The following is a 70,904-nucleotide window of genomic DNA, read 5'->3' as shown; positions in this document are numbered from 1 at the left end:
TGTAGATTTACGGAGTCTGTGTAAAGCAGATGAAGATGCTTTAAATGGTCACGGTGGGAATCCATGCTGGTTTTCTACCCGGAGCTCCACTAACAAGACTTTCTCACACCCAAAACAATGAGCCGCATAAACCTGTATTTTTTTCCTCCAGAGAAGGACCAGCAGCTTGGTGACCCAGAACGGAGCTCCATTCTGGACCAGAAGGAACCTGGACCCTACAGATCCTCTGGGACCGAAGCTGGTACTTCCATGGTGACCAGGGTGAATCAGGATCAGGAAGGAAACTCAGCTCGGACTGCAGACCAGAAGCCAAAGAAGAATTCGCTCACAAATAGAAGTGACAGTAACATGTAGATGATCCGCCGTTATCCTGACGCAGGTCCTTTTAATGTGACTTGTGCAGGATGGTCTTTAAATCCTGATTAAAGAAACATCACAGAGTCCTTGTAGGTGCAACGTCATGCGCCAGCAAAGCATGTGGGGAATGTTTCACAGCTTTCTTCCTGAGAAACGTGGGTCCATGTTCGCACCTGATCACATGAAAACTGCTGGATGGGAGCAGGAGGTCAGCTGGTGAAATGCTACTGTTCCTGCTAGAGAGGTTCGGAGGACCAGACTAGTTGCAGCGTATCTACATTTCAGCTGGAAATCATCTCAATGCCTGTTTTTGTGGTAGTTTTGGTTTGATAATGTTTCAGATGTTTTCAGTGTGTAACAGATTTGTTCATCTCTGGAAGTCTTCCTGAGTCAGTGCGCTGGTTTCAGTAGAGAATCATGTCTGCTCTTACCGCAGGAACGTTTCCGTTTAAAACCAGTTTTTACTTTCCAGCCTTTTGTTGCTCCCGTTCCAGCTCGTTTTCCATCACGTGGTGAAACGTCTCCTTTTCCTCAGCTGACTTTATTTTTCTGTTAATAAAATTTAGTTTTTTGAGATTTGCTTTATTTTTATTTACATCTTGTGAATTAAGAAATTTTGGGGGGAATTGGGGAAATTTTGATTCCCTTTTGTTTATATTATGTGACATTATATATATATATATATATATATATATATATATATATAGTGCATTTTTAAAATGTCTCAATGTTTTCGCCTTTGGCTGCTCTAACAGCAGCTAGAAAGACTTAAATTTCTATCAGCATTTCATTTAGTTTCTCTGACTAAAAAATAACCTAAAGTTTTTTTCTTTTGTTAATGTCAGCAGCTGATTAAATAATCCTCCACGCTGTCGGTTTCTGTTCAGAATTTGTTGTCTGGATCAATACGTGATTTGTTCCGCAGGAAGTTGTTGGTTAGAAACCAGAAACTCAGCAGGAATGTGAAGTTTTCGTTCATTTCTGTTTCCTTTAGCAACAGAAATGTAAAATGTTTGGCAAAGCGGAACTAATGGCGAGCAGACGTCTCCGGCCGGAACGTGACTGCGTGACATCCGGCGGAAGTAGCCTGTTTAGCAGCGTTAGCTTCGGCTGTGTCGGCGCATCTCAGCTGAATATTTGATAACAAGAAAAATGTTTTCAGATCTGCGCCTGAGAAAGTTTAGAAGTGATGGTCATGTTTCAAAACTGGGATTTACTGGGATAAAAAACAGGAAACGTATCCAAGTCCAGCGCGAGCAGGAGCGCGAGCATCACGGCAGACCTCCGGACCTCAGCTGGAAACACACCGCAGGTATGAAACACCTGTGATGGTGACGGTCACGAGACAGAAACAACAGGTAAAATGAAGTTTATATAATACCAGAAAATAACAGGAGTCCCAGAAAACGAGTTTTCCTGTTAAGTCTAAAGAAACAAGTTCATCACGATCAGCCGGGAAACTGGAAGGAATAAAAGTCAAGACTGTTTTTATTCTCACCACCAAACAGATTTTATCCAGAGTAATAAGCAGCCCTCTGCTGTCATTGCTGAATCAGACTATATTTGACTTCATCTGGAGAAGAGACGCAGGGTTACTGAGGGAAGCCATGAAGGCAGAGCCGATCAGATGGTATCGATTTTTCTATTAGCAGACGCTTTTCTCCAGTCTGGGAGGAAACCTGGCAGAGCAGCGTTAACAGAGCAGCGTTGGGTCATTTCACACCTGGATCTATCCAGCAGGTAGACACCCTGACGCCACAAACTCGGCTTTCTCTCAGCTGCAGCCTCAGGTCACGTGAGTTTTCTTTGCTGCCTTGTTTATATGGACACCGCAGGTTGGATGTAAACGAAGCGGGACGCTCCAAAGAGCCACATTCACAGGTGCAGAGCACATTCTGAGCTTCTGCCACAGCATGTTCGCTTGGCGTGTAGCTTCTGTCGCTGCCTGCTGATCATCAGGCAGGTAGACGTCTGGGAAGGTGGACCGCCTGTCTCTCTGCTTCACCTGTCTTCAGTCAGCTCCACAGGCCACATTCTGAGGAGCTGCTGGAGACCAGCACTGCATGGCCACCAATGACCCAGTCACCTGCGTACACAAGGTGACTGATTAGTGAGTCACCGACCCTACAACCTGTATCACCTGCATTTAAACTGAGGAGCTTAAAGATATAAAAAAATCTTTAGATTTTATGTTGGAGGACTTGCAAACATGTCAAAACAGCCGACAACAATCCTGGATTTGGTGAAACAGCTGCTGCAGGAGAAAAGAAGATTGCAGCTCTGGAAGATCGAATAGCTGATTTGGAACAATATTCAAGGATGGAAGACATCATTACCGGCCTGGATATTAAGCCCCGGACGTACGCCGAGTCTCCCCGCTGGTACTACCAACTCCACCGGACATGGAATCGACTGAACTGCAAGTAATTTCATTCTTGGGAAGTAAAGGGATCCCTGTGGACAGCAAAGACATGCAGACATGGCACCTCTCCCTCAGAAAATAGTAAACCAAAAGTTATAATTATGAGACTTGTGAGCAGAAAACAAATGCTCTGGTGATGAAACAGGGAAAGAAAAAAGGGACCAACATCTACATGAATGACCATCTAACCAAAAAATGCTGACATAGCAAAACAAGCAAAACAGGAAACGTTCCACGTTTAAGTGGTTTTATTAAGCTGAGCGGCACCAGAAGAAGCCAGAGTGTTAAAGACCTGAGCCAACTGGACAAATACCAGCGAGAATAGAAACAGTAAATTCATTTAAAAATAAAAAAACAAAACAAACAAATAATATCAGTGACCAATAATATGACCATTTGCCAGGATTTGTCATACTTAAAGTAAAATCCAGCCTAAAGTAATTATAGAAGAATAATTACAAATGATTCAGTTTGTCCTTTCAAGCAAAGTTTATTAAACCCAAACTGGGAAACAAATGAAAATAACGTGAACTCGGCTTAAAATAAATTTCTGTCTGTGTTTAAAACTCATTTTGATTTGCATTGTCCTGTCGAAGTAAAACAATCCTGGTCCATGGCTGGCTAAAGGCCCAGTTAATGCCTGAAAAGAGAAAAACGTACTTATGAAAAATTTATTAGAAACAAATCGGTTGAATCTGAAAGTAAATATAAAAAATATAAAAATAAAAGAACTACGCAAAAAAGACATTTATAGAACCTCGCTGGAAAACAGCCAGAATAACACGAAGGGTTTTGGACGGTGCTGAACAAAATAATTAGAAATAAATCAGATTATTTCATCCATAACAACAACAAAATAGTCAGTAAGCAAGATGTGGTCAATGAGTTCAATAATCAGTTTGTAAATGTTGGACCGAACTTGCTGCTAGTTTTTCCACCCAAGAACAAACCGCTGTCCCCCGAAACATCCCGTTACACTCGTTCTTCCCAAGAACAAACCGCTGTCCCCCGAAACATCCCGTTACACTCGTTCTTCCCAAGAACAAACCGCTGTCTCCCGAAACATCCCGTTACACTCGTTCTTCCCAAGAACAAACCGCTGTCCCCCGAAACATCCCGTTACACTCGTTCTTCCCAAGAACAAACCGCTGTCCCCCGAAACATCCCGTTACACTCGTTCTTCCCAAGAACAAACCGCTGTCCCCCGAAACATCCCGTTACACTCGTTCTTCCCAAGAACAAACCGCTGTCCCCCGAAACATCCCGTTACACTCGTTCTTCCCAAGAACAAACCGCTGTCCCCCGAAACATCCCGTTACACTCGTTCTTCCCAAGAACAAACCGCTGTCCCCCGAAACATCCCGTTACACTCGTTCTTCCCAAGAACAAACCGCTGTCCCCCGAAACATCCCGTTACACTCGTTCTTCCCAAGAACAAACCGCTGTCCCCCGAAACATCCCGTTACACTCGTTCTTCCCAAGAACAAACCGCTGTCTCCCGAAACATCCCGTTACACTCGTTCTTCCCAAGAACAAACCGCTGTCTCCCGAAACATCCCGTTACACTCGTTCTTCCCAAGAACAAACCGCTGTCCCCCGAAACATCCCGTTACACTCGTTCTTCCCAAGAACAAACCGCTGTCCCCCGAAACATCCCGTTACACTCGTTCTTCCCAAGAACAAACCGCTGTCCCCCGAAACATCCCGTTACACTCGTTCTTCCCAAGAACAAACCGCTGTCTCCCGAAACATCCCGTTACACTCGTTCTTCCCAAGAACAAACCGCTGTCCCCCGAAACATCCCGTTACACTCGTTCTTCCCAAGAACAAACCGCTGTCCCCCGAAACATCCCGTTACACTCGTTCTTCCCAAGAACAAACCGCTGTCCCCCAAAACATCCCGTTACACTCGTTCTTCCCAAGAACAAACCGCTGTCCCCCGAAACATCCCGTTACACTCGTTCTTCCCAAGAACAACTCGCTGTCCCCCGAAACATCCCGTTACACTCGTTCTTCCCAAGAACAAACCGCTGTCCCCCGAAACATCCCGTTACACTCGTTCTTCCCAAGAACAAACCGCTGTCCCCCGAAACATCCCGTTACACTCGTTCTTCCCAAGAACAAACCGCTGTCTCCCGAAACATCCCGTTACACTCGTTCTTCCCACGAACAAACCGCTGTCCCCCGAAACATCCCGTTACACTCGTTCTTCCCAAGAACAAACCGCTGTCCCCCGAAACATCCCGTTACACTCGTTCTTCCCAAGAACAAACCGCTGTCCCCCGAAACATCCCGTTACACTCGTTCTTCCCAAGAACAAACCGCTGTTCCCCGAAACATCCCGTTACACTCGTTCTTCCCAAGAACAAACCGCTGTCCCCCGAAACATCCCGTTACACTCGTTCTTCCCAAGAACAAACCGCTGTCTCCCGAAACTTCCCGTTACACTCGTTCTTCCCAAGAACAAACCGCTGTCTCCCGAAACATCCCGTTACACTCGTTCTTCCCAAGAACAAACCGCTGTCCCCCGAAACATCCCGTTACACTCGTTCTTCCCAAGAACAAACCGCTGTCCCCCGAAACATCCCGTTACACTCGTTCTTCCCAAGAACAAACCGCTGTCTCCCGAAACATCCCGTTACACTCGTTCTTCCCAAGAACAAACCGCTGTCCCCCGAAACATCCCGTTACACTCGTTCTTCCCAAGAACAAACCGCTGTCCCCCGAAACATCCCGTTACACTCGTTCTTCCCAAGAACAAACCGCTGTCCCCCGAAACATCCCGTTACACTCGTTCTTCCCAAGAACAAACCGCTGTCTCCCGAAACATCCCGTTACACTCGTTCTTCCCAAGAACAAACCGCTGTCCCCCGAAACATCCCGTTACACTCGTTCTTCCCAAGAACAAACCGCTGTCCCCCGAAACATCCCGTTACACTCGTTCTTCCCAAGAACAAACCGCTGTCCCCCCAAACTTCCCGTTACACTCGTTCTTCCCAAGAACAAACCGCTGTCTCCCCAAACTTCCCGTTACACTCGTTCTTCCCAAGAACAAACCGCTGTCTCCCGAAACATCCCGTTACACTCGTTCTTCCCAAGAACAAACCGCTGTCCCCCGAAACATCCCGTTACACTCGTTCTTCCCAAGAACAAACCGCTGTCCCCCGAAACATCCCGTTACACTCGTTCTTCCCAAGAACAAACCGCTGTCTCCCGAAACATCCCGTTACACTCGTTCTTCCCAAGAACAAACCGCTGTCCCCCGAAACATCCCGTTACACTCGTTCTTCCCAAGAACAAACCGCTGTCCCCCGAAACATCCCGTTACACTCGTTCTTCCCAAGAACAAACCGCTGTCCCCCGAAACATCCCGTTACACTCGTTCTTCCCAAGAACAAACCGCTGTCCCCCGAAACATCCCGTTACACTCGTTCTTCCCAAGAACAAACCGCTGTCTCCCGAAACATCCCGTTACACTCGTTCTTCCCAAGAACAAACCGCTGTCTCCCGAAACATCCCGTTACACTCGTTCTTCCCAAGAACAAACCGCTGTCCCCCGAAACATCCCGTTACACTCGTTCTTCCTCAGCCCGGAAGAGGAAAACGAGATAAGACCATTTCAAAGCAAAGAATCTGTAACAGTCTAGATATGAATTTAATTAAAAGCATAATACATGAAATTATACAACATCTCCCCTTTTCACCAGCAGAGTTTCCAGCCAGAAACAAACAAACATCGGTGTGTGTCGCCTCAGTACGGACGCTTAAACAGTTATTTTAATATTATTATATATTCCTGTACAGTGCTTAACATCTAACAATGAGCTCATACAGGTGAGTACAAATCAGCATTAAAACGCAGCTGCGGCGTCCCGCAGGGTCCGTGTTGGGACCAGTTCTGTTTCTACTATAAATGATTTATATTTCAAATAAACTTCAGATGGTACTTTTTACAGACGGTGGTTCTGGGAAGGATGTACAGCTGTTACTGGCCGAGATGACGATGGAAATGAACCAATTTAAAAAATGTTTGATAAGAAGTTAAATAAATAAAAATTGTCATTAAAAAAAACAAAATTAATGGTATTTGGTAACCGAAGCGGTGACGTACAGATTAAAATGGAAATCCAAAATCAAACTATTGAATGTGTATATAAACACAGTTTTCTTGGAGTTATTCACAAACTAAACTGGAATCCTCAAATTACCAGTTATAAAAGTAAAATTTCCATAATGGGCAGATCCAGGTAAATATTGAATTACGAAACTCTACATATTGTCTACTCTTCTTCTGCCACATATCTGCAGCTGTATTGAAGTTTGGGGCCAATACTTATAAGACAAAACTAAATAAACTTGAAATTCTCCAACAAAAGGCTCTTTGAATAAACACAATGCTGTAGGGACCCACGAAGCCACTGCTGCTTATATCCCGAGTACTAAAGATCGAAGCTTTAGCGAAATACAAATAATATATAAAGCCAAGTACAATCTCTTACCTCTAAATATACAAAAAAGGTTTAGTAATAAAGATTTGAAGTATAACTTGAGAGGAGACATGAATTTAAAAAACAGTGCGTGTGAACCAGCTTAAAGTTGATCTTTGGAACGAGCTGGATGAACAGGTACAGGCTTGTACCACACTGTTAAAAAGTCATATAAGTACAAAATATTACAGCAAGATGCACCTAAAGATGATTAATTATAAAGTATTTTCCTCACAAACGATTTTAACTGTTTGTAGTCGAAAGATTTTGCATGAGTGCCGACGCCTGTAAATAGAGCCGATGTAGGAGGGGGTGAGATTAAATAAGTCTCCTTTTCGAGCTACACTAATACTTCTGTATGTACATCTGACTGAGTATTTCCTTTGTTTTGTTTTCTCTACCCATTGCGGGTATTATAGATATATAATATTGTACCATATAATTATTATTTTTTTTCTTTTTCTTTTCTCTTTTTATGTACAATATATTTATTTTCAATGTACAATATATTGTTTTACAATTCCTGCGGCTCGAAATAAAGAAAGAAATCAAATCATTTAGAGTCAAAGACAAGCCATCCATATATATATAAGAAAGAAAAGGAGATTCCACCCGGGCGAACACCAGTGGACACATGGAAAGGAATCGGGAGTCACACTCCCCCGTCTCACTCTACTGAGAGTAGACCAAGATTCTAATTAAAAGCCCAGGGACTCTACTTTTAGTCAGTTTTAAAAATCATTTTTCATGGTTAACATGATCAAAGAAGCATGTGAACATTGTGGAGTTTTTCCCATTAATTATCTAAAATTTCCTTTAAAGCAAACTAAATAAATCGGTGCCCTGCTTTCACCTAAAACCCGACAGGACTTTCCTCTCCGGTCAGTTCGGTAGATCTCCATCCCGACTCTGGACGTACCACCGGCCAGGGCTGCAGTTCAGAGCTCAGCTTCCCAGCTTTACCTTTGATGACACAGCCAGGCAACGCTCCACGAAGGAAAACCAGCTCCTCGCCACCAGAGGGCGCCGAACACGTTCATGTTCAGCTGTGACGTCGTCCAGACCACAGGCCTTCTCTCCTAACGTCACTACAGCGTCACAGATCAGCAGAAGTGACGTCATTAACCAGCATTATCCACCAGAGAGGACTTTTTACAGTTTCCCAGCTCGTAGTTTTGTTTCAGCCATAACTGGAATTCCATCAGAACCTCTCGCTCCATCTAAACTAGATTATAACGAATTAAGTTTTATTTCCCAGAAGTCAGTCTTTTTTTTCTTTTACAGCTTCCTCGACAGTGAATCTGACCACAAAGTATTTTTGCTTCTTTCAATATAGCAACACACACAAACACACACACACACACACACACACACACACACGTGTGTACCTTCTAACAGTATTCTGTGTTTGTTTCTATGATCACGTTACTAATATTTTTCTTTCACCACCTTCTCCCTTTTCCTCCAGACCTCCAGCAGCAAGATGTCTATAAGGAGGGGGAAGACCAGGAGGAACCAGAACCCCTGAACCAGGAGGAACCAGAACCCCTTGACCAGGAAGAACCAGAACCCCTGAACCAGGAGGAACCAGAACCCCTTGACCAGGAAGAACCAGAACCCCTGAACCAGGAGGAACCAGAACCCCTTGACCAGGAAGAACCAGAACCCCTGAACCAGGAGGAACCAGAACCCCTGGACCAGGAAAAACCAGAACCCCTGCAGATGAAAGAGGAGCAGATGGACCTCTTCATCTGTCCAGAATCAGGAGGTCCCCTCGAACTGAAACAGGAGGATGAGACTTCTGTGGCAACTTTTAATCAAAAGGAAAGTGGTCCCAGTGAACCAGAACCAGAACGAGACCCGGTTCTCTCTCCAGATTCAGCTGCAGTTGAAAGCCAGGATCAGGAAGGAGGGAAGCTTGTGGACTCAGGACCAGCCAACGGCGCTGTGGAGGGCGGCCGCATGTCAGAGAGTCGGCGCAGCGCTGGCAGCGGGGAAAAGTCTAGAAGGTGTGATGTTTGTGAAAAGACCTTCAGGTATGAGTCGCAGCTGAAGAGCCACTACCGAATCCACACAGGTGAGAAGCCGTACGCCTGCATGGCGTGCGGGAGAAGCTTTACCCACAGCAGCTACCTGTCTGTGCACACGAGGACGCACACGGACGAGAGGCGCTTTTCCTGCCAAACCTGCGGGAAAAGCTTTAGACGCAACTATTCTCTGCTCTGCCACACGAGGACGCACACGGGCGAGAAGCCGTACTCCTGCACGACATGTGGGAGGGGCTTCTGCTACAGCAGCCACCTGACCGTCCACATGAGAACCCACAGCGGGGAGAGGCCGTATCCGTGTGAAATATGCGGCCAGGGCTTCATCGACTGCGGCCATTTGATCGCCCACATGAGAACTCACACCGACGAAAGGCAGTATTTCTGTGAAACATGTGGTAAGAGCTTCAGACGACATTATTCTCTGGTGTGCCACACGAGGACCCACACCGGTGAGACGCCGTATTCATGTGAAACGTGTGGGAGGAGCTTCAGGTACAGTAGTCAGCTGGTCGTCCACCGGAGGACGCACACAGGTGAGAAGCAGCGTCTGTGCAGCATGTGTGGAAAAACCTTCCAGGACCAGGCGGCATTGGGCCGCGACGGGAACCTGCGTGAGCTTTGTGGGACGTGTTTCAGTGAAAGTGGATGTCTGAAACTGCACCCAGGCTTCCAGCAGTATTCCTGTGAGGTGTGTGGGAAAGAGTGCCTCCAGAGGGGGGATTTGGTCCGGCACATGAGGACTCACACCGGTGAGACGCCGTTTTCATGTCCAGCATGCGGGAAGTGTTTCGGCCAGCGCGGACATTTACTGGTCCACACGAGGACGCATTCCGGTCCAACCTCCGCGGGGAAGAAGTGATCCACGCAAGAACACCTCAGCTCAGACTTTCTGGTGGAAATCCGCTCAAATCTGTGACATCATCAAGCTGCAGCGTGATGTGGTCCAGCATCCAGCCTGGACATCCAGCCTGACATCAGACCTGATGCTGGACCCAATCGGTACCGACTCTCATTTGTGCTGCTGCTGGTTTCAGTGTTGATGCTTTAATCGGGTGATGCTGATTGGACGAGAAAAGGCCGGTGAAGTCTTTCACCTGCAGACCTGATCCGATGGGTTTCTCCCGCCATGTCCAGCCTCTGTTGGCGGGGAAAGGTAAACAGGAAACAGCTGGTCCGTTGGTGTGCTCCAGATGATGAAGATGACACTTCATGTTGTTTCTAGATGGTTTTCAGGGTCTGAGATACAGTCCAGCAGTTTATGTTTGAAGCTCCGGAACGTTTGGTTGAGGAGAACTTTCAATAAAAAGCTTTCAGATGCTGATCAATGATTGTTACGGAGCCTAAAATGATCCGTCGGTTGGTCCAAAAGAGGCAAATTTACTCACCAAGCTAATGAGGTTGTCATCTTCCAGCCCTTTTCCTCTCCCGGCGTTCCCAGTTTCCTCTCGGCCACAGAAACACTGTCAGTACTTCAGATTAAATACTTTTCAGAAGCTGTTTAGAGTATTCGGGTAACCACGTCAGATGTCTTGGATCAGCTATAAAAAGCATCCGAGTATAAGGTGAGTGGAGAAGTTCGTCCCGGTTGAAGAGAATGTAGCTCCGGAGAGATCCGGCTATTCCTGGCAGATCCTTCTTTTCCAGGCTTGTTTAACCCTGGATGTTCCAGAAAATTCTGCTTGAATAGACAAGCTCATCTTTTATTTCATTTGGACAAACAAATGTTTTATTAGACAAATATTTAGATAAATAAACAGATTTAAAACCATATTTTTGTACATGAGGACGTGACTTTTTCTCCAGTAATGAGCAGTATGTCATTTATTATTTATTCTAGTTAAATTTCACATAAACTGGCCTAAAAAGTAAAAAAGGGATTCAGAAAAGTCTTTATCAGCGTTTCTATTCTGTATTTAACAATTCATTTTGTCTTAAAACCAAACTCATGAAGAACTGCTGATTCATGCACACATACGTGGCTCAGGGGGCAGAGCGGTCATCTTGTAGCTTGAGGGTTGCCGGTTCGATCCTCGGCCGAGTCGAGTTCATGTCTTTGGTGGGTCGTGTTAGCGCCTAGCTTGACAGCTTCCACCGTCAGTGTGTGAATGTGTGTGTGATGTAAAGCGCTCTGGGTGTCATTCCAGGTATAGTACACATAATAAGAAATCCTCTTCTACCGATTCATACGTTGTGTTTATTTATCGTTATTGTTCAAGCTTGGTTAGAAAAATATTCAGAGCAGTTTGTTTCCTTTGATAAAAAAACGAAAAAGAGAATGACACGTCCTTTACGGAGGGATCCAAGATGGCTGAACCAGGACGTCTGGAGGGAAAATAAAAGCTCGACTGTCTGCAGAGAAGCTGGAATCCAGTTTGCTGAAATGCTGCCAGAAAGAAGACGACTTGGCGAGCTGGGAAACGAGCCTTCTTCCAGGAGCACAGGGCTTCGTTGGCGAGAGTTACAGCGAAAACGCCTTTCACGGCGGGGAACGGCGTTTTGATGGCGGGGAAACGGCGTTTTGATGGCGGGAAAACGGCGTTTTGATGGCGGGGAAGCGGCGTTTTGATGGCGGGAAGCGCCGTTTTGATGGCGGGGAAACGGCGTTTTGATGGTGGGGAAACGGCGTTTTGATGGCGGGAAAACGGTGTTTTCACGGCGGGAAACGGTGTTTTGATGGCGGGGAAGCGGCGTTTTGATGGTGGGGAAACGGCGTTTTCACGGCGGGAAACAGTGTTTTGATGGTGGGGAAACGGCGTTTTGATGGCGGGGAAGCGGCGTTTTCACTGCAGGGAACGGCGTTTTGATGGCGGGAAACGGTGTTTTCACAGCGGGAAACGGCGTTTTGATGGCGGGGAAACGGCGTTTTCACTGCAGGGAACGGCGTTTTGATGGCGGGAAACGGTGTTTTCACAGCGGGAAACGGCGTTTTGATGGCGGGGAAACGGCGTTTTGATGGCGGGGAAGCGGCGTTTTGATGGCGGGAAACGGCGTTTTGATGGCGGGAAAACGGTGTTTTCACGGCGGGAAACGGTGTTTTGATGGCGGGGAAGCGGCGTTTTGATGGTGGGGAAACGGCGTTTTCACGGCGGGAAACGGTGTTTTGATGGCAGGGAAACGGCGTTTTCACTGCAGGGAACGGCGTTTTGATGGCGGGAAACGGTGTTTTCACAGCGGGAAACGGCGTTTTGATGGCGGGGAAACGGCGTTTTGATGGCGGGAAAACGGCGTTTTCACAGCGGGAAACGGCGTTTTGATGGCGGGGAAACGGCGTTTTGATGGCGGGAAAACGGTGTTTTCACAGCGGGAAACGGCGTTTTGATGGCGGGGAAACGGCGTTTTGATGGCGGGAAGCGGCGTTTTGATGGCGGGGAAGCGGCGTTTTGATGGCGGGAAACGGCGTTTTGATGGCGGGGAAACGGCGTTTTGATGGTGGGGAAACGGCGTTTTGATGGCGGGGAAGCGGCGTTTTCACTGCAGGGAACGGCGTTTTGATGGCGGGAAACGGTGTTTTCACAGCGGGAAACGGCGTTTTGATGGCGGGGAAACGGCGTTTTCACTGCAGGGAACGGCGTTTTGATGGCGGGAAACGGTGTTTTCACAGCGGGAAACGGTGTTTTCACAGCGGGAAACGGCGTTTTGATGGCGGGGAAACGGCGTTTTGATGGCGGGAAAACGGTGTTTTCACAGCGGGAAACGGCGTTTTGATGGCGGGGAAACGACGTTTTGATGGCGGGAAGCGGCGTTTTGATGGCGGGGAAGCGGCGTTTTGATGGCGGGAAACGGTGTTTTCACAGCGGGAAACGGCGTTTTGATGGCGGGGAAACGGCGTTTTGATGGCGGGAAAACGGCGTTTTCACAGCGGGAAACGGCGTTTTGATGGCGGGGAAACGGCGTTTTGATGGCGGGAAAACGGTGTTTTCACAGCGGGAAACGGCGTTTTGATGGCGGGGAAACGGCGTTTTGATGGCGGGAAGCGGCGTTTTGATGGCGGGGAAGCGGCGTTTTGATGGCGGGAAACGGCGTTTTGATGGCGGTGAAACGGCGTTTTGATGGTGGGGAAACGGCGTTTTGATGGCGGGAAACGGTGTTTTCACAGCGGGAAACAGCGTTTTGATGGCGGGGAAACGGCGTTTTCACTGCAGGGAACGGCGTTTTGATGGCGGGAAACGGTGTTTTCACAGCGGGAAACGGCGTTTTGATGGCGGGGAAACGGCGTTTTGATGGCGGGAAAACGGTGTTTTCACAGCGGGAAACGGCGTTTTGATGGCGGGGAAACGGCGTTTTGATGGCGGGAAGCGGCGTTTTGATGGCGGGAAACGGTGTTTTCACAGCGGGAAACGGCGTTTTGATGGCGGGGAAACGGCGTTTTGATGGCGGGAAAACGGCGTTTTCACAGCGGGAAACGGCGTTTTGATGGCGGGGAAACGGCGTTTTGATGGCGGGAAAACGGTGTTTTCACAGCGGGAAACGGCGTTTTGATGGCGGGGAAACGGCGTTTTGATGGCGGGAAGCGGCGTTTTGATGGCGGGGAAGCGGCGTTTTGATGGCGGGAAACGGCGTTTTGATGGCGGTGAAACGGCGTTTTGATGGTGGGGAAACGGCGTTTTGATGGCGGGGAAGCGGCGTTTTCACTGCAGGGAACGGCGTTTTGATGGCGGGAAACGGTGTTTTCACAGCGGGAAACGGCGTTTTGATGGCGGGGAAACGGCGTTTTCACTGCAGGGAACGGCGTTTTGATGGCGGGAAACGGTGTTTTCACAGCGGGAAACGGCGTTTTGATGGCGGGGAAACGGCGTTTTGATGGCGGGAAAACGGTGTTTTCACAGCGGGAAACGGCGTTTTGATGGCGGGGAAACGGCGTTTTGATGGCGGGAAGCGGCGTTTTGATGGCGGGGAAGCGGCGTTTTGATGGCGGGAAACGGTGTTTTCACAGCGGGAAACGGCGTTTTGATGGCGGGGAAACGGCGTTTTGATGGCGGGAAAACGGCGTTTTCACAGCGGGAAACGGCGTTTTGATGGCGGGGAAACGGCGTTTTGATGGCGGGAAAACGGTATTTTCACAGCGGGAAACGGCGTTTTGATGGCGGGGAAACGGCGTTTTGATGGCGGGAAGCGGCGTTTTGATGGCGGGGAAACGGCGTTTTGATGGCGGGAAACGGCGTTTTGATGGCGGTGAAACGGCGTTTTGATGGTGGGGAAACGGCGTTTTGATGGCGGGGAAGCGGCGTTTTCACTGCAGGGAACGGCGTTTTGATGGCGGGAAACGGCGTTTTGATGGCGGTGAAACGGCGTTTTGATGGCGGGGAAACGGCGTTTTGATGGCGGTGAAACGGCGTTTTGATGGCGGGGAAATGGCGTTTTGATGGCGGGAAACGGCGTTTTGATGGCGGGAAAACGGTGTTTTCACGGCGGGAAACGGCGTTTTGATGGCGGGGAAACGGCGTTTTGATGGCGGGAAAACGGTGTTTTCACAGCGGGAAACGGCGTTTTGATGGCGGGGAAACGGCGTTTTGATGGCGGGAAGCGGCGTTTTGATGGCGGGAAACGGTGTTTTGATGGCAGGGAAACGGCGTTTTCACTGCAGGGAACGGCGTTTTGATGGCGGGAAACGGTGTTTTGATGGCGGGAAACGGCGTTTTGATGGCGGGGAAGCGGCGTTTTGATGGCGGGAAACGGCGTTTTGATGGCGGGAAACGGCGTTTTGATGGCGGGAAAACGGTGTTTTCACGGCGGGAAACGGTGTTTTGATGGCGGGGAAGCGGCGTTTTGATGGTGGGGAAACGGCGTTTTCACGGCGGGAAACGGTGTTTTGATGGCAGGGAAACGGCGTTTTCACTGCAGGGAACGGCGTTTTGATGGCGGGGAAACGGCGTTTTCACTGCAGGGAACGGCGTTTTGATGGCGGGAAACGGTGTTTTCACAGCGGGAAACGGCGTTTTGATGGCGGGGAAACGGCGTTTTGATGGCGGGAAAACGGTGTTTTCACAGCGGGAAACGGCGTTTTGATGGCGGGGAAACGGCGTTTTGATGGCGGGAAGCGGCGTTTTGATGGCGGGAAAACGGTGTTTTCACGGCGGGAAACGGTGTTTTGATGGCGGGGAAACGGCGTTTTGATGGCGGGAAAACGGTGTTTTCACGGCGGGAAACGGTGTTTTGATGGCGGGGAAGCGGCGTTTTGATGGTGGGGAAACGGCGTTTTCACGGCGGGAAACAGTGTTTTGATGGTGGGGAAACGGCGTTTTGATGGCGGGGAAGCGGCGTTTTCACTGCAGGGAACGGCGTTTTGATGGCGGGAAACGGTGTTTTCACAGCGGGAAACGGCGTTTTGATGGCGGGGAAACGGCGTTTTCACTGCAGGGAACGGCGTTTTGATGGCGGGAAACGGTGTTTTCACAGCGGGAAACGGCGTTTTGATGGCGGGGAAACGGTGTTTTGATGGCGGGAAACGGCGTTTTGATGGCGGGGAAGCGGCGTTTTGATGGCGGGAAACGGCGTTTTGATGGCGGGAAACGGCGTTTTGATGGCGGGAAAACGGTGTTTTCACGGCGGGAAACGGTGTTTTGATGGCGGGGAAGCGGCGTTTTGATGGTGGGGAAACGGCGTTTTCACGGCGGGAAACGGTGTTTTGATGGCAGGGAAACGGCGTTTTCACTGCAGGGAACGGCGTTTTGATGGCGGAAAACGGTGTTTTCACAGCGGGAAACGGCGTTTTGATGGCGGGGAAACGGCGTTTTGATGGCGGGAAAACGGCGTTTTCACAGCGGGAAACGGCGTTTTGATGGCGGGGAAACGGCGTTTTGATGGCGGGAAAACGGTGTTTTCACAGCGGGAAACGGCGTTTTGATGGCGGGGAAACGGCGTTTTGATGGCGGGAAGCGGCGTTTTGATGGCGGGGAAGCGGCGTTTTGATGGCGGGGAACGGCGTTTTGATGGCGGTGAAACGGCGTTTTGATGGTGGGGAAACGGCGTTTTGATGGCGGGGAAGCGGCGTTTTCACTGCAGGGAACGGCGTTTTGATGGCGGGGAAGCGGCGTTTTGATGGTGGGGAAACGGCGTTTTCACGGCGGGAAACAGTGTTTTGATGGTGGGGAAACGGCGTTTTGATGGCGGGGAAGCGGCGTTTTCACTGCAGGGAACGGCGTTTTGATGGCGGGAAACGGTGTTTTCACAGCGGGAAACGGCGTTTTGATGGCGGGGAAACGGCGTTTTCACTGCAGGGAACGGCGTTTTGATGGCGGGAAACGGTGTTTTCACAGCGGGAAACGGCGTTTTGATGGCGGGGAAACGGTGTTTTGATGGCGGGAAACGGCGTTTTGATGGCGGGAAACGGCGTTTTGATGGCGGGGAAACGGCGTTTTGATGGCGGGAAAACGGTGTTTTCACGGCGGGAAACGGTGTTTTGATGGCGGGGAAGCGGCGTTTTGATGGTGGGGAAACGGCGTTTTCACGGCGGGAAACGGTGTTTTGATGGCCGGGAAACGGCGTTTTCACTGCAGGGAACGGCGTTTTGATGGCGGGAAACGGTGTTTTCACAGCGGGAAACGGCGTTTTGATGGCGGGGAAACGGCGTTTTGATGGCGGGAAAACGGCGTTTTCACAGCGGGAAACGGCGTTTTGATGGCGGGGAAACGGCGTTTTGATGGCGGGAAAACGGTGTTTTCACAGCGGGAAACGGCGTTTTGATGGCGGGGAAACGGCGTTTTGATGGCGGGAAGCGGCGTTTTGATGGCGGGGAAGCGGCGTTTTGATGGCGGTGAAACGGCGTTTTGATGGTGGGGAAACGGCGTTTTGATGGCGGGGAAGCGGCGTTTTCACTGCAGGGAACGGCGTTTTGATGGCGGGAAACGGTGTTTTCACAGCGGGAAACGGCGTTTTGATGGCGGGGAAACGGCGTTTTCACTGCAGGGAACGGCGTTTTGATGGCGGGAAACGGTGTTTTCACAGCGGGAAACGGCGTTTTGATGGCGGGGAAACGGCGTTTTGATGGCGGGAAAACGGTGTTTTCACAGCGGGAAACGGCGTTTTGATGGCGGGGAAACGGCGTTTTGATGGCGGGAAGCGGCGTTTTGATGGCGGGGAAGCGGCGTTTTGATGGCGGGAAACGGTGTTTTCACAGCGGGAAACGGCGTTTTGATGGCGGGGAAACGGCGTTTTGATGGCGGGAAAACGGCGTTTTCACAGCGGGAAACGGCGTTTTGATGGCGGGGAAACGGCGTTTTGATGGCGGGGAAACGGCGTTTTGATGGCGGTGAAACGGCGTTTTGATGGCGGGGAAACGGCGTTTTGATGGCGGGAAACGGCGTTTTGATGGCGGGAAAACGGTGTTTTCACGGCGGGAAACGGCGTTTTGATGGCGGGGAAACGGCGTTTTGATGGCGGGAAAACGGTGTTTTCACAGCGGGAAACGGCGTTTTGATGGCGGGGAAACGGCGTTTTGATGGCGGGAAGCGGCGTTTTGATGGCGGGAAACGGTGTTTTGATGGCAGGGAAACGGCGTTTTCACTGCAGGGAACGGCGTTTTGATGGCGGGAAACGGTGTTTTGATGGCGGGAAACGGCGTTTTGATTGCGGGAAAACGGTGTTTTCACGGCGGGAAACGGTGTTTTGATGGCGGGGAAGCGGCGTTTTGATGGTGGGGAAACGGCGTTTTCACGGCGGGAAACGGTGTTTTGATGGCAGGGAAACGGCGTTTTCACTGCAGGGAACGGCGTTTTGATGGCGGGAAACGGTGTTTTCACAGCGGGAAACGGCGTTTTGATGGCGGGGAAACGGCGTTTTGATGGCGGGAAAACGGCGTTTTCACAGCGGGAAACGGCGTTTTGATGGCGGGGAAACGGCGTTTTGATGGCGGGAAAACGGTGTTTTCACAGCGGGAAACGGCGTTTTGATGGCGGGGAAACGGCGTTTTGATGGCGGGAAGCGGCGTTTTGATGGCGGGGAAACGGCGTTTTGATGGCGGGAAACGGCGTTTTGATGGCGGTGAAACGGCGTTTTGATGGTGGGGAAACGGCGTTTTGATGGCGGGGAAGCGGCGTTTTCACTGCAGGGAACGGCGTTTTGATGGCGGGGAAGCGGCGTTTTGATGGTGGGGAAACGGCGTTTTCACGGCGGGAAACAGTGTTTTGATGGTGGGGAAACGGCGTTTTGATGGCGGGGAAGCGGCGTTTTCACTGCAGGGAACGGCGTTTTGATGGCGGGAAACGGTGTTTTCACAGCGGGAAACGGCGTTTTGATGGCGGGGAAACGGAGTTTTCACTGCAGGGAACGGCGTTTTGATGGCGGGAAACGGTGTTTTCACAGCGGGAAACGGCGTTTTGATGGCGGGGAAACGGTGTTTTGATGGCGGGAAACGGCGTTTTGATGGCGGGAAACGGCGTTTTGATGGCGGGAAACGGCGTTTTGATGGCGGGAAAACGGTGTTTTCACGGCGGGAAACGGTGTTTTGATGGCGGGGAAGCGGCGTTTTGATGGTGGGGAAACGGCGTTTTCACGGCGGGAAACGGTGTTTTGATGGCAGGGAAACGGCGTTTTCACTGCAGGGTACGGCGTTTTGATGGCGGGAAACGGTGTTTTCACAGCGGGAAACGGCGTTTTGATGGCGGGGAAACGGCGTTTTGATGGCGGGAAAACGGCGTTTTCACAGCGGGAAACGGCGTTTTGATGGCGGGGAAACGGCGTTTTGATGGCGGGAAAACGGTGTTTTCACAGCGGGAAACGGCGTTTTGATGGCGGGGAAACGGCGTTTTGATGGCGGGAAGCGGCGTTTTGATGGCGGGGAAGCGGCGTTTTGATGGCGGGAAACGGCGTTTTGATGGCGGTGAAACGGCGTTTTGATGGTGGGGAAACGGCGTTTTGATGGCGGGGAAGCGGCGTTTTCACTGCAGGGAACGGCGTTTTGATGGCGGGAAACGGTGTTTTCACAGCGGGAAACGGCGTTTTGATGGCGGGGAAACGGCGTTTTCACTGCAGGGAACGGCGTTTTGATGGCGGGAAACGGTGTTTTCACAGCGGGAAACGGCGTTTTGATGGCGGGGAAACGGCGTTTTGATGGCGGGAAAACGGTGTTTTCACAGCGGGAAACGGCGTTTTGATGGCGGGGAAACGGCGTTTTGATGGCGGGAAGCGGCGTTTTGATGGCGGGGAAGCGGCGTTTTGATGGCGGGAAACGGTGTTTTCACAGCGGGAAACGGCGTTTTGATGGCGGGGAAACGGCGTTTTGATGGCGGGAAAACGGCGTTTTCACAGCGGGAAACGGCGTTTTGATGGCGGGGAAACGGCGTTTTGATGGCGGGAAAACGGTGTTTTCACAGCGGGAAACGGCGTTTTGATGGCGGGGAAACGGCGTTTTGATGGCGGGAAGCGGCGTTTTGATGGCGGGGAAGCGGCGTTTTGATGGCGGGAAACGGCGTTTTGATGGCGGTGAAACGGCGTTTTGATGGTGGGGAAACGGCGTTTTGATGGCGGGAAACGGTGTTTTCACAGCGGGAAACGGCGTTTTGATGGCGGGGAAACGGCGTTTTCACTGCAGGGAACGGCGTTTTGATGGCGGGAAACGGTGTTTTCACAGCGGGAAACGGCGTTTTGATGGCGGGGAAACGGCGTTTTGATGGCGGGAAAACGGTGTTTTCACAGCGGGAAACGGCGTTTTGATGGCGGGAAGCGGCGTTTTGATGGCGGGAAACGGTGTTTTCACAGCGGGAAACGGCGTTTTGCTGGCGGGGAAACGGCGTTTTGATGGCGGGAAAACGGCGTTTTCACAGCGGGAAACGGCGTTTTGATGGCGGGGAAACGGCGTTTTGATGGCGGGAAAACGGTGTTTTCACAGCGGGAAACGGCGTTTTGATGGCGGGGAAACGGCGTTTTGATGGCGGGAAGCGGCGTTTTGATGGCGGGGAAGCGGCGTTTTGATGGCGGGAAACGGCGTTTTGATGGCGGTGAAACGGCGTTTTGATGGGGGGGAAACGGCGTTTTGATGGCGGGGAAGCGGCGTTTTCACTGCAGGGAACGGCGTTTTGATGGCGGGAAACGGTGTTTTCACAGCGGGAAACGGCGTTTTGATGGCGGGGAAACGGCGTTTTCACTGCAGGGAACGGCGTTTTGATGGCGGGAAACGGTGTTTTCACAGCGGGAAACGGCGTTTTGATGGCGGGGAAACGGCGTTTTGATGGCGGGAAAACGGTGTTTTCACAGCGGGAAACGGCGTTTTGATGGCGGGGAAACGGCGTTTTGATGGCGGGAAGCGGCGTTTTGATGGCGGGGAAGCGGCGTTTTGATGGCGGGAAACGGTGTTTTCACAGCGGGAAACGGCGTTTTGATGGCGGGGAAACGGCGTTTTGATGGCGGGAAAACGGCGTTTTCACAGCGGGAAACGGCGTTTTGATGGCGGGGAAACGGCGTTTTGATGGCGGGAAAACGGTATTTTCACAGCGGGAAACGGCGTTTTGATGGCGGGGAAACGGCGTTTTGATGGCGGGGAAGCGGCGTTTTGATGGCGGGAAACGGCGTTTTGATGGCGGTGAAACGGCGTGTTGATGGTGGGGAAACGGCGTTTTGATGGCGGGGAAGCGGCGTTTTCACTGCAGGGAACGGCGTTTTGATGGCGGGAAACGGCGTTTTGATGGCGGTGAAACGGCGTTTTGATGGCGGGGAAACGGCGTTTTGATGGCGGTGAAACGGCGTTTTGATGGCGGGGAAACGGCGTTTTGATGGCGGGAAACGGCGTTTTGATGGCGGGAAAACGGTGTTTTCACGGCGGGAAACGGCGTTTTGATGGCGGGAAAACGGTGTTTTCACAGCGGGAAACGGCGTTTTGATGGCGGGGAAACGGCGTTTTGATGGCGGGAAGCGGCGTTTTGATGGCGGAAGAAATATTCACAGAGTTTGAAAAAAACATCGTCCAGTACGAAGAAGAGATCGATCGTCAGCGCAGACTGCTGGATATCACCTGGAAACCACAGGGAAGCTCCCACACAGCAGGTATGAAGCTCTCGGATGGTCTGAATGCCCATGATGGAGGGTCCGGATCAGCTCCTCCAGACTGACCTTCAGGATCAGGTTTTTGCTTAAAATAATTAAGAAAGTATAGTAGGGACAGATGGGAATAATTCAGAATTCCAGATTATCCCAGTCCTTTAATTGTAGGAGAGGTCGATCCTGGAAATGTTTCTAAAAACGTTCAGATTTCATTCTGAAAACAAGTTTAAAGTTGTTTATTTGTCACATGCACGAAGTCGTACATGCATCTGAGGCAGCGCACAGCCATCCACCGTTAGTAAAAACCAACACGGTCATAAACTAAAAAGATAATAAATATAAATCTAATGCGCCACCGTGCAGCGATGTGCTGCTACAGGCTGACTACATGTATACAGAATATTTCCAGTGTGGATGGAGCAGATATGAAGCTTGTTAAAGGGAGGAAATGACGGTGTTTCCAGCAGAACGTCGGACGCTGGCCAGGGCCGCTACAGGGTCGAGTTCCCAGCTCCTCCAGCCGGAGGGAAGAAGCTCCTCCTGAGTCTCTCTGGGTTCACCTTCATGAGCCTTAGACGGCGGCCAGAGCGCCGCCTCTCCACCACACCGTTGTTAGGATGGAGAGGGTCTCCATGATCCTGTTCCTCTGGCTGCTGGTCTCCTCATGAAGATGGAAGGGGGGGAGGGTGGTACCATGGTACGCTCTGCTGACCTCAGCACCCTCTGCAGGGCCCACTGGTCCCAACCAGTCCTGGTCCTGAACCACTGGGTGGTGTTATCAGAACTCTCTCCACCACTCCAGTGTAGAAGATCCTCAGAGAGACTCTGAACTTCCTCAGGTGTCACTGCCCTATCTTCTTCCCCTGGCTGTCTATGTGCAGAGTCCAGGATGGATCCTCAGAAAACACAGGACTCTGGACCCACCATCCTCCACCCTAAAACACACATGGAGAAGTTTGTCACTGCAATATGAAGCTAATGTTAGCATCTACATTAGCAATGAGCTCAGAGCCACAGCAGCATGAACGTTAGCTTGTTGTTATAAAGTTAACTCCACCGGACTGGCTCTACTCGATGTGTCAGAAGAAGAACGAGACGTTTGCTGAACAGTTTCCATAAACTTTTACTTTGCCACAGTGACGTTAAACTGGACCCCAGACTCACTAAAAATACCATGATGACGTTAAACTGGGACCAGATCCGCTGTAAACAACAAGGTTTTACTGGGTCTGCAAATACTGGAACTGAATTATTTAAAATACACCGGCTTTTATTTCTATCTGAAAACTTCTGATTTCTATCTGAAAATTCTACTTTTCAGACTTCTTGTACCTGGTCTTTTAACTATTGTTGTCTTAACTGTGTTTGTTGGTGACAGAAATGGTTTTACTGAGCTGGTAGCTGAGATTCTGGACTTTCTGTGGATACCACACATGTTTATAGTTACATCTACAGACCTGACGCTACACCTGGAAACCAGATGTTAACCCTTAACTCCCAGTAGCGGAGGCTGCAGGTGCAGAGGTGAAGCTAAACAGTCAAGCTAAGAATGAAAGTTTAGAGAATTTATATCCAGAAATCTGGATAATGAAGCAGTGAAGCTGCATGGATGGAAGTTATTGTGCATGTTGTGAATATTTCTCTCTCCTCACCATCTAGAAGCTGTGAGATTCTCATCCTGCTTTCTGTCTGTTCACCTGATGCTGATATTCATCACATATTGTTCCTTCTGTGTTTAGAAGGAAGCAGCTTCACAGCTTTAAATTCATCCTGCTGACTTTTTACCTTTTAGTTAGTAAATCCTGAACATTTCATCCTTCTTTCTCATAAATATGTGGTTTTATAAATATATATGAAGAAAGTCCAGGTTGGACTCTGCCAAGGCTGCCTTTTGTCACTGATTCTGTTCATAATCTTTATGGACAGAATTTCTAGGTGCAGCCGAAGTGTTGAGGGGATCCGGTTCGGTGGCCTCAGGATTGGGTCTCTGCTTCGATTAATTTGATTAATCGCAATTAAAAATTTTAAAAGTTGCTCAACGATTAAACAAACTTTTCATATATAAGTAGCGCAAAGTGCTTTACATAATAAAATGCAGACCAAGCCAAAGTTGTGTTTTCTCACACTGATTTCACTGCTGAGGTGGTTGCAGAGTCCTCACATGCAGCATCCCAGGCTGCCATGGAGTCCTTTTTAAAACCTGTTTATTAGAAGATCTGTTGTTTTAAAATGAATTTGGGATTATTTTATTGTGTGAAATAAGACATAAGGAGATAGTTAGATCCAGGTGGACACTTCTTTTGGGCATTTTTGTAAAATGTGAGGAAATGGTTGAAGCTTTGTTAAAGTACTTTTTACATCTGATAAGACCCCGGTATTCATTAGCAATAAGCCTTCCACACACATTAGATCTAATGATGTGTTCTGTAATAATGGACATCACATTTATCCCTTTTTCTTGTCCCATTATCCTTTCAGAACTTCCACAACCACAGGGCTACAAGGAGGAGGATCTTCGTTTGGACCACCAGTCATGTGACCAAGAGGAACCAGGACTTCCACAGGTCAAAGAGGAACAGGAGGAATTTCCCATCAGTCAGAAGCTGGAGCAGACGGTGCTGCAGCAGGAGAAGGATGTATTTGCGGTGACTGTTACTGCAGAGGAAACGGACCACGGCGAACCAGACGATGAGCAGCAGGATGGAAACAGTCGCGGAAATCCTGAGCATAACCCAGCACAAAATGCAGACGTCTGTCCTGATTATCATACCTACAGTCGGGAAAAGCCGATCAAATTTGACGCTTTTGCAAAATCCTTCAGTGATGCAGTGATGATGAGGAGTTCGAACGACGCAGGTTTCAAGCCCCACGCTTGCAGAACGTGTGGGAAGAAGTTTTATTTGATGTCATTAATGAAATGTCACGAAAGAACTCACACAGGGGAAAAGCCTTATTCCTGCAAAACCTGTGGGAGGAGTTTTAATCGTAGAAGTAATTTTTTGTGCCACATGAGGATCCATACGGGTGTAAAGCCGCATGCTTGCAAAACATGTGGGAGAAGATTTTATGTTATTTCCCAGAAAAAGTATCATGAACGAGTCCACACGGGGGAAAAGCCGTATTCCTGCAAAACATGCGGGAAGCGTTTCACTCACAGGCATGGTCTGAACGTCCACACGAGAACGCACACAGGTGAGAAACCATACACCTGTACGACATGCGGGAAAAGCTTTGCTCACTTATCAGTACTGAAGAGGCACACGACGGTTCATTCTGGCGAGAAGGCGTACTCCTGTGATACCTGTGGGAAAGGATTCCCTGACTTAACGGCACTGAAGCGACATTCAACCATTCACACAGGTGAGAAACAGTATGTGTGCAAAACCTGTGGGAAGAGTTTCAAGCAAAGTGGCCATTTGTTGTGTCACATGAGAATTCACACCGGTGAGAAGCCATATATTTGTAGAACATGCGGAAAAGGCTTCACCGGCCTGTCGGCACTGAAAAAGCACTCACCAGTCCACACAGGCGAGAAGGCCTTCTCCTGCCAGACCTGTGGGAAGAAGTTTTCCTACTTATCAGCAGTAAAGAGGCATTTAACTATCCACACGGGCGAGAAGCCTTACTCATGCCAGACTTGTGGGAAACATTTCAGGCAAAGCTGGGATTTGTCGTGCCACATGAGGATTCACACGGGGGAGAAGCCGTACTCCTGTCAGACATGTGGCAAAAAATATAGCAACTCATCATGTTTGAGAAAGCACATGGCGAGCCACAAAGGCCAGGTGGGGGGTTCATGTGAGACAACAGCGGGAAATTAGTCGCATCACGTGAAGAAGTCGTGAAAAAGAAAATGATCTTAGAGAAGCAGCTGCTGCCCTTCAGTCGGGGACGGGGATCAGGTCATTTCCAGATTTATCTTGGGCAGAATTAAGAAGATTTTAAAGTCTTAATTCGCTGAATTTCAGTGTCATAAATAGAATTAATGGTGGCTTTGTTAAATCTGAATATTTTGCTTTACCTTGAATTCTGTTGGCTTGTTTTTGTGATTAAATGTTGATTTAGTTGTTTATAAGTGTTCCCTCAGATCTCCACCCCATCGGTGATATAAGGACAAATAGGCGAGCAGCAGAGCAGCAGAAAGTTTTTAGATGTTTTAGTTGTAATGTATGTAGTACAGTACAGAATGTAGTTTGTCTTAATCTTGACATGGATTCAGGGAGAAATCAATCATTTCAAACCATTTTTGGGATTTTTCCAGTTCTTTCTCCACAGCTCTTAAGAGTTGTTCCAGATTTTCTCCTCCACCGAACACAGTTGTGTCGTCAGCAGATAGTATGTATTTTACACATTTGAGTACGTAACGCATGGATTCGTGTAGAAAACGAATGGACCGAGTACAGAACCTTGAGGGACGCCTCACGTGACCCCTGAGAGTGGTGAGTCAGTAATATTTCTATGAACGTAGTGATTCTGGTTCTTGAAAACTTGCTGACCAGTTGGGACCAGTCCCTCTCATACTTGATATTTTCCTGGTTTTCTTTGCACATCGGTAGCTGCATGGTTTTTCTTTTATTATCGGATTTTTTCCACCAAGCTGAGCACAGTTAATGTGTTTTCCCTAAAACTGTGCAGCTGTCACATATATTATTTCACTATTTTTACAAACTGGAACAATAATGGAAGCAAAGATTGAATATTTGAATATGTTTGTTATCCTTTATGCGCATGTTAAAGCCGTGTACATCTAAAGTTTTCTCTTTTTTACTTCATGTACTGTATTGTTTGTCTTGAATAAACGTGGTTTGACTGTTTTTACTGATTTTGCTTATTGACTTTATCTCCATTTTCTTAGCTGAACTTGGTCCTTTGCATATTTACTACAAGTTTCTTGTTCTGTCATTTAATATTTTGCAGTGTAGAGGAGTTCCAGTATGTCGGGGTCTTATTCGGGAGTGAGGGAATGATGGAGGGAGATGGACAGGCGGATCGGTGCGGCGTCTGCAGTGATGCGGACTCTGCATCGGTCTGTCATGGTGAAGAAGGAGCTGAGCTGAAGGAGAAGCTCTGAATTTACCGGTCGATCTCCGTTCCTACCCTCACCTATGGTCACGAGATTACAAATAAACAAGTTTCCTCCTCAGGGTGTCTGGACCCCTCCCTCTGAGATATGGTGAGAATCAGGAGGTCAGAGTAGACCTGCGGTTCCTCCACACCCATAGGAACCAGATGAGGCGGCTTGGACACCTCTGGTGAGGTTTTCCAGACACGTCCCACCAGAAGCTAAACCATGCTGGTATTTATCATGAACTGGCTTGAATTGATTTGTTTGCAAATTTCCCAGAGGGATGAATTTGCTGCATCGAAAGATCAAAACGGAGAAATTTTCTAATTTCGATAAAAAAGGTTTAATCTTTTTTATGGAGTATTGTGAGTCTGTGTCAGGGGATCACACACCTCATCCTCCGTGGAAACGTCTGTTCAGGGGTCCTGGAGAGGAGGATCTGTTGGATAGTAGAAGTGGCTGGAGAGAAAAGCAGGATTTATTTTAGCGCAGCGTTTGCATCACCAGCTTAGGCGCTCCGCGGAGCCCCGACACGCACATCTGATCAAATTAGTCCTTCGTTTTCTTCCACAAGCTAATAAAGACACGGAACCATACTGGACGCCATTGTTGTTTTAAACCAGAAAATACCACCGAACTGAAGTGAACCATCAAAACAACTCAAACCTGGCAAGTTTACCGGCCGACACCACCCCTGCTGCCACCTTTAGGTTAGGAGGAGAAACTGCAACATGACACCAAAAAGATGTGAACCTCCTACACTCGAGTGTTCGAGCAAACGCACCAGCATCAGCTACGCTGTGACCGACGCTGGGAATTTAGTCTTTTGTTTTATGTATAAAATAAACATGTACAGATACATCTCAGATTGGTAGCAGTTTATTTAGTGTTAAATAATATTTATTTCTAGTTCCCGGGTGTTCCAGCTGCGTGGGCGGGGCTCCAGCTGGGTGGGCGGTGCAGAGGGACACCATCACGCTATTAACCAGGTGGACAAGGAGTTGCAGGAAATAAAGACGTGTGGACAGAAATTAGGACAAGAATAAAAACATTTTGTAAGAATTAATAAAGGAAATCCTCCTCTTGTGTGTTTCGTTAGCGTAGCATCACTTCTGGACCTCCAGCCTCCAGTCTGGTCCCGCTCTGCTGGACTGAAGGACCAAAGCTACTTTCCACACTGGCTGCTACATGCTGGCAGCAGACTGGCTCCTTATTTATCTGGATGGTTTTATAACATGAAGTTTTGTTTCACAACGACAGAACATGTTTTAGTGGTTGAGCTTCTTATTAATATGATAAAGGTAATAGTGGATTGTGTGTAAATATCTCACATTTCACATCATTTCTTGGTTTTATTCTGAACCGTTGGTGTCACCGTTTCCTGTTTCTCTAGATTTTGTGCTTACGCCCGAGTCAGAGTTGCTGTGGAGGAAGGAACATTTTCCCGTCAAGTTTGGTTTTTGTAAATCCCAAAAGTTGCCTATATTTGGCGTACGCTGGTTTTTGTCCCTACGCTGGTTTTTGTCCCTACGCTGGTTTTTGTCCCTACGCTGGTTTTTGTCCCTACGCCGGTTTTTGTCCCTACGCTGGTTTTTGTCCCTACGCTGGTTTTTGTCCCTACGCTGGTTTTTGTTCCTACGTTGGTTTTTGTCCCTACGCTGGTTTTTGTCCCTACGCTGGTTTTTGTCCCTACCCCGGTTTTTGTCCCTATGCCGGTTTTTGTCCCTATGCTGGTTTTTGTCCCTACGCTGGTTTTTGTTTCTACGCCGGTTTTTGTCCCTACGCTGGTTTTTGTCCCTACGCTGGTTTTTGTTCCTACGTTGGTTTTTGTCCCTACGCTGGTTTTTGTCCCTACGCTGGTTTTTGTTCCTACGTTGGTTTTTGTCCCTACGCTGGTTTTTGTCCCTATGCTGGTTTTTGTTCCTACGCTGGTTTTTGTCCCTACGCCGGTTTTTGTTCCTACACTGGTTTTTGTCCCTACGCTGGTTTTTGTCCCTACGCTGGTTTTTGTTCCTACGTTGGTTTTTGTTCCTATGCCAGCTTTAGAAATGAGGCCCCTGGTTGCTGCCCCAGGATCTGGGTATTGCCCGGCAGCAGGAGGGGTGTAGGAGTCTAAAGGGGGAGGTGCTGGGGTGTGTTTAGGGGATGAGACTCAAACTGCGGTCCAGAGTTTCCTGGTGCCAAGTGCACGTGAACACTTTTATGCCTGAACAAGGTGTTCGTTATGGACAATCCACGATGAGCACAGAAGTCCAACAACAAAACACCACTCCGATTTAGATTGGGGGCCATTCCCCCAATCATACCCCTCCAGGTCTCACAATTATTGCCCACATGAGTGCTAAAGCTATCTCCCCCCAGCACAACTAATCCTGCAGACTCCTTCAGACTCCTGCGGACTCCTGCAGACTTCTGCAGACTCCTGCAAACTCCTTCAGACTCCTTTGGACTCCTGCAGACTCCTTCGGACTCCTGCAGACTCCTTTGGTTTCCTACAACTCAGCGTCTGAACATGTGCTTGCGGTTGGGACTTTCTGTCTCTCTGTGTGACTTACATGTTTTTCCTGTTAAATTTCTCTTGGACTGTGTTGTTGTCGTCTGCAAGTCTGCTCACATGTCTGAGTGTGTGTGGTTCAGTGTGTGTGAGTCAGCAGGCCGGCGTGTCTCTGTTCACACTTCGTACGTGGGCATGCGTGTCTTCGTGGCCTGATGCCAAACACACGGCGCCACTTTATGAGTGTGATGATCTCACCTCCTCCAAATACAACGCTGCTTTCACAGCCGTTTGTGTGTTACTGTGGCAGAGGGTGTGTGTGGCTTCGCAGCGGCAGGTTTCGTGGTGAACAGACTCGGCTTCGGCTCCAGCTTCTCTGATCCTGTTGTTGACTGAAGCTGCTGAATCTGTAGACACCTCCACCCTGAGAACCACCGGAGTTTCGGCCCATAACGAAGATCTAGATGAGAAACCTAAACTGCTGCATATGAGGGAGTCAGGACCCGACACGTTTTAATCATTTAACTCACAACTTATGTTGACACATTTTCCTGTTTTCACGATGGAAATGAACTTCCATCATTAACCACATATCTAAATGTTACAGCCACAAGTCTGGACTGGGATGAGGATTACAGCCAAGAATTTGACCCAAAGACTGAAGAACGTTCCAGTTTTTTTACTGCCTGACCGAAACAGATGGTAAATATCTGATCGTTATCTCCGTCCTTGCAGTCAACCAGAGGTAAAATCAATTCTATGGATAAACGATTAAAACTTTCTTCCTCACAGACCTGGATGTTCTGTGAAGGTTTTCCCAACAGATTTCCTTTTTCATTTGTAAATCAGCACTGCATCGGTTTCTGACCTTCAACCTCCGTCCTTCGTTCATCATGACGAACCAGAAACAGACCAGGAGTAAAAAGCTTTTATTATCAGAAATGTTCACAACTTAAAGAGAATAAATATGAAGGAGGAAAGAGGATGGATATACAACCCCATGCCGGAGACCAGTTCAGATCCCACAGGGGTGGACATTAAAACCTCCCAGACCCTGAATGCTGCTGCCCAACCACTGTAAGTCACTTCGGATAAAAGTGTCAGCTAAATGACTGTATGGTAACGTAACTCATCACATCGTTCTCAACAATAAAAGCAGAAATCTCTTCACTAACAGCAGAATGATTCAGAAGAACATTTTAACATTTTTCCAGACGTGTTGCTGCATCAGATTCACTATCAGCTCACATTTTCCATCACATGGTGAAAAGTCTCCTTTTCATCCTCTGACATGTTGTTGATCTTCTACTGGGAATAAAATATGAGTTGATGAGATTCTGGAAATCCTTATCGTCATCAAACAGTTGGATCACATGGGATCAAGAGGCAGTAAAATCCTTGTTTGTCCTCTTCCTGTCCGACTTTAAAATGAACACAGACCAAACACTGGTCAGACCGAAGAGTTTGAAGGTAAAAACCAGTGTCATCAGCATAAAGATGATCACAACATTCTCAGCATGTTGGAGGAAAGTAGTTTAAAAAAAGGAGAAATAACCCCGAGATGTAGTGGTGACATTTGACCACCGGGTTTCCTCAACACATTCAGATTAAACATTAGACATGTTTCAGCTTATAAATTAGGCATTACTATATCTCCACAATGTTATTATATTAAAGTTGGTTTGGTAGGAAAGATGCAGAGGTTTTCTACAGATCATCCTGTTTCCCCAAAACCTTCTTATATACATTAACTTTGCTGTAAAACTGAGGTCCTCATGGGTCCTGGTTTTCTGTGGATGTCCGATCTAACCCAATTCAGAAGGCTCACAATGTTTTCCTGCAATGTTATCCTTTATATGTTTCCAGGCTAATGTTTTGTTCATCATCCAATCTGATTTCATGTTCGCGCCCTTTCAAGAAGCAGCATCAGTTTTCAGGTTCAGGAGCAGATTGGCTGATATCAGATTCCCAACAGTATTCCAGAGAATACTGAATCCTGCAGGATACTGATGGCTGAACCAGTCGCATTGTCCAGGAACACCGACACGTACTCCCCAGCCTGAAACACAAACAAGCACGACTTTACATCCAGAATCATGTTTTTATTAAGAAACAGTCCAAACAAAACAAAATCTGATCCTAGAACTTCCTGTTCCGCCGGGTGGCCGGCAGGTAGGACTTCCTGTTCCGTCAGGTGAACGGCAGGTAGGACTTCCTGTTCCGTCAGGTGAATGGCAGGTATATCTTCCTGTTCCGTCGGGTGGCCGGCAGGTAGGACTTCCTGTTCCGTCGGGTGGCCGGCAGGTAGGACTTCCTGTTCCGTCGGGTGAATGGCAGGTAGGACTTTCTGTTCTGTCGGGTGGCCGACAGGTAGGACTTCCTGTTCCGTCAGGTGAATGGCAGGTAGAACTTCCTGTTCCGTCAGGTGGCCAACAGGTAGGACTTCCTGTTCCGTCAGGTGGCCGACAGGTAGGACTTCCTGTTCCGTCGGGTGAATGGCAGGTAGGACTTCCTGTTCTGTCAGGTGAACGGCAGGTAGAACTTCCTGTTCCGTCGGGTGAATGGCAGGTAGAACTTCCTGTCCAGACCACTAGAACCTGGACCGGTTTAGTCCAGATCTGGCAGTCGGAGGAGAAATTTCAGCCTGTTGATCTGTTGATGGACAGATGCTTTGTCCAATCAGCAGCTGCAGAGTTCCAACCATTTTGTCGGATGTCTGTGTTTCACATACAATTTAGTAACTAAATTCAGGTCACACAAACAGGTGTGTCTTACCTGCAGGTAGAGAGTTCCTGTCAGCAGGATGCTGAAGGTTCCTCCAGCTGCTGCCACACCCATCACTGACTCTATGGAGCTAACGTACACACACACACACACACACAGATTTAATCCCAATTGAACTGGTTTGTTTCCACATGGTTTAGAACACATCAAATTTCTGACAGTTCACTTCCATATTTTAACTGATTTTACCAAACAAACAAACAAACATGGAGGTACTTACAGGTTACTCTGGCAGAGAGACTCTATGCAGATCGCTGCTCTCACGCTGTCTCTGAGACGTACCTGAACTCTGTCACCTGATTCTGAAATACACACACATACACACGTTTGTCAGGCGTGACATCACCTGTCAGGTTCTCAGGCGTGAGGCCACCTGTCAGGTTCTCAGGCGTGAGGCCACCTGTCAGGTTCCCAGATGTGAAGCCACCTGTCAGGTTCTCAGGAGTGAGGCCACCTGTCAGGTTCCCAGGCGTGAAGCCACCTGTCAGGTTCTCAGGCGTGAGGCCACCTGTCAGGTTCTCAGGCGTGAGGCCACCTGTCAGGTTCTCAGGAGTGAGGCCACCTGTCAGGTTCCCAGGCGTGAAGCCACCTGTCAGGTTCCCAGGCGTGAAGCCACCTGTCAGGTTCTCAGGCGTGAAGCCACCTGTCAGGTTCTCAGGCGTGAAGCCACCTGTCAGGTTCCCAGGTGTGAAGCCACCTGTCAGGTTCCCAGGCGTGAAGCCACCTGTCAGGTTCTCAGGCGTGAAGCCACCTGTCAGGTTCTCAGGCGTGAGGCCACCTGTCAGGTTCTCAGGCGTGAGGCCACCTGTCAGGTTCTCAGGCGTGAGGCCACTTGTCAGGTTCTCAGGCGTGAGGCCACCTGTCAGGTTCTCAGGCGTGAGGCCACTTGTCAGGTTCTCAGGCGTGAGGTCACCTGTCAGGTTCTCAGGCGTGAGGTCACCTGTCAGGTTCTCAGGCGTGAGGCCACCTGTAAAACTTTGTTCTTAATGTCTTGACGACCAAATGTCCTGAAACTTCAGCAGAGTTGAAACTGAATCCTGAACCATTCAATCTGTCTGACAAGTTAAAGTTAAAACTCCATGTTTAGTTGTAACTCATTTTAAATTTTCAAGATGTTCTTAGTTCTCAGATTCTTCTCCTCACATTTAAACCTCTTAACGACCAAGATCCACTGGATCTTTAAGATCTCAGAGTTCCAGATGTTCCCATCAGAGCTTCACTCAGACTGCAGGTATACTGTAGGTTTCCAGAGGTTCTGAAGTAGAATGAGAGGTAGAACCTTCAGTTATCAGACCCCTCTTCATGAACCAACTCCCAGTTTGGCTTTAGGAGCTGCTGGTTGATGTCCCATGATGCACTGGGCTCCTCTCTGCTGGGGGATGTCCCATGATGCACTGGGCTCCTCTCTTTACTCTCCATGTAGAAATATCTGATGCTTTTCATTCATTTGTGTTTCTCTACTTCTTCCTCAGCAGGAATCCCTGGATCATAGTTTTGCTGTTGGTTGATCTTGTTCCTGTCCTCTCCAGGAAGATGGCCGTTCTTCTTGGTTGTGATGGAGGTTTTCCTTCCCGGTCCTGGTTCTGATGGAGGTTTTTCTCTGTACTATGTCCTGGTGCAGCTCAGGATGGAGGATTAAAGATTGGATGCAACCCACTGGTTTTCTTAAGTAATTTTTATGAACTGTTATTATAAACTGGTCTATTGTTGATCATGTGATGGATTTGTTTTAACTTATAATTGGACTATAATGAACTGGATTGAATTGGACTGTGTCTGTAAAAGTGACTTAAGATCTTGTTGTTGGTGCAACATAGCTGAGTTGAATTGAAATGAACTTAATTGAACATGTAGTGATGTAAGTGAATTGATTTGAACCGACCTATCAGGAGGCTGGCGGTCAGCTGGTAGAAGCCAGAGACGGGTGCCATGTAGCGGCCGGTGCTGCTGTTGAAGCTGTGGCCCCTCTGGAGGCTCCGCTCCGAGTCCGACAGCTGAAACAACAGAACCATCACAACCCCTGCTGGAGTCTGCATCATCATCAGCTTATCTTCATTTCAGACGTGTTTGTTACCTTGCTGAATGACTGCAGCTCCAGCAGGCTACGGCGTGGGATGGAGACGGCATGCAGGAGGCGACTGAAGAAGGAGGTGGAGACGCGAGGAGGATGATCACACTGCAAACACACTCCACTCACCATGTCTGAGAGGAAGAGGAAGAGGATGGACAGAAAAAGATGGGTGGGAGGCAGAGAGTGAGGAAAATTTGACTTCATGAGGAAAATTACGGAGTGTGTGTGTGTATGTGTGTGTGTGTGTTGGCATGCTGCCCTCTCAGTTCAGACGTAAACACATGCCAGACCTTCATCGCCGACAGCCGGTATAGTTGGAACATGTTGCTATGAATTGTGGGTAATTCAGTCAGAAACAAGTGAAATGTTTGTGTCACATCTGAGACATGTTAAATCTGGACCTGCAGGCAGTAAAATTTCCATTTCAGATTTTTAAAACTCACATGCTGAAGACATGAAAGGGAAACAAGTGGAAACTTAAAATAAAGAAGATTCCACTGATGTACAAAAACGTTTGTCAGAAGACTTCACCAGAGAGAACGGCCCGTTAGCTTGTTAGCATGGCTAGTACTGTTAGCTCCATTTGTAAAGGTAGCATTATTAACACAGCTAACACTGTTAGCAACAGCTGCAGAACCAACAAAGCTAGCTGTGGAGCTCTTTTCAGCTTTTGTCCTTCAGTATCTTCCTGCATTACTACAATTCAGTCATGTGACCTCTGCTGGTTCACCTGCTCCCCGTGAACACAATGGTGGTCAATGAAACCCAAAATAAGTGAAGTTCTGAAAAATGTGAGCCAGTAGCCATGCTTATATGGACACAAGTAATCAGATCAAAATCCTGACTGGAGTAAAAATACAAGGCTATAGGAACCTTTTTTACATCCCCAAACACAACTGAAATGACTGAATACGTATCAGACTCCACTGAGCAGCGCCGTCATCTGCCACATTAAAACTCTGCAAACTTTATGTAAAACAAACGATTCACAGCTAATGAAGCTATGCATCAAAAGCCTCCGTAAAATATCAGATGGAACAAAACCAAATAACTGAAAAACACTGCCTAATCATCCATCCATCCATCATCCATCCATCTACCATCCATCCATCCATCTACTATCCATCCATCCATCTACTATCCATCCATCCATCCATCCATCCATCCATCCATCCATCCATCCATCATCCATCCATCCATCTACCATCCATCCATCCATCCATCCATCCATCCATCCATCATCCATCCATCCATCCATCCATCTACCATCCATCCATCCATCCACCATCCATCCATCCATCATCCATCCATCCATCTACCATCCATCCATCCATCTACTATCCATCCATCCATCCATCCATCCATCCATCCATCCATCCATCCATCATCCATCCATCCATCCATCCATCTACCATCCATCTACCATCCATCCATCTACCATCCATCCATCCATCCATCCACCATCCATCCATCCATCTACCATCCATCCATTCATCCATCCATCCATCCATCCATCCATTCATCCATCCATCCATCTACCATCCATCCATCCATCCATCCATCCATCCATCCATCCATCCATCCATCCATCCATCCATCATCCATCCATCCAGCTACCATCATCCATCCATCCATCCATCTACCATCCATCCATCCATCATCCATCCATCCATCTACCATCCATCCATCCATCCATCCATCCATCCATCATCCATCCATCCACCCATCATTCATCCATCCATCTACCATCCATCCATCCATCCATCCATCCATCCATCCATCATCCATCCATCCACCCATCATTCATCCATCCATCCATCCATCCATCCATCCATCTATCATCCATCCATCCATCCATTCATCCATCCATCCATCCATCCATCCATCCATCCATCCATCCATCGACCCATCATTCAACCATCCATCTACCATCCATCCATCCATTCATCCATCCATCCACCATCCATCCATCTACCATCCATCCATCCATCATCCATCCATCCATCCATCCACCATCCATCCATCCATCTAGATTGTTCTCCCTTTTTAAGACTTCGGGAGGAACCCTGAAAGAGCCTCTAGCACAGCCCCTGGTCAACCACAAGCTGGTTGACCACCAGACCACCACTTCCTGTTAATGTGATGTCACGTGAATGCAGACAACAGCAGGATTAATGTTCATCTCTTGAATGTTTCTCTTCAGATATGTTTCATAAACATATGTGGTTGACGTGAAACAGAAAGAGGTAAAGATACCACCCATATCCCAGAAGAGTAAGGCTGGGTGCTGCTCTGAAACTAAAACTTCACGTCTGATCTAAATCAGAGCCATGGAATACATGGAACATCAAACATCTCCAGAAGAATCTGGAAAAGTGTGGAGTTTTTAGGTCTGGTTGTCATCACACTGTTCATGGGATTTATTTTATCCAGAAACAGAAGAAACTGATGGAGGGAAATGAAGAACATGCATGAATGAGCAAACACACAGAGAAGGGAACAAAGACACACCATCAGTCAGCAGGAATGCCAGGAATCCTGCTGCAGAGCCAAGTCATATCCACGCTCCACAAAATTACCCCTATTAAGGACTCAGACAGGCTGCCTCCACACACACACACATACATGAACACACACACACAGTGCAGTATTTATATAACCTATGTACAGAGAACACAATGAAGCAGGAGGAAGGATGTGAAAGTTTCTGATAAAGTTCTTGAAGGTTCCTCAGGTTTCATCTCTGTGACTTCTCACCTCTCAGCTTGAGTTGCAGCTCCTGGATGAGCTCCTGTTGTTGGGGTAGCAGGGGTGCAGGTGGACCTGGGGGCCCTGGGGGTCCTGGAGGGCCAGGGGGTCCTGGAAGGCCGTGCTGCAGGCACACAAACAGTGTGTAGAGTTTGGTGACTGTGAATCTATGAATAATGGTAAATGTGGTAAAACAGGACGTGGAGCCATAGCGTCTCTGTTTCAGTTTGTTTAGTGTTTATACATCAGTGTGTCCATGGAGAACTTCATGATGAGTCCCGGTCTCATTCTTAAAACTCCATTATCAGCATAATTGATCTTATTATGTTTTGTTGTTACTGGAGGATTCCACCAGGGGGCCATTAGAGAACCAGCAAACCATAAATTAAGCATCTTTGCTTAATTTATGGGATGTAAACACAAAGATAAACTGACCCAGTTTAGGTAGAGTGAATGGGGGGCAGTGCTGAGCAGAATAGATGCCATGTGACCAGAAAAAGAAACAAACCAGAGAAGAAGAAGCGAATCAAGAAGGGAACAAATAAGCAGAAGAAGAATGAAGACGAACACAGTGACTGTAGAAATTGCGTGAGCTCTTGAAGAAAGGATATGCAAGGGTTTTAGGGCGTGTTGGGCAGCTGAAAACAACTTCATACTGGTCCATTTTCGCCTCCAAATGGTGTCTGAAACTGACGTCGGCTCGTGGGAATAAACTTTGAAATTAACATACTAGTAGAGGAATTGACTCGACAACCATGGCAACACAAAACATGCATGAAAGTATGAGGACAGCGACATACAACAACGTTTGAAACAGACCTTACTGTTTATATATGTAAGGGAGCATAAATTGGGCCTTTAGAGCTGCGACTCGCTTGTAGTGTTAAGGCTAATTTCTACCAGATGCATGTACACCGTGTTGCGGCTGCTCTGTGGCCTTCGCAGCTGTTCGTGGCTGTTTTAGTCAACGGTTTGGTTCCCGCCGGGCGCCGCGGTGCCTGTCTGAAGCATCAAGAAGCGCCTTGTTGCTGCTCTCCACTAAAACATACGTGCTGAGTATATTTTCGATAGCACACGTGTCTAAAACATGTCAAACTCAGTTGTTCAGATAGGGTCAGACAGGAAATCAGACACTGGAGCAGTGTAAAAGCTTCCTGTAATTTTCTAAATAAAAGCCCCTGTGCAGATTTGCCCTGCTGAACTGTGTAAAAATTACATCAATAATCGATCGGGGTGTCTCGGTGTTTTTTTTTTTTTTTAATGGACAATGAGATGTTTATCTTGGAGGGGGAGATTCACAAGATTCTTCTGTGATTTCGTGATCTTGACACGTTCCCCTGTGAACTGACCCGCCAGGGAGGTCGGAACGAAACCATGGCGCAGTCGGAGTGGGTGCACATGGAGTTACAGTCCCGACCCACCTGCGGCCTTCTTAGAGCTGCAACACCTGAGCACACCTTGATGAAGTTGCAAACTTACCTGAGGCATCGTTAGTCATGACTCACCTGAGGTCTTGTTGGAGTCACAACTCACCTGAGATCTTGTTGTAGTCGTGACTCACCTAAGGTCTTGTTGGAGTCGCGTCTCACCTGAGGTCTTGTTGGAGTCGCGAATCACTTGAGGTCTTGTTGGAGTCGTGACTCACCTAAGGTCCTGTTGGAGACGTGTCTCACCTGAGGTCTTGTTGGAGTCGTGTCTCACCTGAGGTCTTGTTGGAGTCGTGTCTCACCTGAGGTCTTGTTGGAGTCGTGTCTCACCTGAGGTCTTGTTGGAGTCGTGACTCACCTAAGGTCCTGTTGGAGACGTGTCTCACCTGAGGTCTTGTTGGAGTCGTGTCTCACCTGAGGTCTTGTTGGAGTAGTGTCTCACCTGAGGTCTTGTTGGAGTCGTGTCTCACCTGAGGTCTTGTTGGAGTCGTGTCTTACCTGAGGTCTTGTTGGAGTCGTGTTTCATCTGAGGTCTTGTTGGAGTTGTGACTCACCTGAGGTCTTGTTGGAGTTGTGACTCACCTGAGGTCTTGTTGGAGTCGTGTCTTACCTGAGGTCTTGTTGGAGTCGTGACTCACCTGAGGTCTTGTTGGAGTCGTGTTTCACCTGAGGTCTTGGTGGAGTCGTGACTCACCTGAGGTCTTGTTGGAGTCCTGACTCACCTGAGGTCTTGTTGGAGTCGCGTCTTACCTGAGGTCTTGTTGGAGTCGTGTCTTACCTGAGGTCTTGTTGGAGTCGTGTTTCACTTGAGGTCTTGTTGGAGTCGTGTCTCACCTGAGGTCTTGTTGGAGTCATGTCTTACCTGAGGTCTTGTTGGAGTCGTGACTCACCTGAGGTCTTGTTAGGTGACTAGTGTTCATTGTTTCACTTGAAGGTAAGTGTGAAGAAGAGGATAATTTTCTCCAACAGTGATCTCATTACAGTACTTAATCCACTGACCTGCACAAACCAGAGTGCTTTGAAGAAAACACCAACCAGGACCAAACCCGTGAGTGTGGCCCAGGTGTTACTGAAGGTTCGGTCCACTCTGAGGTGACATCAGAAATAGGACCAACACGGAGCCTTGAGGAACACCTAGACCTAACTTATTCTCTTCTGCCTATTTGGGCTTAGAAAGAATCAATAAATATGACTTTAAGCAACATTTTTCTCTTCTGTCATCACGTGGGAATGTAAGCATCCAATTCAATTCCAATCCAAACAGGAAATTAAAGTGTGTGAGTATTCACTACAGAAAAAAGCAATTCAGTCAGATGAAAGCAAAACCAGTTTAGCCATTACATGGACATCAGATACAGCAGAATCATCAATGAGTCATGGATCAATAAAAAATGGTGGATGCAGTGTTGAATGGAAACTGATGTAAACTGACATCTGGTTCATTTATTGGTTCTGTTCTCATTCTGGGATTTCATCAGGACTGACCGACCTTGGAGGTTCTCCTGGTGCCTTTGGTTCTCCTGTTGTCCCCCTTGTTGGAGTTCTTTGTGAAGATCAACCAGGAGCTGTGAGGGGACACTTGAGACACATCAGAGGACGTTGGGTCCTAGGGGACAGAAACCAGACCAGTTTAGGTTTTCATCATGTCTGCAGGCCAGAGTATTCTCGATGAATCAGTCAGTTACAACATCAGTCCCAGTTTCTGGCCTGCAGCCGGTTCGTCATCAGTCAGTACTGATTTGTCATTGGACAGTTGGAGCAGAAGAAACGTACACAGAGTCCGGATCCAGAGTCCTGGTCCAGTTCTCACATGTTCCTCTCTGACTGTTATCTTTAAAATGGCGTTGATCAATAGTTCTCCAGCTTTGAGACTTTCAAAGTTTTTATTTGGACATTTTCTGCCTTTTCTCTTATTTTCAGTCCAGTCCTGCTACCGGACCAGTTCTGGTACCGGACCAGTTCCAGTCCAGTACTGTTATCGAACCAATTCCAGTTCAGTTCTGGTACTTCTAGTCCTTAGAACCGGTTTAAACTGGATCTTTAGGTTTTTTGTTACAAAGACATATAATCTAAATCATAATAAAATCTGTGAAACCAGCAAAGACCAGACAGCCTGGCAGACAGAAAACAGGATTTTAGCAGCAACAAATGATTCCCAAAGTCCCGCTTCCTTATCTCAGCATGGAGGCAGAAACTGGACACGTGGAGGACAAAAGAAGAAGAGTTGGGACTAAAAGCTATCTACAGCAGATCTGAAAGGGATGTCCTGAAGAAACAGGAAGAAATCCAGCAAAGACCTGAACCAGGACCTGAGCAATGCATCTGGACCTGTAGTTGATCCATCTACTGTTGGCTGAAGCCTCATCAGAAATTGTCTCCATGGAAACGTAGCTGTCAGGAAGCCGTTCTTAAGAAAGGGAAACAGGCTGATGTAGGTCACATGACACAAGAACTGGACTGAAGATCAGTGGAAACAGGTCTGATGGAGGGACGGATCCTCCCCAGAACCTGGACCTTAATGGGTCTGATGTACGGATGGATCCTCCCCAGAAGAAGTGTGGGATGATCTGGACAGAGAACAGAACAAAAGGTAGAAAGATCGAAAGAAGAGTTTTGTGGAAAGTCCTTCAAGGTTCCTGGAGAACTGCTCCTGGAAAGTCCTTCAAGGTTCCTGCAGAACTGTTCCTGGAAAGTCCTTTAAGGATCCCGGAGAACTATTCCTTAAGACTTTTGAAAGAAATACCAGAAAGCTTCTTCCAAGGGTTCACACTGGGATGGAGAATAAAGCTACCCAGAGGATGGATCGGAACCGGATCAGAACCAGATCAGAAACATTAAAGTCTGACAGAAGAGTTTCTGGTTCTTACCAACATTTTGGTGCTGTCGACTGCATCCTCCTCCAGGATCTCCAGACTCTCCTCGCTCTCCAGCTTGTCCAGATTTGCTGTCTGTGCCCCTACCACCACCACCACCACCATCATCATCATCATCATCATCATCAGCCCTCCTGCTCCTCTTGGAGAGCTCCTTTTTGGGATTAACCTGACCAGCATGCTGGGTTGGTGGAGGTGGAACCAGAAGAAGCTGTTCAGGTATGCTTTCCCATGATGCACCTGTGGGAGTCAGCTCCTTTCTGAACCACCTGGACCTCGGCCCTCTGAGCTTCTTCTTCTGGTTTCTGTGAGGGCTTTGTCAGCAGCAGCTCCACATCATCATCTGTTGTGTGGATTTTCCATTGAGTCGGATATAAAAGGAGCTTTCAGTCGGAATGAGGAAACTCTCTGCTCCTCCTCCTCCTTTTGCTAAATCCCACTCTCGTCTTTCAGCAGAGCTGCTTTCCTCAGTCCTCCTCCTCTGACTGGATGTTTCTGTTGTGCTGGCTCGATTTTTTATCCGACTCCCTGACTCCTCCTCCTCTTCTTCAGCTCCTCCTCCTGTTTCTCCTCCTATCTCCAGCAGATCTGAAGTCTGTCTGCAGTCCTCTGACCTCTGTCTGTTTTATCTCTCATCTTTTGTCTTTCTCTGCCTGCAGACGTTGTTTTCTCATTTCTTTCCATGCCTTCCTCCTCCTCCTCCTCCTTCTCCTCTTGTGTGTGTTTCATGTGGAGTTGACAGAAACATAAAAACTGAAATCTTGGTTCACGTTCAGCTTCGTCTCTGACATTTTCCATCTTTCCTCAACATTCCCTCCTTTCTGACCTGTTTTCCATGTTGTAGATGTTCAGGGATGGCAGCCGGACTCTGTCAAACCTGGAAACATGAAAAGATCCAGTCTTTCAGAGGTAACTGTCTGATCACAGATCCATCCCTTTATCAGTTCACAGCTGGGTCCGGGGTTGGTGGGTCTGTCTGGGTCCGGGGTTGGGGGATCTGTCTGGGTCCGGGGTTGGTGGGTCTGTCTGGGTCCGGGGTTGGGGGGTCTGTCTGGGTCCGGGGTTGGGGGATCTGTCTGGGTCCGGGGCTGGTGGGTCTGTCTGGGTCCGGGGTTGGGGGATCTGTCTGGGTCCGGGGTTGGTGGGTCTGTATGGGTCTGGGGTTGGGGGGCGGTTTTATCTCTGGACGTGGAGGCTCTGCAGGTTTTGGTCGATGGAGAACTCCTCTGTGGTTTGAGTGATCATGTTGTCAGAATTTATTTCTACAGTTTTTTTCGTGATGATAAAATACTAAGAATACTTTCTTCTACACTTCATGCATTAGGTTTATTATTACGTTTGCAGCTGTGGATTGTTTTATTGTCCTTTCTTGTGTTGGGATTCGAAGTCCACTGCGTGATCAGAACTAGTAGTTTAACATTTACTGTCCCCTTAATCATCATAAATCTCATCCAGCTTTGTGCTTTTTGGTCATATTTGAACAAACAATAGTCAGAATGTTGAGTGAAGGAAGAGTCTAGGACCTGATGTGACTCTAGAACCACCAGAGGAACTCATCACCAGCTGTTTTCAACTTCTGTCCACACCACAAACCAAAGAAATCCTTATCGAGAACATGATATTTTCTTCAGCTGGTCAGGAGCTGGTCTCAGGTCAGCGTTGCCACGACGACAGAGGAGTGATGAAATATTACGGGTGGCAGTCTATCAGTGTGGGTCAGATTCAGAGGAAACGGCCGCTGCTGTTTCATCACTCAGATGGCAACAAACACAGCAGCTTTCATCATCCCGCCACTTGCAGACCACACCCACCTTATCAGACCCGGAGCAGGGCGAGACGCCGCCGCAGTCCGCCTCCATTTTCACCACAAAGAGCCAAACCTCCCCGAGCCTCACAGTTATCAGCCCAACATGTCTGAGGACGGAAACACGAGCAGAGCAGCCTCTCTGCTTCTAACCAGAGCCAGAACCTCATCAGAGTCCCACACCATGTCCTGGTGGAATTCCTAAACCTAAACCTAAATATATATATATATATATATATATATCCAAAGAGCCATTTTTCCCTCAGCCAGCTAAATAAAACTCCTTTAGAGCTGCAAATGTTACCAGACTTTTCAAAAAGGAAACTTAATATATATTTTAATTAAGAGTCACCATAGGATATTTGTTACTTTTGAAAAACCACATTTTATTTCCATTTTAAGGTTTTAAAATAAAGAAAAACATAAAACCTTGATAAAAAGTGGATAGACAGATATAAAAATCACGGTGGTGTGGTGGTTAGCACCGCAGCCTCACAGCAAGAAGGTTGCCGGTTCGAGTTTCGGCTGGGGGGAGGTATATAAATATATGTATATATATATATATATATATATATATATATATATATATATATAAACAGTCCCTTGACCACTACTGTCTTCACCTTCCAGGGATTTTATATAAATACTGTTAATGAGACGCACACCTGTGGGTGGAGTCAAGTGCTGCAGGTCTAAGCCCTGCTAAGAGGATCAGTCTGCACACACACACACACACACACACAGTGTAAGCTGAGCTTTGCATGCTGAGGATCAGTTCATAGGTTGTTTGTCTGTTGACCAGAAGCATGATGGGAAACGGCTGCGACTAGACGGTGATGAACCCGAAAACCATGGCTGTCCTCTGAACACGGTAAATACACGCTGCTGCGTGTGTATGTGTGAATGTTACAGTGATGGACATCCATCAGGTTTCTGGTCTGTCCTCAGACTGGATGATTTGTGTGTGTGTAGGTGTCATGGATGCAGAGGACCCGTCGCCTCTGCGGCGCTTCGTCATAGCCAAGCGAGCAATCAGCTCCATCTTTGACCAGCTGCTGGACTTTGTGAAGGATGGCTCTGCCTTTGTGGATGGTCAGAACCACACACACAAAGACACACACAGTCAGCTGACTGATATGAGTGGAAGAAATGGTGACAGGTCTGATTTACCTCGTTTGTTTTAGACGAGGCAATGTGAAGTTGGTTTCCTCTGAAGATCAGAACATGATCCGAGCAGCTGAAGCGCTGACCACAGCAGCTGCTGTTCATTTGTGGTTCTGGTTTACTGTGATTTCAGAGGTGTGGCGGAGCGACGACCTTGGCCAGGTGGCCGTGGAGGAGCAGAGTCTGGAGATGCAGAGCTGTGCCACCATACTGTCCACCATCAGAGATGTTCTGCTCAGGAGACACATGAAGGTGGCCTTCTTTGGCAGGTCAGAGTAGAAACAGGAAGTCAGACCTTCACATATAACCATCTAAAACATTTCTGCTGGATCAGCCCGATCCGACCCCGTACCATCACAGAACCCTGATCCAACCCCGTACCATCATTCAACCCGGATCCATCCTGGTACCATCACAGAACCCTTATCCATCCCGGTACCATCACAGAACCCAGATCCATCCTGGTACCATCACAGAACCCCTATCCATCCCGGTACCATCACAGAACCCTGATCCATCCCGGTACCATCACAGAACCCCTATCTATCCAGGTACCATCGCAGAACCCTGATCCGACCCCGTAACCCAGATCCATCCCGGTACCATCACAGAACCCTGATCCCTCCCGGTACCATCACAGAACCCTTATCTATCCCGGTACCATCTCAGAACCCTTATCCGACCCCGTAACCCAGATCCATCCCTGTACCATCACAGAACCCTGATCCATCCCGGTACCATCACAGAACCCCTATCCATCCTGGTACCATCGCAGAACCCTGATCCGACCCCGTAACCCAGATCCATCCCGGTACCATCACAGAACCCTGATCCATCCCGGTACCATCACAGAACCCCTATCCATCCCGGTACCATCACAGAACCCTGATCCAACCCCGTACAATCACAGAACCCAAATCCATCCCGGTGCCATCACAGAACCCAGATCCGACCCCGTAACATCACAGAACCCCGATCCATCCCGGTGCCATCACAGAACCCTGATCCGACCCCGTACCATCACAGAACCCGAATCCATCCCAGTGCCATCACAGAACCCAGATCTAACCCCGTAACATCACAGAACCCCGATCCATCCCGGTACCATCACAGAACCCTGATCCATCCCGGTACCATCACAGAACCCCTATCCATCCCGGTGCCATCACAGAACCCAGATCCGACCCCGTAACATCACAGAACCCCGATCCATCCCGGTACCATCACAGAACCCGGATCCATCCCGGTACCATCACAGAACCCTGATCCAACCCGTATATTCACAGAACCCAGATCCGACCCAGTAACATCACATAACCCAGATTTAACCCTATACAGCACAGAACCCAAATCCATCCCGGTACCATCACAGAACCCTGATCCGACCCCGTACCATCACAGAACCCCTATCCATCCCGGTACCATCACAGAACCCAGATCCGACCCATAACATCACAGAACCCCGATCCATCCCAGTACCATCACAGAACTCATATCCATCCCGGTACCATCACAGAACCCTGATCCATCTCGGTACCATCACAGAACCCGGATCTAACCCTGTACCATCACAGAACCCTGATCCATCCCGGTACCATCACAGAACCCGGATCCATCCCGGTACCATCACAGAACCCAGATCTAACCCTGTACTATCCCAGAACTTGGGTCCATCCCAGTACCACCACAGAACCCTGATCCATTCCGGTACCATCACAGAACCCGGATCCATCCCGGTACCATCACAGAACCCAGATCTAACCCTGTACTATCCCAGAACTTGGGTCCATCCCAGTACCACCACAGAACCCTGATCCATCCCGGTACCACCACAGAACCCGGATCCATGCCGGTACCATCACAGAACCTGGATCCTTTTTTGACAGTTTTGATCAAAGCTTACATCAAAGAACAGTGTTAAACAGTGTTTAACGGTGAAAGAGGTCTAATGTCCTGAGAAGGACCAGCAGGCTTCAGAGGAGATGTTTTCAGCTCTGTGTTGGGCTGCAGATAAACTCCAGACGTCCTCTCTGCTGAGAATTTAAAAAACTGTGATCTTAGATAAACTTCTTAGAAACAAACTGCAGCTTCAGCCCACAGAATCAACCGTCACACTCAACACCGACCAGAAACGATTCCACTTCTGATGCTTCAGTTTCAGACTCCTAAACACATTCATACCTCTGACTTTACTGATTTCTAATTGTTTTATACAGGAACCATCAGAGATCATTTCTGTTGCTATAGCAACATTCAGCAGTGTTCTTTTACACATTAAGTTTGAGTTACAGGAGCAACGAGAACCTGCTGTGATTGAAAGAAGTTGAGTCATTAGATGATTTTTATTTTATTAATTTAAACAAACTGAAAACATTTCTATCTCTAGTTCACTAGTCCCGATCCAAAGTCCCGATCCAAGGTCCTGATACAGAGTCCTGATCCAGATTCCCAATCTAAGATCCCAATTCAAGATCCCAGTCCAAAGTCCTGATCCAAATATCCTGATCCAGAGTCCTTTTTTTTTTTTTATTTAATGTTTTTCTACCGTGTCCTGTCCGGCACGGTGGCGGCAGAATGATGGTCTGGCTGCTTTGTTGTGCTGAACAAATGTGCTTTGCCAAGAGGAGCTTAATGGTATAAGGCTCCTCTTGATAATCTGATTTATTTATTCATTTATTCATCCACCCCCACGCTCACAGAACCCCCCTCTCAGCTCCCCCACTTTGCCCATTTGGCAAAGGTTGGCACCGCCCAATGAGCTTAACTTTTGTTCTTCAGAAACCTATGGGTGACATCATGAGGCTCCACCCATCTTTTATATACAGTCGATGCTCCAGCCCCAGGGTCAAGGGCGCCAGGAGCCCAGAGCCCAGTCTCCACTATTGCCCCCAGGCCAGCCGACCCCCAGGACGGGTCATGCAGCGACTGCAGCCAATGAGCCGCTACCAACCCCAGAAGGCACCCACCCCCACATTCCTAGCGGGAAATGAGAGGAGGGGGAGGAGAACAGCGGTAGAGCCTAGACCCACGACACAACACCTGCAGCCCCCCCACAAGTGCACATGATCATTCCCCACCCCACATACACACCTATGTCCTTACACACTCCCACTCACCCTAGCACACACACACACACACACACACACACACACACAAAGAGTATAAACACACACACAGCATACAAACCTCGCAATCTCATTCCCCAGCACCTCTTCCTCCTTCCCACCATGACTTGTGGAAGACGTCCCTAGCGAACCAGAGGACAGCGAGCCCCTAGTCTGGTCCCTACCACCCCCCCCCCCCCACCCCCCCACCACCACCACCACCAACTCCCATCCAGATGTGGCCAGCCAGGCACCCCCCAGGATCAGCAACCCCCCCATCAGCGTAGCCAGCCCAGGTCCCGGCCCAGGGAACAGGGGTGTGAGAGGTCTCCATTACCCTCCTCCTCCCCGCTCATGACTGTTTGTGGTGAGTGTGTTTTTTGCAAGTAAAATTGAGTGGCAGTGACCGCAATGGGCTAGGAGCCACATACCTGAAGCCAGAACCTGCAGACAGGTGTGCAGGACCACAAGGCATGGAGATAGTTGTCAGGTGTGTTTTCATTGCAGTGTGTGCAGATGTTTGATTGTGACAGACCCATCCTGAACATCCTTTGTCCTGTATAATGAGTTCTTTGCAGAATTTTGAATTGTATTAGTTGCATATTTGAATTTTTAGTCATTTTAAAGGTGTTTAAACATATTTGTGACCATTTATCTTTATTAAAGTTACTGGATAAGTCACCCTCCCATTTTGAAGTTGGAAGACAGATTGAGTCTTCTAGTTTGGATAATAGTCTATATGTTTTTGATAATAGCTTTGGGGTATTGAGATTCATGAATTCTGCCACCCTAATAGGTAGCTGTAAGTTTAATTGATTAATGGTATATTTTTTACATATAATAGATTTAAGCTGGTGATATTCTAAAAATGTTTTGCTACTGATTCCATATTGTGAAGTGAGAATATTAAACGTCAGGAAGTTTCTATTTTCTATTATATGTTCTGTTTTATTCCTTTATTTTTCCATTGAGTGAAATTAATCAGCTTTTTGTTTTGCAGGATGTCAGGGTTGTTCCAGAGGGGTGTAAACTTACATGGAAAAAGTGAGGATTTGGTTATTTTTAGAAAATCCCACCAAGCCACTAAGGAGGAACTGATATTGATGCTTTTAAAACACTGATGTGTTTTGATGGTTGAGCTGATGAATGGCAGGTCAGAGATAAACAGATCCTCACACAATGCTTGCTCTACATCTAACCATGGTTCATCCAGACTGCTAGGTTTAAGCCATTTGGAGATATACTGCAGCTTGTTAGCTAAGAAAACATGATTAAAGTCGGGTAGCTCCAATCCGCCTCTATCTTTAGTCTGTTGTAAAGTTTTTAGACTGATACGTGATGGCTTATTTTTCCATAAAAATTTAGATATATGTGAGTCCAGTGACTTAAACCAACTGGAGGATGGTTTAGTGGGTATCATTGAAAACAGGTAGTTTACTTTAGATAGAACCATCATTTTAACTGTGGCAACCCTCCCCATGAGTGATATGGGTAAGCGCCTCCACCGTGAGAGATCATCCTCTATTGCTTTAAGTAGCTGGACACAATTTAACTTTGTTAGTTCTGATAACCTGGGGGAAATGTTTATGCCTAGATATCTAATGTTTCCAGACTGTATTGTAGTATTGGGTATGTTTTGTAGGTCACAGTAAATGGGCATAATAATAGTCTTAGACCAGTTAATAGAGTATTCAGATATTGATGAGAATGTGTTAATAAGTGTGATTGTCTGGGGGAGAGATGTTGGTGAGTTCTGGAGGAAAAGTAATACATCACCTGATCCATATGATTTCTCTTGATCAAGAGTCTGGATCCAAGACTGTGGATCAGGGTTGTGGATCCAGGACTGTGGATCAGGGTTCTGAGTCCAGGACTGTGGATCAGGGTTGTGGATCCAGGACTGTGGATCAGGGTTCTGAGTCCAGGACTGTGGATCAGGGTTGTGGATCCAGGACTGTGGATCAGGGTTTTGGATCCGGGTCTGTGGATCAGTGTTGTGGATCCGGGTCTGTGGATCAGGGTTCTGGATCCGGGACTGTGGATCAGGGTTCTAGGAAATAGAGTGTCATGTTAAAAACTCTTCTGTGTTGATGTGGATCAGGACCAGTAACGGGAAGAGCACGGTGATCAACGCCATGCTGAGAGACCGGGTTCTGCCCAGCGGCATTGGCCACACCACCAACTGCTTCCTCAGCGTGGAGGGAACGGACGGAGACGAGGCGTACCTGACCACAGAGACATCCAACGAGAGGCGGAGCGTCGGCGTACGGGACATGTCTGAAATTTCTGTTCTTTGTGTCAATGAGCTGTGAATCAGCTGCTGACTCTGAACTCCACCTTCCTCCCTCCTCAGACGGTAAACCAGCTGGCTCATGCTCTCCATATGGATCCAACGCTGGACTCTGGCAGTCTGGTCAAAGTATTTTGGCCAAAGAGCCGCTGTGCTCTGCTGAGAGACGACCTGGTGCTCATGGACAGGTAACGTCATACCTGACTGCTTTAGAGCCAATCACAGGAGGAGCAGATGGTGACTTCAGGTCTGATGGTTAAAGGCCACTAGTGAGGATGGACGGATGGATGGATGGATGGATGGATGGATGGATGGATGGATGGATGGATGGATGATGGATGATGGATGGATGGATGACCAACTTCCTGACCCCTCACTGCTGACCCCTAACCTCTGACTCATGACCTCTGACCCCTCACTGCTGACCCCTGACCTCTGACTCATGACCTCTGACCCCTCACTGCTGACCCCTGACCTCTGACTCATGACCTCTGACCTCTCAACTGCTGATCACTGACCTCTGACTCCAAACTTATAACCCTTACTCCTGACCTCTGACTCCACACTGCTGACCCCTGACCTCTGACTCATGACCTCTGACCTCTGACCTCTCAACTGCTGATCTCTGAACTCTGACTCCAAACTTATGACCCTTACTCCTGACCTCTGACTCCACACTGCTGACCCTTGACCTCTGACTCATGACCTCTGACCTCTGACCTCTCAACTGCTGATCTCTGAACTCTGACTCCTAACTTATGACCCTTACTCCTGACCTCTGACTCCACACTGCTGACCCCTGACCTCTGACTCATGACCTCTGACCTCTCAACTGCTGATCTCTGAACTCTGACTTCTAACTTATGACCCTTACTCCTGACCTCTGACTCCTCACCGCTGACCCCTGACCTCTGACTCATGACCTCTGACCCCTCACTGCTGATCCCTGACCTCTGACTCCTAACTTATGACCCTTACTCCTGACCTCTGACTCCTCACTGCTGACCCCTGACCTCTGACTCATGACCTCTGACCTATGACCTCTCAACTGCTGCTCTCTGAACTCTGACTCCAAACTTATGACCCTTACTCCTGACCTCTGACTCCTCACTGCTGACCCCTGACCTCTGACTCATGACCTCTGACCTATGACCTCTCAACTGCTGCTCTCTGAACTCTGACTCCTAACTTATGACCCTTACTCCTGACCTCTGACTCATCCCTGCTGACCCCTGACCTCTGACTCATGACCTCTGACCTCTGACCTCTCAACTGCTGATCCCTGACCTCTGACTCCTTACTTATGACCCTTACTCCTGATCTCTGACTCCTCACTGCTGACCCCTGACCTCTGACTCATGACCTCTGACCTCTCAACTGCTGATCTCTGAACTCTGACTCCAAACTTATGACCCTTACTCCTGACCTCTGACTCCACACTGCTGACCCCTGACCTCTGACTCATGACCTCTGACCTCTGACCTCTCAACTGCTGATCTCTAAACTGTGACTCCTAACCTATGACCCCTGACTCCTGACCTCTGACCCCTCACTCCTGACCCCTTACCGCAGACCTCTGACGTGTGTCTAGTCCAGGGACGGACGTCACCCTGGAGTTGGACATCTGGATCGATAAGTTCTGTTTGGATGCAGACGTCTTTGTTCTGGTGGGAAACGCTGAGTCAACGTTGATGAACACGGTGAGGAAACATCTAGTCTCACTTTCTCTGCATGTGTGAGCATGTGCAGGGAATGGTTTTATTCTTCCTGCAGGAAAAACTTTTCTTCCACAAAGTCAGTGAGAGAATTTCCAAACCAAACATCTTCATTCTCCACAACCGCTGGGACGCCTCGGTGACGGAGCCAGACTACATCGAGGAGGTGTGTTGCTTTCTTATTGGTTGACAGATGGAATCAACATGGTCAGCTGACATGCAAACAGAACTGATCCCCCTGCCGTGCAGGTACATAAGCAGCACCTGGACCGCTGCGTGAGCTTCCTGGCGGAGGAGCTGAGGGTGGTCGGGCTGGATGAGGCTGCAGGAAGGATCTTCTTCATCTCGGCCAAAGAGGTTCTGAGTTCCAGGATGCAGCGAGCGCAGGGCATGCCCGAGACAGGTGAGACAGGTGAGACAGGTGAGGGACAGCCGGAGGAATCTCCTTTCACTGCATGGAGGACAGAAAACATTCCAGATGTTTGTCTCTGATAGAATCCAACACAGAAATGTGTCTTTCCTCACATTAACTCATTAAACTAAAACTTCATTAACTCTTTAAAAAATGAATTTCTTTGAGGAAAGTCATAATTAACCGGAACTTCATGTTTCAGGGTGTTCTGTACGCTGTATTCACTTCAGCTACTCCTTCGTGTCCAGATCTCTGATGTTTAAAGATCTGTTCTGAAGGTAACCAGGAATGTGCATGTGATATGAATCAGTGAAAGCAGCTAATTGGCCTGGAAGTTCAGTACCAATCATGACCACTAGGTGAAGCTCCAACAGACTTCCTCTTAAACGGCGTCACCTTCTCATGAAATGATCATTTGATTTTTACCACAAGTTATCATTTAGATTCAAGTCAGCTCAGTTTATTTATGCAGCACTGATTTATATCATGTCATCCCAGAGTAATGTAAACAGAAAATAAATTAATTTAACACCAGTTTGATATTTTACTTTCCAATTCAGCCTAAATGTCCCAAATTCATTAGTTTTATAATTTCGTTTCATAGAAATAAGCCTGTGATTCAATGCTCCATCCTGAGCTATATGACACAACAGACAGGAAAACCTCCATCAGAACCAGAACCGGGAAGCAAAACCTCCATCCGAACCAGAATCGAGGATGAAAACCTATATCAGAACCAGAAATCACAAGAACAGTGTCAGACATTTCTACATGGAGAGTAAAGGAAGCAGAAAACAAGCCCAGTGCATCATGGGACGTTCCCCAGCAGCCTCGGGTTACACCAGCAGGATTAATGGAATAGATAAGGATCATCAAGCCAGACCTACTATAAGATTTATCAGGAGGGAAAGTTCTCCTCCCTGAGCAGCCACCTTTACACAGTGGAGGGATTTGAGCTTCCCAATAATCCAAGGAACTATGTTGTTGGGGGCTTTATGTCCCTAGTAGGGTCACCCATGGCAAACAGGTCTCTAGGGAAGGGACCAAACAATGCACAGCTCAGTAGACCCATACAATGAGTCAAATCAGTGAATCCAGGTTTCCCTTGCCCAGACGGGAGTCACCGAGGCCCCCCTCTGAAGCCAGGTCTGGAGGTGGGGCACGGAGGCGAGTGCCTGGTGGCCAGGCCTTTGCCCATGGGGCCCAATCAGGTTCAGCTTGAAAGGGTGACATGGGCCCCCCGTCCCATGGGCTCACCACCTGCAGGAGGGGCCATAGGGGTTGGGTGCAGTGTGAGCTGGGTGGCAGCCGAAGGTGGGGAAGCTGATGGTCTGATCCTCGGCTGCAAAAGCTAGCTCTAGGAACATGGAACATCACGTCCCTGGTGGGGAAGGAGCCTGAGCTAGTGGGCAAGGTGGAGTGGTTCCAGCTAGATATAGTTGGACTCACCTTGATGCACAGCCTGGACCACTGTCCTCAAGAGGGGCTGGACCCTCTTCCATTCTGGAGTTGCTACCAGTGAGAGGTGCCAAGCAGGTGTGGGCATGCTCATTGCCCACCACCTTAGCACTTGTGCGTTGGGGTTTACCCCGTTGGACGAAAGGGTAGCCTCCTTCTGCCCTCAGGTGGGGGGACGGGTCCTGACGGTTGTTTGTGCTTATGCACCAAACAGCAGTTCAGAGTACCCACACTTTTTGGAGTTGGATGGCACTTCTTCCGGGGACTCCCTCGTTCTGCTGGGGGATTTCAATGCTCACGTGGGCAATGACAGCGAGACCTGGAGGGGCTTGATTGGGAGGAATGGTCCTCCTGATCTAAATTCGAGTGGTGTTTTGTTGTTGGACTTCTGTGCTCATCATGGATTGTCCATAACGAACACCTTGTTCAGACATAAGAGTGTCTACATGTGCACTTGGCACCAGGACACTCTAGGCTGCAGTTCGATGATTGACTTTGTATTTGCGGCCGCATGTTCTGGACACTCCGGAGAGGAGAGGGGCAGAGCTGTCAACTGATCACCACCTGGTGGTGAGTTGGCTCAGATGGTGGGGGAGGATGCTGGTCAGGCCTGGCAGACCCAAGCGTGTTGTGAGGGTCTGCTGGGAAGAAAAAGTTTCAACTCCCATCTCCGGCAGAGCTTCAACCATGTACCGGGTGAGGCGGGGGACACTGAGTCTGTCATGGTGAAGAAGAACATGAACCTAAAGGCAAAGCTCTCGATTTACTGGTTGATCTACATTCCTACTCTCACCTGTATTCATGAGCTGTGGGCAGTGACCGAAAAAACAAGATCATGAATACAAGTGGCCAAAATTAGTTTTCTCCGCAGGGTGGCCGGGCTCTCTCTTAGAGATAAGGTGAGAAGCTCGGTGATCCGGGAGGGGCTCAGAGTAGAGCCGCTGCTCCTCCACATCGAGAGGAGCCAGATGAGGTGGCTCAGGCGTCTGGTCAGGATGCCTCCTGGACGCCTTCCTGGTGGGGTGTTCTGGGCACGTCCCACCAGGAGGAGGCCCCGGGGAAGACCCAGGACACGCTGAAACGACTACATCTCACAGCTGGCCTAGGAAGGCCTCGGGATGTCCCCGGACGAGCTGGTGAACGTGACAGGGGAGAGGGAAGTCTGGGTTTCCTTGTTTAGATAGCTGCCCCTGCAACCCAACCCCAGATAAGTGGCAGAAAATGGATGGATTGCTATGCTTTGCAATGCTATTGCTAATTTCATGCGCTAATTTACATTAGCATAAAATAGAGTGTAAACAAACTCTACATTAATCAACAAATGCCACGCAGCAACAGTTTTTCCTTAGTCTCACTTAATAAATTAATTTGATTGTAATTTCATAAGTTTATAAGGACAAACACAGTATTCATTTGGCCCAAACATCATCATTACATTTGTTCCAAGCAAGTAAGTCTATCCTAAATCGTTTTTATAATGATATCCACCATTCACTCTGTATCAAGTATGTAGGTAAGGTAATCAAGACAGAAAGACAGGCAGCGACCTTTTTAAAATTAAATGTAACATTGTCTTTGATCGTGACATTTCATAAAGATACTGGCATGTCCATAGCGGCGTTTGAAGGATGGAGATTTAACGTCTGTGGACTCTGACCGCTGCTGGTTTAACGTTTGTGGACTCTGACCGCTGCTGGTTTAACTTCTGTGGACTCTGACCGCTGCTGGTTTAACGTCTGTGGACTCTGACCGCTGCTGGTTTAACATTTGTGGACCCTGACCGCTGCTGGTTTAACGTCTGTGGACCCTGACCGCTGATGGTTTAACGTCTGTGGACTCTGACCGCTGCTGGTTTAACGTCTGTGGACCCTGACCGCTGATGGTTTAATGTTTGTGGACTCTGACCCCTGATGGTTTAACATCTGTGGACTCTGACCGCTGCTGGTTTAACGTTTGTGGACCCTGACCGCTGCTGGTTTAACGTTTGTGGACTCTGACCGCTGCTGGTTTAAAGTCTGTGGACCCTGACCGCTGCTGGTTTAACGTTCGTTGAACCGTGACCACTGCTGGTTTATCGTTTGTGGACTCTGACCGCTGCTGGTTTAACCTTTGTTGAACCGTGACCACTGCTGGTTTAACGTCTGTGGACCCTGACCGCTGCTGGTTTAACGTTTGTGGACCCTGACCGCTGATGGTTTAATGTTTGTGGACTCTGACCCCTGATGGTTTAACATCTGTGGACTCTGACAGCTGCTGGTTTAACGTTTGTGGACCCTGACCGCTGCTGGTTTAACGTTTGTGGACTCTGACCGCTGCTGGTTTAAAGTCTGTGGACCCTGACCGCTGCTGGTTTAACGTTCGTTGAACCGTGACCACTGCTGGTTTAACGTCTGTGGACTCTGACCGCTGCTGGTTTAACCTTTGTTGAACCGTGACCACTGCTGGTTTAACGTCTGTGGACTCTGACCGCTGCTGGTTTAACGTTTGTGGACCCTGACCGCTGCTGGTTTAACGTTTGTGGACCCTGATCGCTGCTGGTTTAACGTTCGTTGAACCGTGACCACTGCTGGTTTAACGTCTGTGGACTCTGACCGCTGCTGGTTTAACCTTCTTTGAACCGTGACCACTGCTGGTTTAACGTCTGTGGACTCTGACCGCTGCTTGTTTTAACGTATGTGGACTCTGACAGCTGCTGGTTTAACGTATGTGGACCCTGACCGCTGCTGGTTTAATGACAAAATGTTGCTCCATTCTCGTCTCTCCTGGACTAACGGAGCCCAATAAGCCTGCACCTGCTTTCACAGCGATGCTCCTTCACAGACATGATCTGGCGTGTCTGCAGCCCGGAGTCTGAGTTTCTGTTGCCATGGTTACCACTAGCGTTTAGTCAGCGCAATAATTTACAGCAATAAGTCTGTTTGACTGGAACGTCTTATAGGTGTCCATTATTACTTTTGAATTGGACACCCTATTGCCGATCAGAATCGAGTATTCACCCAGACCATGGTATAAATATGAGATAAACTAACTGTGGTTCCTTTAATACAGTATCAGTACGTAACATTGCAGAAAACACAACAAGAAAAACAAGATAGTGTCTTTGTGAAATGTTGTTTTTCCCATCAGGGCCACCGTACCACAGCAACAGTACTAATAAACTTTTTATATTTTACTACAACTGTTTCAAACTCTGACAGCATGTATGGAGTATTAAAAATTTTGGTTACTGAAATTAACTGGACCTGCTGGTCTGTAGAGATTATCCAGTCAGAGGAGACATCAGACACAGGCACTGCCTACAAAGTCTTGGGTTAGGGTTCAGTCTGACAGCATGTGTCAGATTCGCTGGAGGATGGATGTGGAATGAAATGCTCGTATCATGTGCATACACCTGGGTTTCACATGGAGGACCTCACCGCTCTGCTCTACCATCTGTCTGGACTGAACCTGAACATCCTGTGTTGTCCTGCAGGGGGAGCGCTAGCCGAGGGTTTCCACGAGAGGCTGAGGGAGTTCCAGAGATTTGAGAGGACATTTGAGGTACAACAAAACAAAAAGTCAACATCATCCTGGTGTTTTCTGATCCAGAACACTTACCCCCTGTAGCTCACACTCTACCTGAAAGGTCTGCAGGTGCAGTCACAATCAGATCGGGTTGTTTGGTCTTGTGCTCTGGTTCGGTGAGTCTGTCTCCATTCGGTTGAACTGGCTTTTGTCCCTGCAGGAGTTCATCTCTCAGTCTGCAGTCCGGACCAAGTTCGAGCAGCACACAGTGAGAGCCTGGCAAATTACTGAGGCCATTAAAGCTGTGATGGACGCCATCAACATCGCCTCAGCTGACAGGAAGTGAGCAGAACCAGCTGATTCTGAGAGTCTCCTGTGAGTGTGTGTTGGTCTGATATTTGACCTCTGCCAGGATCTGTTGCCTGGAGGAGCGTGAGGAGCTGCGGGACCGGCTGGACTTCGTCCGAGGACAGATGAACCGCCTGACCGACAGTGTCAAGGAGAGGATCAGGACTCTGACTGATGATGTTGCTGCCAAGGTACACAAATCCCCCTGAAGAGGATTACACTGCTAAGCCAACTTATACAGGTTCAGATCTGACTCCAGGACTCACCTGGTCCAGACGGCATCATCATTTCTACCCTGGAAATACTTTTGTTCCAGTTTCATCCACAAGATTCAGAGCCTCATGCAGTCTCTAAAACAGCTCTAGAAACCTCTCAGGGTGTTTCATGTTGATGTGTTGGCAGCTTCACAGTCTCAGAGGATCAGTGAGTGTGATCAGCTTTACTGAAAACAATCCCAGTGCATCAGAGATCTATGTCCAGTCCAACTCCAGACTCAATTCTACAGCAGCAAGCTGGTACTTTTATTTCAGTGTGTGAGGAGTAGGGGCCATGTTGAGGGCTATATGGATGGGTAGACGATACTACCGTCACCGACATCCTTCCATCCATTTTCTAAACTCTAAGGCTGTCTTGAGGGTTGTCTTCTCATCCATTCATTACATTCCTGCAACACATTTACAGGATGAACATGTAAAGTAATGAATGAAGTTAAAGATTGAATGATTTCCATATTTCTCCTCTACAGTCTGAATATTGTTTAGCTATTCAATCAACTTGGAGGAATTTCAGTGTGTATAGGAAGGGCGCAAGTCTCATCTGGACCTAATCCTGCAAAATACACACGTGGACAAAACTGTTGGTTCCCTTCGGTTAATGAAAGAAAAACTCACAAAGGCCACAGAAATAACTTGAATCTGAATAAAGTAATAATAAATAAAAAATTCTATGAAATTTAACCAATGAAAGTCAGACGTTGCTTTTCAACCATGTTTCAACAGAATTATTTAAAAAATAAACTCATGAAACAGGCCTGGACATAAACGATGGTTCCCTTAACTTAATATGTAGTTGAACAACCTTTTGAGGAAACCACTGCAATCCAACGATTCCTGTAACTGTTAATGAGACGTCTGCACCTCTCAGCAGGTATTTTGATCCACTCCTCATAAGCAAACTGCTCCAGTTGTCTCAGGTTTGAAGGAGCCTTTTCCAGATGCCATGTTTCAGCTCCTTCCAAAGATGCTCAGTAGGATTTAGGTCAGGGCTCATAGAAGCCACTTTAGAATAGTCCATGTTTTCCTCTTAGCCATTCTTGGTGTTTTTAGCTGTGTTTTGGGTCTTTGTCCTGTTGTAAGACCCATGACCTGCAACTGAGACCAAGCTTTCTGACACTGGCAGCACATTTCTCTCTAGAATCCTTGATAGTCTTGAGATTTCATTGTACCTGCACAGATTCAAGACACCCTGTACCAGATGCAGCAAAGCAGCCAGAACATAACAGAGCCTCCTCCATGTTCCACAGTAGGAACGGTGTTCTTTTCTTCATATGCTTCATTTCTCCGTCTGGAAACATAGAGCTGAAGTGTCTTGGTAAAAAGTTCCATTTGTGTCTCATCTGTCCATAGGACTTTCTCCCAGAAGCTTTGTGGCTTGTCAGCATGTAGTTTGTCTTTTTTATGGTTTGTTTTTAACAATGGTTCCTCCTTGGTCGTCTCCCATTAAGTCCACTTTGGCTCAAACAAGGACGGATGGTGCGATCTGATACTGATGTTCCTTCAGCTTGAAGTTCACCTTTAACCTCTTTAGAAGTTTTTCTGGGCTCTTTTGTTACCGTTCGTATTATCCGTCTCTTTGGTTTGTCATCAGTTTTCCTCCTGCGGCCACGTCCAGGGAGGTTGGCTACAGTCCCATGGATCTTACATTTCTGAATAATATGAGCAGCTGTAGCCACAGGAACATCCAGCTGCTTGGAGATGGTCTTATAGCCTTTACCTTTAACATGCTGGTCTATAATTTTCTTTCTAATCTCCTGAGACAACTCTTTCCTTTGCTTCCTCTGGTCCATATTGAGTGTGGTACACACCATGTCACCAAACAGCACAGTGACTACCTGTAGCCTATATATAGACCCACTGACTGGTTACAAGCTTGTAGACACCTGTGATGCCAATTAGTGGACACACCTTGGATTAACACGTCCCTTTGGTCACATTATTTTCAGTTTTTTCTAGGGGGACCATCATTTTAGTCCAGACCTGTTTCATGAGTTTATTTTTTTAAATAATTCTGTTGAAACATGGTTGAAAAGCAGCGTCTGACTTTCATTGGTTAAATTTAATAGAATTTTTATTTATTTTTACTTGTGGCAGATTCAAGTTATTTCTGTGACCTTTGTGAGTTTGTTTTCATTAACCGAAGGGAACCAACAGTTTTGTCCACGTGTGTATGTGAGAAATGTTTCAGTTCAGTTGTCTGATCCCTCAGATGGACCTGCATCCAGTGTCCTCATTCATCAAGAGCTTGTAGAACCGCATGAACAAGGACTACTGTGGAAACCTCCGTCAAGTCCACCGATACAGACTTTCATTCACAGATATAACTTCAGACTTCAGATTCAGAACTTTTAGATCAGGGTCCGGTGATGTATGGGGTCGGATCAAGAGTTCTAATGTGTATGCACAAATGGCAAATAAATTTCCTGAATCCTGAAAATGTCACTGATGTGCTGAGAACTTTTTACCTCTTAAAGATTTTTCACATCACACTGTCAACAGTTTCTGCAGTGCAACGGATTTTTTCTTCACCAGAAACGATCACAGTCTGCAGAAAGTCTTTGATGAATGGCAGATCTTCTAAATGTCACCACTGAGCCTGACCAACTCAGCCTTACCAAACCTACTGGTGCCTCACTCTGCTCCTTCCGCTCTCTAAATGAGGACCAAGTCTCTAAACTTCTAGTCAACTCAAAACCCACAACCTGTCCTCTTGATCCTGTTCCCTCTGACATCCTGCAGAGCATTTTACCTACAATCAAACCTGCAGTAACCCATATTATCACCTCCTCTCTTAAATCCGGTGTCTTTCCTTCTGCCTTCAAGCAAGCTTGGGTTCCCCCGCTGCTGAAGAAACCCACACTCAACCCAGCCCAGGTTGAAAACTACCGGCCGGTTTCACTGTTTCCATTCATGTCTAAACTGCTAGAGCGTGCCGTCTTCAGTCAGGTCTCACAGTTCCTCCAAGACAACAACCTGTTAGATCCATATCAGTCTGGCTATAGGCAAGGTCACTCTACTGAACCTGCTCTCCTGTCAGTTACTGATTCCCTACGGGTTGCCAGATCCGCTGGTCAATCCTCAGTCCTTATACTGCTGGACCTGTCGGCTGCCTTTGACACGGTCAACCATCATATACTGTTCTCCACACTCTCAGAGCTTGGCATCTCAGGATCTGTCCTCTCGTGGTTTACGTCCTACCTCACAGGAAGATCCTTCAAAGTATCTTGGCGAGGGGGAGTGTCCAGATCACATAGACTGACAACAGGGGTGCCTCAGGGCTCGGTGCTTGGCCCTCTTCTCTTTTCTCTATACACGTCCTCACTCAGTGCAGTCATTAGCTCTCATGGTTTCTCCTACCACTGCTATGCAGATGACACTCAGCTTTTCCTTTCTTTCCCACCTGACGACACAACGTCTCAATGTGAATATCAGCATGTTGCTGATATCTCCGCATGGATGAAGGATCGCCACCTTCAGCTAAATCTGTCCAAGACCGAGCTTATTGTCTTTCCAGCCAGTCCTTCCTTACCGCCACAGATAAGCATGCAGCTTGACTCCATCACGCTTGTACCTATGTCTTCTAGCAGGAATCTTGGTGTCATGGTAGACAACCAGCTGACCTTTAAGGACCATGTTGCCTCGGTTGCTGGATCTTGCCGATTTGCTCTCTACAACATCAGGAGGATCAGACCCTACCTGACTGAACACACGACCCAGCTCCTGGTCCAGGCTCTGGTCATTTCACGCATTGACTACTGCAACTCCTTACTGGCTGGCCTGCCTGCATGCTCAGTTAAACCTCTGCAGATGATCCAGAACGCAGCAGCACGTCTGGTCTTCAACCAGCCCAAAAGAGCTCATGTCACTCCGCTGCTAATCGCTCTCCACTGGCTTCCAGTTGCAGAGCATCAGATTCAAAGCTCTGTTTCTGGCTTACAAAACAATAACCCAAACGGCTCCGGTCTACCTCCACTCCTTAATCCAGAGCTACACTCCCTCTCCACAGTTACGCTCTGCCAGTGAAAGACGCCTAGTGCTCCCACCACAACGTGGCGCAAAATCAGTAGCTAGACTCTTCTCCTCTGTTGTTCCCCGGTGGTGGAACCATCTACCAAACTCCGTCCGATCCGCAGAGTCCTTATCCACTTTTAAAAGCAAGCTAAAGACTCAGTTGTTTAAGGAGCATTTCCACACTTAGCTTAACTCTTCTACTCAGAATGAGTTAGAAAGATTTGTGCAGATCTTTGGCTCAACCAAGTACTGAAGAAGCTGCTGTACTTATGCCCAAGATAATATTATGTGATGAAATTGTGATCTTGTATTTAAACAAAATGACTTAAAAAAAAAAAAAAAAAATTATATGCACTGCACTAGCACTACATGACAGCACCTGGTCCAACTGGACTCAAAGCAGTCTGACGACCACTTAATTATGACGTCCATCTTGTTTGAGTTCATGCTTGTGTTGTTCTTACTCTCAAATGTAAGTCGCTTTGGATAAAAGACTCTGCTAAATGACTGTAGAATAGAATAGAATAGAATAGAATAGAATAGAATAGAATAGAATCACTGTGTGACTTTTCAGAAAACTATTAATTTATCTCTCATAGTTATTGTGGAGTAACTTTGTGTTCTCCTGTTCTTGTGGATTGCTGACCAGACACAGGAATCTGGTTGTGATTATAGACACAGCTTAGTGTTTCCATGGTAACAGCAGGTTGTTGTCTCTGTGACCAGGTGGCCTCGGCTCTTTCGGATCAGATCCGTTCCCTTCCTGTTCTGGTGGAGGAGTTCCGAGCCGATTTCAACCCGACGCCAGAAACTCTGCAGCTCTACAAAACTGTAAGTCTAACACACGTTCAGATTTAATCCTGTCAGCTGGTTGTGATGAAGGTGAAGATGAAGTCTCAGCTCCCAGCATCAGCCCCAGCTTCAGTCCCAGCATCAGTCTCAGTTCTCAGCATCAGTCCCAGCTGATTTTTTTCTCTCTGTAGAAGTTGCAGCAGCATGTGGAGGAGAGGCTGGTCGGCTGTTTGGCTCACCGCTGCTCTGTCAGCATCTTCAAAGACATGAGAGAAGCCCAGAGACACATGTTTGGTACTGTTTTATCTGCCTTTTCATCTGTAACATGGAGAGATATATCTGCTCTGTGATTCTGTAATATTTGTCTGCCTGCAGACAGCGTTCGTCCTCTGCTGTCTCTATCCGTCCAGGAGACACTCTCAGCTCCGTCGTCCTCCTTCGACATGACCTATGACCTTGGCCTCACTGCCCTCTGCGCTGACTTCAAGGAAAATATTGACTTCCAGTTTTCTCTGGGCTGGACCGCCCTTGTTTCCCGCTTCATCGGAGCTGCCAACGCCAGGCGGGCGCTGAGTGGCCCGGAGCACAGGTCGCAGGTGAGCTCACATTTAGACCTCACAATCCTGAACTTTCAGCCGCCTTCAGAGTAACTCAAGAGCCCTGACAACACCCCTCTCTCTGCAGGAAGGCTCCTCCTTTAAGGATGAGATGGTAGTTTCCATAGCAACGGGCCTGGTCTCTGTCACCTCCAGGGCATCCATGACGGTGCTGGTTATTGGTGGAGTGGTATGTCCTACAGATTGACAGCAAACAGGAAAAAAGACATAGTTGTTAAAAGCCATGGACGTCAAGCTGCTAATTAACAGCTCGTTGGACTTAATTAAGATGACTTCTTATGAATTTGAGGTTGGAACCAAATCAAGTCTGGATTACTTTTTGCAGTGGATAGAAACTGCTGATATGAAGCTGTTCAGCTGCTCTACAAACACTTCCAACAGTGAGACACAACAGTAACAACACCTGGACAGGTGTCCCTACTCATGTCCATAAATAAGAAAAGTACACCAAATATGTAAGACAACCTTTATGTCTCTGATTCGGTTGTATTTCAGGTGTTTTGGGTCTGTTTCAGGTGTATCTCAGCTGTACCTCAGCTGTTTCAGGTGTGTATGAGATGTATCTCAGCTGTTTTTCAATTGTTTTTCAGGTGTATTTCACGTGTTTCTCAGGTGTATCTCAGTTGTATCTCCTTTATTTTTCAGACGTCTCGGGTCTGTTTCAGGTGTGTCTCAAGTGCATCTCAGGTGTTTTTCAGGTGTATGTCAGGTATTTTTCAGGTGTATCTCAGGTGTGTTTCAGGTTTGTCTAAGTTGTATCTCAGGTGTTTCTAAGGTGTATCTCAAGTGTATCTCAGATGGGTTTCAGATGTAACTGAGGTGTATTTCAGATGTGGGTCAGGTGTGTTTCAGGTGTATCTCAGTTGTATCTCGTGTTTTTCAGGAGTCTTGGGTCTGTTTCAAGTGTGTCGCAGGTGGATCTTAGGTGTTTTTCAGGTATATCTCATGTGTTTTTAGATGTGTTTCAGGTGTATCTCAAGTATGTTTCAGGTGTATCTTAGATGTGGTTCAGGTGTTTTTCAGGTGTATCTCAGATGTTTCTAAGGTGTATCCCAATTGTTTCTCAGATGGGTTTCAGTTGTATTTCAGGTATTTTTCAGGTGTATCCCAAGTGTAACCCAGATGGGTTTCAGATTTAACTCAGGTGTATTTCAGATGTATGTCAGGTGTGTTTCAGGTATATCTCAGGTGTATGTCAGGTGTATCTCAAGTGTGTTTCAGGTGTAGTTAGGTAACTTAGGTAAGTTTCAGGTGGGTCTCAGCTGTATCTCAGGTGTTCCTAAGGTGTATCTCGGGTGTATCTTAGATGTGTTTCAGGTGTGTGTCAGATGTGTTTCAGGTGTTTTTCAGGTGAAATTCAGGATTTTTTAAGGTGTATCTCAGGTGTATGCTTTTGCTGCAGGTATATCGTTCAGTGGGCTGGCGAATCATTGCGCTCTCCATCTCCCTGTACGGTCTCCTCTACCTGTATGAAAAACTCACCTGGACTGATGCTAGCAGAGAGCGTGCTCTGAAGCAGCAGTTTGTACAGCACGCCACTCATCGATTAAAAACTGTCATACCTGTCACCAGCTCCTCTTGCAGCCAACAGGTGTACAAGTAAGCCCGCCCCTACAGACACACACCAGCTGACACCTAACGATGGCCTGAGACTAAAACATCAGTGTTGTTGATTTTTGTTTCTCTGTTTTTGTGTTTTAGGGAGTTGTCATCAACGTTCAGCCGCCTGACTCAGAGAGTCGACCTGAGCGATGCGGAGTTGGAAGGAAACATCCGACAGCTAAGCTTCAGTATCCAGAGGCTGGAGAACATCCAGAGGAGATCTAAGGCTTTCAGGTGAGACTTAAGGCCCACTGAGGGGGGGTGGGACTGTCTGCCAGGTGAAGATCATGCAGCTGTAGGGGAGGTGTCCTGGTCAGGGATTTGTATCCGGGTGCTGCTTCATTCAGTCTCTCAGGTTCTGAGTTTTGGATGGCTGGTTGCCTGCTGGACATTTTAACAGACTGAAGCTTCATGTTTGCAGGAACCGAGCGACGGAGCTGGAGACTCACCTGGAGGCCTTTTCTGCTCAGTACCTGCAGGGAAACTGAAGAAGAAGAATTGCTGCTGCATTCAGGCATGTTTGGGAGATATTCCAACTCTGTCCACATGTTTGACTTCCTGTCATCCTGTAGACGTCAGTGAGATGTTTTCCATGGTAACGGTTCATGATTGGTCTACTGCAGTGTTTCCATGACAACAGAAGATGGTGGATCACACTGACCAGAATCAGGTGATCTCAGATGATAAGCTGATCAGAACAAAGCAAATAAGAGACTTCTTGTTTGAGATGTTTCCTTGCTGATTTGCGGTGATAGGTTCACAGTTTGCTCCCATGTTTGAACGTCTACCATCAGTCCGTTGTTTGCCACCAAGAAGGTCAAACGTCTGCAGAGAGGCCAAACTGTGGAGTTTACAAACCCCATTTACAGAAAAGTTGGCAACCTTTCTAAATTAAAAAAAGAAACTAGAATGAAACAGTTTAAAATGTCCTGCCTTTTCTTCATATAGCAGTAGGCCTTCTTTTAATGGAAAAGGACATTTTGCAAGTAACAATGTGATTAATTGCAATTAATCGCAACATTTCATGCAGGAGAAAACATCGTGTCTGACCCGATCAGGATTTAACTAGTTTGTGATTACTTCTTGTTTCCTTTAATAAAAAGTCCTGTACACTTTATGGGATTTAAGAATGTTGTTTTTTGTGTGTGGTGTGTTTTTAGTTTTTAACTTGTCCGGCATCATGACGGGACGAAGGTCCGGCTGCCATGTTGGGTCCAAGAAATCATATTTGCTAAGCGGAGCCTTTGGGATATGAAGCGTCTCTTGATAATTTAAGTATGAATATTATTGTTAGATTGCTGAATTTACCTATTGTTGCTGGACCTGGATCTGGAGCTGGACCTGGACCTGAACCTGGACTAGGCTTGACCCTATGCCCTAAACTGGACCTGGACCTGGACCTGGTCCTGAACTTGGACGTAGACTTGACTCTGCCCTGACCTGGACCTGGACCTGGACCTGAACCTGGATCTGGACCTGGACCTGAACTTGGACGTAGACTTGACCCTGTGCCCTGCCCTGGACCTGGACGTAGACTTGACTCTGTGCCCTGACCTGGACCTAGACCTGAACCTGGATGTTGACTTGACCTTGGGCCCTGACCTGAAACTGGGCCTGGACCTGGACCTGGATCTGGACCTGGATGTAGTTTTGAACCTGTGCTCTGACCTGGACATGGATCTGGACCTGGACCTTAACCTGGACATAGACTTGATCTGTGCCCTGACCTGGACCTGGATCTGGATCTGGATGTAGTTTTGACCCTGTGCCCTGACCTGGACCTGAACCTGGATGTAGACTTGACCCTGTGCCCTGACCTAGACCTTGACCTGGACCGGGATCTGGACCTGGATCTGGACCTGGACATAGTTTTGAACCTGTGCTCTGACCTGGACATGGATCTGGACCTGGACCTGGACCTGGACATAGACTTGATCCTGCACCCTGACCTGGACCTGGACCTGGATCTGGACCTGGACATAGTTTTGACCCTGTGCCCTGACCTGGACCTGAACCTGGATGTAGACTTGACCCTGCACTCTGACCTAGATCTTGACCTGGTCTGGCATCTGGACCTGGAGCTGGACCTGGACGTAGTTTTGACCCTGTGCCCTGACCTGGACCTGGACCTGGACCTGAACTTGGACGTAGACTTGACCCCATGCCCTGACTGGGACCTGAACCTGGACTCAGCTGCATGTCTGGTGGAAGGCTGGTTCTGTGAATTTTAAAGAAGACTGTAGAGAGGTGATCTGTATCTAAACGAAGTAACTGAGTCCGTTTTAGTTCAACACAACCCCCCCCCCTTCTGGTCATTCAGTTTTCATCCCCAGGTGGGATACGTCCCCCCGCCCCCTTCTGGTCCAACAATAGTGATATTATAGTATATAATAGTATAGTTATATAATATAATAGTAGCTAGTATTCCGGCCTCTGGTGGAAGTGGTCGAAGTGAGCTATACAATCCTCCCGAGAGTAGATGGAGCAAGTTAATAAACAATAAGCTCCTGGGTCCATTTGAAAGGGCGTGCTAGTCAGCTAGTTATCCGGAGAAAGTGATGCAGTCCTTACAGTAAGGCAAGGCAGTTTATCTGTACAGCACATTTCATGTACAGGAGAATTCAAAGTGCTTTACATAAAACAAAAGCATTACAGATATTAAGAAATAGTAAAAGGCATCAACACATAGCAAGAATCACAATTAAAATGATTAAAAGCAAGATGAGTTAAAAGTTACAGTGCAGATTTCATTCATAGACATGGGAAAAGAAATATTTTTAACCCATTAAAGCCTGACCCATTAAAAAGGGTAAGAAAAGTCCAATTTTTTAAATATGAGGTCTTTATTTGGCCCTTTAACAAAATGTAACAAAAAAATTAACATTTTTTTTGGGGGGGGGGGGGGGTCTAACATTTAATATGTGATAGTGATATGTGATTAACATGTGATAGTTTAAAAATATTATAATGTGGTTTTCTGCTTCTGGGTATCTATTAGGGGACAGAAGACAAGAATCAAATTGTGTTCAACAGGATTTTGAGCAAAGTTTATACAATAAAATGAAGCAAAATGTCTCAGAAACTGTGTGTGACAAATATGTCACGTCGGGCTCTTATGGGTTAACCTGGATTTAAAAATGTCTACATTTCTCCACTGGCAGTTTGTTCCACTTGTTTGCAGCATAACAGCTAAATGCTGCTTCTCCATGTTTAGTCGGGACCCTGGTCTGGACTCTGGTCTAGACTCTGGGCTGGACCCTGGCCTGGGCTCTGGTCTGGACCCTGGCCTGGACTCTGGTCTGGATTCTGGTCTGAATGTATCGCAGATGGATTCTGGTCCTGAACCGTTCTGGGATGTAAACCATCAAAGAGTTTAAATCTATTCTGTCACTGACTGGAAACCAGTATAAACTAGAAACCAGTATAAACTAGAAACCAGTATAAACTGGAAACCAGTATAAACTAGAAACCAGTATAAACTGGAAACCAGTATAAACTGGAAACCAGTAAAAAGATGTTAAAACTGGTGTGATGTGTTCAGATCTCTTAGTCCTGATTAAAACTCCAGCAGCAGCATCTGGATGAACTGCAGATGTTTACTGGTCTTACTGGGAAGTCCTATTAAAGACCATTACAGTAATCCAGCCTACTGGAGATGGTCATGGAGGAGTTCTGGTCTTACTGGGAGACTAAACTTTTAATTCTGTTGATGTTTCTGAGCTGGTAAAAAGCTTCTTAGTGAAGCTTTGATGTGGCTGCTGAAAGTCAGGTCTGAGTCTATCAACACTCCAAGGTTACCAGCTTGGTCGGTGGTTTTAAGAGCCCGAGTCTCCAGGTGTTTACCAATGCTGACCCTCTTCTCTTTGCTACCAAACAAAATAATCTGTTTTATCTTCATTTAAATGTAGAAAATTCCCCTTCATCCCCCTTCATTTGCTCCAGACTCTGACACAGTAACTCTGCTGGGCTGCAGTCATCTGGAGACAGAGACATAAAGTTGTGTATCATCTGCATAACTGTGATAATTAATGCTAAAGTTCTGTAATATTTGACCCAACGGGAGCAGATACAAGTTGAATGGAAGAGGTCCAAGGACTGACCCCTGGGGGACTCCACAAGTCATGGCCACCCGCTCAGATTCATAGCTGCCGATCGGAACTAAAAAACTCAGGCCTTCTAAACCGGATCTGGATGAGTTAAGGACCGCTCCAGGAAGTCCAGGCCAGTTTTCCAGCCTAAGACCAGGATTCTGGGATCTACAGAATCGAACACAGCACTGACATCCAGCAGGATTGATACAGGACCAGAACCAGGACTGATACTAGACCAGAACCAGGACTAATACTAGACCAGAACCAGGACTGATACTGGACAGAAGTTTAATTGTGTCCACAGATCCAGATGGCGTGAGCGTTCTGTAGCCTCCCTGCAGTGCAGGATCTGCTGGCCTCAGCATCCTTGAACAATGTGTTTAAATGGTTTAGCCCTTAAGACGTCCTCGTGACACTTTGGGACATTTTTTTCAGCTTTTGTTTTTTAGCTTGGTGATTGTGGAAGAAATTTTACATATTGTGTTCTGTATATATTATAATCACACTTCCTTTATTATATACATCTTTTCTTTCATTTATTAACTGTATTCATGCTGATTGTTCCTGTGTTACACTTGCTCATTGTGCATTGTGTTCTGTTCTGACTCTGCTTAAAGTTCACTGAAGGGACAAAGTGACTCCTCATCTCCTCTCAACTTTGATAGTGGGAACAAGCTGGTACTGGTAAAGACGCAGATCTGGGACATAGCTTAACTCTTTAAAGATAACGTAGGTTGGTCATGACACTAATCTACAGATTTATGCACCCAAATCCAGATTCTGAGGAAGGGAGGTGCCACTCTGTCTGGGTCTTCTCTGTTCAGGATGAGCTGCAAGGATAAACAGAAAGGTCTGACTTTGGTCCAGCAGAGTCTCTCCTGACTTCACGCGAGTCAGGACGACCCCTCTCAATAGTTGCAAGTCATATTTGTCTGAGTTCATTTTTCCTTTAATAAATTTTGTCTTACTTTTACTCATTCCAGACTCTTGGTGATTTTTCAGTGATACTTCCAGCTGTGTGCCAGCTAGTGCCATGATATTTTGCAATTACTATTTTTTTTTTTTTTTTTTACATATTTTTTTAAACCCAGTGTCTTTTTCTATCACGTTTTTAATAAATTGGCAATTTGGGGGTGATTAGACACACGTGTCCATGTTCCATTTGCAGTGTCACATTCTTCCCTCAGAAAAAAATCTACATGCGCAAAAAACTGCCAAGAAATCATCATACATCAGTAATTTTTCTGTGTTTTTCCAGAAATCACTTAAATACTCTCAGACCTACTCAAAACTAGCAAACATTTAATCATTTTAAGACTTTTTAACCCTTTAAATGCCAGTTGAATTATTTATATTATTAATAATCTGTTGAAAAAACAGGAAATAGTTTCCATAAAATACATATTATGGGGATGGAGCTTTGGTTTTGATTAGAGTCCATCCATCCATCCATCCATCCATCCATCCATCCATCCATCCGTCCATCCATTATCTGATGCTTATCTGGAGTTGGGTTGCAGGAGCAACTGCCTAAGCAGGGAAACCCAGACTTCCCTCTCCCCGACCACATTCACCAGTTCATCCAGGGGGATCCCGAGGTGTTCCCAGGCCAGCCAAGAGATTTAGTCCATCCAGCCTTTCCTGGGTCTTCCCCGGGGCCTCCTCCCAGTGAGACGTGCCCAGAACACCTCACCAGGAAGGCGTCCAGGAGGCATCCTCACCAGATGCCCGAGCCACCTCATCTGGCTCCTCTTGATGTGGAGGAGCAGCGACTCTACTCTGAGCCCCTCCCGGACCACCGAGCTTCTCACCCTTGGGGCGGCAGTGGCTCAGGCAGTAGAGCAGGTCGTCCAATGACTGGAAGGTTGGCGGTTCGATTCCCACTCCCACAGTCATCTGTCGTTGTGTCCTTGGGCAAGACACTTAACCCTTGCCTCCAGGGTTGGCATAACTAGTGAATGAATGTGAATGAATGTTTGGTGATGGTCGGAGAGGCCGTGGGCGCGGATTGGCAGCCATGTTTCCGTCAGCCTTCCCCAGGGCAGCTGTGGCTACATATGTAGCTACCATCACCAGGTATGAGTGATGAGTGGATGAATAATGGATACACAATGTAAAGCACTTTGGGTGCCTTGAAAAGCGCTATATAAATCTAATCCATTGTTATTATTGTTATTACCCTATCTCTAAGGGAGAGCCCGGCCACCCTGCGGAGAAAACTCATTTCAGCTGATGTATTTGTGCTCTTGTTCTTTCGGTCACTACCCACAGCTCGTGACCATAGGTGAGGGTAGAAACTGATTTAATTTTTTTTTATTTGATTGATTGATGTCATTAGTATTTTTAAGTAGTATCAGATACTTCTTCTGGTGACCTTCACTGTCCCATTGACTTCCATTAAAACTACATTAGTTTATATTCTCACTGCCATTACAGTTTAAAATAATTTATTCTTTAATGTCAGTATTTTATTTAGAGGAAAAGTAGTGATTTTTGACAATTTTACTTCATTCCGCCAAATTCAACTGGTTCCCCAGTTTATGCAGATGCAAGAAATTCTGGTATTTTTTTCCATTTATGGACTATAACAGTCAAAAACACCCAGCTGTGTGTCTTTGAGCCGGTCCAGTGATATTTCTGTAGAACAGACCAGCCTTCATTCACAGCGAGTTATGAGTCGGTATACCAGGTTTTTATTCTTACTCGTTTTATATTTATTTCTGTGTTCATATATGTGTGTTGGTGTGTTTCCACAAACAGCAGTAAATGTATAAATGTATGAATGTATGTAAGTATTGATATATGTATACATATGTATGTGTATTCACGCATGTATGACTGTATTTATGTATGTATGTATGTGTTAAAGGTCCCATATTATGCAAAATTCACTTTTTAATGGTTTTGGAACAGTCATACTGGTCCCCCCGCATGTGTAGGAGACCCGTAAGTGTGAAACTCTTTCAGG

At 47.4% G+C, this 70,904-nt stretch overlaps 4 protein-coding genes across 7 annotated transcripts in view; 3 read left to right on the top strand and 1 right to left on the bottom strand.

Annotated features, from left to right (window-relative positions):
• The window catches only part of LOC121644141 (THAP domain-containing protein 2-like), a 27,359-nt gene extending 26,477 nt beyond the window's left edge, over positions 1–882 (top strand). For all 3 annotated transcript variants that reach the window (XR_006011231.1, XM_041991883.1, XM_041991884.1), the window contains one exon: positions 152–882. The gene's annotated coding sequence lies outside the window, so the exon portion shown is untranslated. The remainder of the gene's footprint in view (positions 1–151) is intronic.
• A 300-nt stretch (positions 883–1,182) lies between these two features.
• LOC121645020 (zinc finger and SCAN domain-containing protein 2-like) lies at positions 1,183–26,101 on the top strand. The gene is made up of 4 exons (XM_041993292.1): positions 1,183–1,669; positions 8,735–10,169; positions 21,184–21,290; positions 23,766–26,101. The coding sequence occupies exons 1-4, from the start codon at positions 1,510–1,512 to the stop codon at positions 25,106–25,108; spliced, it is 3,045 nt and encodes a 1,014-aa protein (XP_041849226.1). The 5' UTR covers positions 1,183–1,509; the 3' UTR covers positions 25,109–26,101.
• Positions 26,102–29,759: 3,658 nt separating this feature from the next.
• si:ch1073-184j22.1 (erythroferrone) lies at positions 29,760–41,318 on the bottom strand. Of its 2 annotated transcripts, none has more exons than XM_041992651.1 (8): positions 40,744–41,316; positions 39,366–39,482; positions 36,459–36,573; positions 33,705–33,832; positions 33,513–33,624; positions 31,851–31,932; positions 31,622–31,700; positions 29,760–30,905 (listed from the first exon to the last, which is right to left on the bottom strand). In XM_041992651.1, exons 1-8 carry the CDS (start codon positions 40,927–40,929, stop codon positions 30,807–30,809), a joined length of 918 nt encoding a protein of 305 aa, XP_041848585.1. In that variant the 5' UTR covers positions 40,930–41,316; the 3' UTR covers positions 29,760–30,806. The 2 variants fall into 2 exon arrangements, with proteins under 2 accessions (XP_041848585.1, XP_041848586.1); XM_041992652.1 differs by lacking the exon at positions 29,760–30,905 and adding an exon at positions 30,934–31,498 and having other exon boundaries at positions 40,744–41,318.
• Positions 41,319–41,592: 274 nt separating this feature from the next.
• Positions 41,593–64,974, top strand: mfn1a (mitofusin 1a). Its single transcript, XM_041992649.1, is given in 19 exon segments — positions 41,593–41,658; positions 43,356–43,424; positions 43,526–43,645; positions 43,851–43,986; positions 48,923–49,085; positions 49,175–49,299; positions 50,703–50,811; positions 50,885–50,992; positions 51,076–51,229; positions 56,169–56,236; positions 56,421–56,542; positions 56,613–56,739; positions 61,561–61,665; positions 61,818–61,920; positions 62,002–62,306; positions 62,308–62,412; positions 63,646–63,842; positions 63,945–64,079; positions 64,267–64,974. Coding segments are annotated over 17 exon segments (2,244 nt in total). The 5' UTR covers positions 41,593–41,658; positions 43,356–43,424; positions 43,526–43,530; the 3' UTR covers positions 64,334–64,974.
• Positions 64,975–70,904: the final 5,930 nt, after the last annotated feature.

This window comes from Melanotaenia boesemani, chromosome 8, assembly GCF_017639745.1.
Source record: "Melanotaenia boesemani isolate fMelBoe1 chromosome 8, fMelBoe1.pri, whole genome shotgun sequence".
Lineage (NCBI taxonomy): Eukaryota > Metazoa > Chordata > Actinopteri > Atheriniformes > Melanotaeniidae > Melanotaenia > Melanotaenia boesemani.
Note: the sequence above shows the minus strand (reverse complement) of the source record. Positions and strands in the feature narration are given on the sequence as shown.

Coding starts and splice junctions, on each gene's coding strand:
- LOC121645020 (XM_041993292.1), top strand. CDS start 1,510: ATGTTTTCAGATCTGCGCCTGAGAAAGTTTAGAAGTGATGGTCATGTT. Junction 1,670..8,734: donor CAGCTGGAAACACACCGCAG/GTATGAAACACC, acceptor CTTTTCCTCCAG/ACCTCCAGCAGCAAGATGTC. Junction 10,170..21,183: donor CCAACCTCCGCGGGGAAGAA/GTGATCCACGCA, acceptor GGCGGAAGAAAT/ATTCACAGAGTTTGAAAAAA.
- si:ch1073-184j22.1 (XM_041992651.1), bottom strand. CDS start 40,929: ATGCTGGTCAGGTTAATCCCAAAAAGGAGCTCTCCAAGAGGAGCAGGA. Junction 33,833..36,458: donor GCTGCAACTCAAGCTGAGAG/GTGAGAAGTCAC, acceptor TCTTCCTCTCAG/ACATGGTGAGTGGAGTGTGT. Junction 30,906..31,621: donor CAGGAACTCTCTACCTGCAG/GTAAGACACACC, acceptor TTTGTGTTTCAG/GCTGGGGAGTACGTGTCGGT.